Source organism: Macrobrachium nipponense, chromosome 20 (genome assembly GCF_015104395.2).
Source record: "Macrobrachium nipponense isolate FS-2020 chromosome 20, ASM1510439v2, whole genome shotgun sequence".
NCBI classification, from domain to species: domain Eukaryota; kingdom Metazoa; phylum Arthropoda; class Malacostraca; order Decapoda; family Palaemonidae; genus Macrobrachium; species Macrobrachium nipponense.
Window position 1 is genome coordinate 6,476,691 of NC_061089.1, and position 72,089 is coordinate 6,548,779.

Genomic DNA, 72,089 nt, shown 5'->3' on the forward strand with positions numbered 1-72,089 from the left:
CTGGTGGATCTTCGCAAATCCAAGATTAAGCACACGTTCAACTTCTTCCATTTGTTGTTGAGAAGAGAGTATTCATAATAACTTAAGTGTAAATGTACACATACACGCGCAAAATTGAGAGAGAGAGAGAGAGAGAGAGAGAGAGAGAGAGAGAGAGAGAGAGCTGATTTATCGGTTGTAAAAGAAAGACATTATATTGTAGCACCCAACCATCTCTCTATTTTCGACTTTGGATATAAAGATATGCGATAATAAGAAAAAACTCTCTCACCTGTGTACTGGAAAAAAATAGTCAGCTACATACTACTTCGTGTTTTAACAGAACTAAAATAAAATTACGAGGCAATTAGCACATGATGCATAAAATCTTTCAGCATTTTCATTTTCAAATACTCATTCAAAATCATTCAGATTCATAAGCAACACGTATATTCACATTATATGAGTGATGATATATGTATAGTTCCTTTGAAAAGCACGAGCGACTCCTCAATTATGACAGTTTGCAGATATTGCAAAATAGAGATACAAACCTGTGAAAGACATAAAAATACTTTGTCAAATGCCTGAAAATACAGTAATTGGTAACACTTAGGCAGTCTTCATAAACGACTGCCGTAAGAAATACAAGTAAAATCCTTTTCGGAACTTATCTCAAAAGTTGGTATGTATAAAATATAGTGCATCACTTTACATTAAAGATAAGCAATATAATTCAAGATGCATGAAGCTCAACTCATTCACTAAACTCAATACGGTACAAGAATTGCATCCTCATTACTGGCGTTAAGATTAGCAGAGGCGAAATTGTAGTGCAATATGAATACAGAAACACATACATACAATGATAATATGAGAGTGATAGTATTTCCACCAAATTATACCCATTTTCTTTGCTTTTCCTTTACAGCAATTCACCTGCTGACGTAATAAGGAAGTAGCCTACTCTCATTTATATACTTTCAGAAAATACAATAACAATAATTTAATTAAATTAACACAGAATTTACAAAAGCTAACATATTTAGAGCATCTAGTATTACCCTTTATAATGATATGATAGGCAGGAAAGTGGGCGGCCGAAACGGGAGGGCCAGGAAGCAGGAAGGTGGGTTGACCGACGGCAGAGGAGGGTGAGAGAGAGGGGGGGGGGGGGGGATGGAAGGAGGTAGGGAGGACGGGATGGGGTTAAGTAGCATTTTTTTTTTTTTTTTTTTACGAAAATCTTTGAAAAATTTCATATCTTCTGAAAACATAAATGGAATCTACAACTATATGGCAACACTCACCAAGTTTTAGGCCAAAATTCCGATTCTAAGTAATTATGTTGAATATTTTTATAAAATATCTCACTATTTTCTTATATGTAAGTTACTCTTATAAAAAAATTTGTCTTATTACTTTATTAAAGATATACATAAAAATACGACAATGATTTCTGGCAACTAGTATGATGTCTCAGTAACACACAGACAGTCTCAGCCAGCTCCAACATGCTGCCGGGCACTTTGTGGGAATTTCACACAAATGTGTGAGAGAAATGACCCAATTTGGGAGGTGTTGTGTGAAGGGAAAAAATATTCAATATCTGTGTGAATGTGTGTGTGAATTTTTTGAGTGAATTTCATTTAATCGTGTGAATTCTTGTGTGAAGACGATAATTATCAAATAATTTGATGAAAAATTATAAATTATAAGCTTTAAAGTAAATTTTGGTATCGAGGTCTTCAAATTTTATACTGTAATTTGAAGATAGAACTCTGGAATAACTATTACCTTTGTTGCATTGAGTCACCGACAGTTTTATTTTTTGTCGATTGGTGATAATGTGATTTGGTATTTTGTTTATTATGTGGCGGGGGACGTGGCAAGTCTGTGTTACAGCTTTCTTGCAATTTTCTTTATTTTCTACTCAAATTTCTAGTTTACTAATATTGCCTCGGTGACAATGAGTGCCACACAAAAATCAGAAGTACCGTTCTATCTGGGCGGAAGCTAGATTTAAAGGTAAGGTTTGAAAAACATCAGTTCACAAGTAAATATTTTTCCTATAAGCTAGGCTAGGCTTAGCCTACACAACAACTATGGTGTAGCTTTGGTAATTTGGTTTGACAAGTCTAGGCCTGCCGGTAGTACCGGACATTTCCATACTTATTTTCACGTTATAGGACAGAAAAAGTGCGGACGGACAGACAAATTTTCTTTTACAGAACACTAAAATCAATGATACGAACGGGAGAATTAGTCATAGATTCCCATCGTTGCCTTGTGGCCGTTAAGGCGACCACAAACTCTAACCTAGGCTGCATGGCCTGGAATACTCGTACAACCATAATAGGAAGAGCTTCCCCATATATTTCACATTCGGAATCAAGGCTTGCAGAGAGACTTGTATTCCCAAACTACAAACCACCCTCCCTGCCCAACCCTCTCCCCCCAAAAAAAAAATCGAAACTGGAAAGTAAGTTCATCGTGATTATTATCAATTATATATATATATATATATATAGAGAGAGAGAGAGAGAGAGAGAGAGAGAGAGAGAGAGAGAGAGAGAGAGAGATGGATGTATGTATGTTTGTGTATAGATAACTGCAGAAGTATCTTCTTTTATCTTCAGAAACTGATGAATTATAAACTTCGGTTAATTTGTAATCTAGTCCGAACGGGAGGCAAAAACGTAAGATTATCGAATTCCATACGAGTACAGCTGACCTCAATAGATGAGTAATGGCCTTTTAGGGAGAACTGCGCTAAAGCACGGTGGATTAAAGGTGAGGGCGGGGACAAGAAAATGAGAGTGGCGATTCTTGGTGAGGGAACAACAACTTGGATGTCCCTCGAACAGGTTTAAGAAAAAGCCGTAATAGGGGAAAGGGTGGAAAGGGATGGAGAGTTGTTTTTTGAGGACAGAAAATGGGATTAGGAAATGTGGAAAACCTGGAAAGGATTGCGAATATTTGTAGTAATATTGATAGATGACACAATCACTCTTTCAGAATAACAGAGAAGCGGATACTGAAAACATGTGGCCTTGATTTGTCCAAAATGAAATTTGCATCTCCTTTCTTATTAAAAATGTTCTTAAATGGAATAATCCTTTTAATACTTGCTAAAAAGAACCGATTTTTCCGTGTAATTGACGATTAATTCGATAATGACCGCTATAGTTTTGCGACATTTTTTGACTGCTAGATTGTAATACAATTATATTCATTTTGAACAAAAATCGTGACCTTTATCCACAGCAAACTATCGTAGTCATTTCACTCGACCTTTGATATGCGGACTTCTCATACTACATTCATTAAAATAAAATGGCCATAAGGAGGATAACTGGGAGGCAGACCGCCAAAGCAAACGTTTATCCAACTTATAACCACATGCTCTCAGACACACACACAAACTCACACCAATTTATTTCCTCGTTACCAGGGACGATTTCCGAAAAAAGACAAAACGAGTACGGTCACATTTATACAGATATTATTATTATTATTATTATTATTATTAAAGTAGTTTAACCAGACCACTGAGCTGACTTTCAGCTCTCATAGGGCTGGCCCGAAGGATTATATTAAAATAAAAAAACTATGTCTAGGCCAGAGGCAAAGCTCTGGAACCGAATTGTTTTTTCGGTGTGATGCCGAATGAGTGAAAATTAAACTAAAAACTGCACAAAGGCACACACTCACACGGGAACACATGCACACTATAAATACATTTACTCATATATCCATATTTTCATAAAAAATAAAATCAGAATAAGTTAAGTAACACTTAAAAGTTTTGTTTTAAAATTCATTAGTCTAATAATTTTCGTATTTTCAAAGTTTACTTAGATTTATATTTTATCAACTAAATTACACTTCTTTAAGAACATAAAAATAGGCATGACTGAAAATACAGAGGATTCTGACAAGATTTCTTTCATAGATCTGTTTCCAAGTGTCGACAGTCGTTGCTGGTTGTACTTTGGGCATTCGCATAACACATGTTTGACAGTTATAACCTCCCTGCACTCTGCGCACTCAGGAGCTGAGCTACGTGGGCTGCTCATTAAGTGTCCATGTGTCAGACGGGTATGGCCTACACGGAGACGTGTCAGAATTACTTGTTCATGTCTTTCTCTCTGATATGATGAACTCCACTTTCCTACTTCAGGTTTTATTTGCTTTAATTTGTTATTTTCTGACTCTTCATTCCAAATATGTTGCCATTTTCTTATAATACCCATCTTTATGTATGTTACATAATCACTCATAGGGAGATTCACACTTGATCTTGTCATTTGATTTGCTTCTTTGGCTGCTTTGTCAGCCTCTTCATTTCCTTTGATCCCTACATGGGCAGGGATCCAACATATTTCTACTTTTTTCCCAATAATATCTAATTTATGAAGTGATAATTCAATTTGTTGTACAATATTATTTTTTGGTTTATAACTCTGGATGGCTTCTATGGCACTTCTTGAGTCACTAAAAATCACAAAATTATTTAGTGATGTTTCTTTAATTATTCTTATGGCTGAGACAATTGCGCAAAGCTCCGCTGTGAATATTGAAGCTGTATTGGGAAGAGAGAATTGATATGATTTGTCCTGGGACACTGCAGCATATCCCACTCCATGTTCCGATTTAGATCCATCTGTGTATATTGCATAATGAGGACCTTTTCGGTTTATATGCTCTATTGTATGTTGTCTATGGTGTGATATATAAGTATTTTTTTGATAAATGTTTTAATTGTGTGCAAGTTTTCATTTTATTCATTGTCCAAGGTGGAGGTAATTTTACTACTGGAGGAATTTGTATATTTACATTTAGTGACTCAACAGTCTTCCAGCTCTAATTGGAAAAGGGGGTAGATGATTGTTTATAAATATATCTCTGAGTTCAAATAATTTTTTTGTTGGAGAATCGCTTGTCCTAATTCTCAGAGCACTCTTCATTGTTACAAGCTCTCTATGGAGAGAGAGAGGTAGTTTCACCACATTAAACCTGTAGAGAAGAGGTCGGTGATGATTTAAAAGCTCCTGAACATATTCTAAGGCCCTCATTATGAACTGGGTCCAACGTTTTCAGTACTGCGTCTGACGCCGAGCCATATATTTCGCTACCGTAATCAATGATAGACAGAACTGTTGCTTTATACAGTAATGTTAGGGTTTGTCTATCGGCTCCCCATGTAGTGTTTGATAATTTTCTAATTAGATTTAATGCTTTTTTACATGTATGTTATGTGGGGTTTCCAGTTTAAGTGAATATCAAACACTAAACCCAAAAATTTTGCAGTTTGTCTAATTGTATACTATGATGTCTGATTTTTAAATCTATTACTTCACCATTCATCCACGTTTTATCTTTATAAAAACACTACTGCTTGAGTCTTATTTATGGATATTTTTCAAATCCTACAGATGAGGTCCATTCATCTATTTTTATTAAACTTTTTATAATTATGATGCGTTCTGCATGTTTAATACGAGAGGCTGAATAATATATGGCAAAATCATCCATATATAAGTTGCTTTTGATTCCAGTAGATAGATTTTTATTAACCTTAACCCTTAACCGCCGAAGCGGTAAAAATCAAAAAACTCCCCGAATTCCGGAGCCGGTTGAGAGTGAGCGCGGAAGCGGAAAAAATAATTTTTTCAAAAAATCACAGCGCGCTTAGTTTGAAGATTAAGAGTTCATTTTTGGCTCCTTTTTTTGTCATTGCCTGAAATTTAGTATGCAATCATCAGAAATGAAAAATAATATCATTATCATAGGTAAATAATGCGATATATGGTAGCGAAAAAAAAAAAATTCATACATAATTGTATTAAAATCACGCTGTGCAAAAAACGGTAAAAGCTAACGAGTTTCTTTTTTTTTTCGTTGTATTGTACACTAAAATTGCAATCATTTTGATATATAATACATTGTAAAACAATAAAAGCAACACCGGAAAAATATTATCACAAAATTATGTACGAATTCGTAAGGCGCAAACGTAAAAAATTGTTTTTTTTAAAAAATTCACCATAAATCTAAATATTCTAGAGACTTCCAATTTCTTTCGAAATGAATACAAATGATTGAATATTATGATACTGTTAGAGTTTTAGCTTACAATTGCGTTTTTCGACCATTTCAGTAGAATCAAAGTTGACCGAACGTGGTTTCTTCTATTTACTGTGATTTATATGCAAATATTTCGAAAATGAGAAAAGCTACAACCTTCAAATATTTTTCCTTTTATTTTACATGAAATTGCGCACATTTTCATATATAAAAACTCTATGAAATGCCTAATATGAAACTGAGCAAATTTCAGAGAATTCGATGTACGCAATTCGGAGATTTATGGCGGAGAATCCGCGCGCGGATGGGAAGGAAAGTTTTTTTCATAAATTCACATAAATCGAAATATTGTGCTAGAGACTTCAAATTGTTGCAAAATGAAGGTAAATGATTGAATATTACCTTACTATAAGAGTTTTAGCTTACAATTGCGTTTTCGACCATTTGTCGGTAGAGTCAAAGTTGACCGAACTTGGTTTTTTTTTTTATTTATCGTGATTTATATGCAAATATTTCGAAAATGAGAAAAGCTACAACCTTTCAATTATTTCGTTGTATTCTACATGAAATTTCGCACATTTTCATATATAAAACAAAACTTTATGTAACAGCTAATTTAAAATGGTGCAAACATTACCACAATCGCACGTATGATTTTTTCGGAAGAGTTACCGCACGGACGTAAGGAAAATGTTATTTTTTTCATAAATTGACCATAAATCGAAATATTGTGCTAGAGACTTCCAATTTGTTACAAAATGAAGGTAAATGATTGAATATTACTAAAATATAAGAGTTTAGCTTACAATTGCGTTTTTCGACATTTCGGTAGTCAAAATTGACCGAAGGTTGAAAATTTGTCACTTATCATTTTTTATATGAAAATATTTCAAAACTGAAAAAAGCTACAACCATGGGTTTGTTTTTGTTTAGTTGTATTGTGCATGAAATTGCGCACATTTCTATATATAAAAACTTTATGTAACGGCTAATTTTAAAATGGTGCAAACATTACCACAATCGCATGTATGATTTTTTTCGGAAGAGTTACCGCGCGGACTAAGGAAAAAGTTTTTTCATAAATTCACCCATAAATCGAAATATTGTGCTAGAGACTTCCAATTTGTTGCAAAATTAAGGTAAATAGTTGAATATTACTACAATATAAGCGTTTAGCTTACAATTGCGTTTTTCGACCATTCGGTAGAGTCAAAGTTGACTGAAGGTTGAAATTTTGGCACTTATCGTTATTTATATGGAAATATTTCAAAACTGATAAAAGTTACAATCATGAGTATTTTTTTGTTGTATTCTAATGAAATTGCACACATTTTCATATATAATACTTCATGTAACGGATAATTTAAAACGGTGCAAAATTTATGTCAAAGTGACGAAATAATTTTGAGATTTGTCACTGATACTTTTTAGTGTGATAAGAAAGAAATTCGCGCTTGCGCACCTGCGTAACGATTGTAAACAAAACAACGCCTTGATCCGTGAACTCCCAGCATCCCCCAAGGCGCGTGATACAAAAGTTTTCGGCTAGTAGGCCTATAAGTATTTTTCCGCGAATTTTTAAAAAAAACTTTTTTGAGCCGACGTATGGTACGTCCATTCGGACATCGGGGGAGATTTGACTCGACGCTTAATACGTCCATTCGGCGTTTAAGGGTTAATATCATTAATTGCTAGGGTAAACAGTGTGCCACTAAGGACACTTCCCTGTGGAACACCATTTTCAAGTGGAAATGTTCTCGACAATACATCATCAATTCTCACTTGAAAACTACGATTTGTTAAAAAGTTTTGGATGAACCTAGGTAAATGTCCACGGATGTTGTTATTTTGTAAAGTTTTTAATATAGGGTACCTCCAGGTAGTATCATAAGCCTTTTCTATATCAAAAAGACTGCTACAGTTATTTGTTTTCGCTCAAATCCTCTTCGTATATGGTCTTCGAGGTTAGAGAGAGAATCTAATGTAGATCTGTTTCTCTGTGACCCGAATTGAGTGGAGTCAGGATTTTATTTTCTCTGTGACCCGAATTGAGTGGGAGTCAGGATTTTATTTTCTCGAAGGTGCCATATTAATCAAGCATTTACCATTTTTTCTAGTAACTTGCATAAGCAACTTGTTAGAGAAATTGGTCTGTAGTTATTTGCATTACTTGGATCTTTTCCAGGTTTGGGGATAGGAATTATTATTGCTTTACGCCATTCATCAGGAAATAAATTTCTAAGCCATAAATGATTATAAAATTGCAACAAGTATGTCTTCGCTAGGGGTGCTAAGTGGCAGATCATCTCAAAACAAATATTGTCACCTCCAGGAGCAGATTTATTGCTGTTAGTGAGAGCAAATTCCAACTCTTCCATATTAAATTTTCTATTATAATATATGTCTTCTATTGTTTCGAAATTTATTGTTATTAGTTCTATATTGTTTTTCTTTGTGCGGAAGTGGTCATCTAAATTTCTATCACTACTTACATTAGCTAAGTTTTCTCCTATTATATTACTTATTTCTTTTAGATCGAGTATTCTTTTTCCGTCTTTTAATATGGCATGTCTGGGTGGTTTCACATGGGTACCATTTATTTTCCTGAATTTTTCCCATATTTTTTGTATGGGAGTATTATTAGAGAGATCTGATACATATTTCCTCCATGAAATTATTCTTCCTTGAATTACTTCCTTTTTAAATTTTGCAGATATTTGTTGTATAGAGGCTTCAACGCTTCAACTTCTAGCAACAATATAGTCATTTTTTGTAAAGTACTTTCTAATATTGGTAATGTTTTATTTATTTTACTGAACTTTCTATTCAAATTATCCAATCGTCTCCCTATTGAGTGTTTTATATTTATTAATTCTGTTAGCTCATCGGACCACCATGGAACTTTGTGCTTTGTTGGATAGGGTTTTGATTTTGGTATTGCTCTATCCGCAGCATTTTTGATGTAATTAACAAGAAACTTATTAGTTTCATTATGGTATTTTAGATATTCAAGTGGTGGTATACTTCTAGTATGCATTTCATATTGTTCCCAATTTGCTTTATAAATGTTATAGTGAGGAACATGTTTTGCTGGATTATTTTGTAAAAAGGAAATTAATATTGGGAAATGATCACTGGTGTACAAGTCATCAATTGTGTTCCAATCCAATCTGTCAACTATTTTTGTTGAACATAGAGTTAAGTCTACAGAGGAAAATGTTACGTGTGTTTTTGAATAATATGTGCTAACTTCATCATCATTTATATAACACATGTTATTTGAATCTATAAGTTCTTCTACTTTACTTCCTGCTCTATTTGAGTTTGAACAGTTACAATCCCATATTGGGTTGTGAGCATTAAAATCCCCTACTATTAATATAGGTCTTTGGCATTTTTAAGTAATTCTCCAAGTTTATCAATATCGTAATTTTTATTTGGTTGGTTGTATAAATTATAAATATAATTATCGTTTTTAATTCGAATTTTAATACCTGATATTTGGAGGTCAGCAATGTTTACTGGTACTTTGTCATAACATACTTTGTTATGTACATATATGGCTGTACCTAAATTTCCTTCTTCTTCCTGTGATGATGTTATTAAGGTATATTTACCTATTGTTGGTATTGTATTATTGACATGTTGTAAGCATAATATCATTGGTTCATATTCCTTTATTAACCTTTGTACTTCTCCCAGGTGTAATCTGGTCTGTAGACCATTTACGTTCCATTGTATAATATAACTATTGAAAATATTATGTTATATCGGTCGTGTTTTGTTTTCTTTTCTTTGTATCATTATCAACTTGAATTTTTTCTAAAACTTTATTTACCACATTCAGTTGCTTATCTTTATAATATTTTAAATGCTCAATGCACACACATCCTTTTTTATTTCATAAAATTTCTTATAATGTTTGTTAAGCAATCTTTTGTTATATTTTTGTTACTATTGCACAATGCAATGAAACAATCATTACAGCCACATGTGTTGTCATGTATATCTACAGTTTTATTTGTTCTTATTGTACCGATTATTGGTGATGGAGTAATCTCATCGCCCTTGACATAGTCACAATCATCCATAGGTTTTATTATTATTTTGGTAGTATAAAGGTATGTTCTGTTGTTGTTCTTTCTTCATATCTTTGGTTTTTGGTTTGACTGATGTTTCTCTAATTATAGTTGGTTTCTTTGTTTTTGGTGGTGTTCTCTCTAAAGGCCTTTTTTTTTCTTTAATATTCGGTACATCACAACTTCCTCCTTCCACCTCTGTGGTAGTATCTTCTTGTGCTTCTATATGCATTAACACTTCAAATGAATTTGATAGAATATTATCCAATTCATTTGCACCTGTTTCCTGATTCTTTACTATCTTAGTTTTATCTGTATATTTTCGACTTCTTCTTGAGACCTACTTTGCTGCATCTTGTTACTTCTATCTGTATAATTTTTTGTTTCATTATTGGTTTCAGTTATAATAGAATACGTACGTTTCTTAGCAGGATCTTGAATTCCTCTCACTTTCAATTCTAATTTAGCCTCTGCTATAGACATGCCTGTTCTTTCTTTTAACATTTTTAATTCTGTATTGTATATGTAATACATGCATTCTTTGGATCTTGCATGATGATTCTGACCACAGTTTACACATTTAGGTTCACCGCACTTCCATTTGGTGGTGTGTTCTGTAGATCCGAAGTAAGCGCACACAGGATCATTCCTACAATTTCTCTTTGTGTGTCCATACTTACTGCAATTTTGACACTGCAGTGGCTTTGGTATATAGGGTCTTAACTCTCTATTTTGGCCTAGAATTTTTATTTTTTGAGGTAGATCTGAACCCTCAAATTTTATTTTTGCTATTTTTACTACTTGTTTACTGCCTTTCTTACTTGTTATGTCATACAACTCGCAATCCTCGACTTTGGGGTATCTCTTTTTGAGAGAGTCTAATAGTATTATCTTATTAATTGGTTCGTTGTTGTTGTCAGGAAGTACAATGGTACCCTGAATGCTGTTCATATTATCATGCTTTTCCACTTTAACATAATGGAATCTATAATTTTTAAATACAAATAGTCTTCTGACTGGCTTTTTGTTGTGGCTTCTATAAGCCATGTCTTCTCTCTTATTTTTCTGAACGACATTTCTGTCGTTGGATGTCTGTTTAGTAAGAAATTTTCTAATTTCAAGGCTGAAATATTTTGTTCTGCTTCCATGGTTAGAAACCTTGACCAACTTCCACTCCCAAAGAGGGAGTCACAGTGAGTCAAGGTTGGGTCATGACAGTACCGAGGTTTCCTAGGTTTAGTATACGGTATTAAAGCCAACCTGGTCTTTGTGAGTTGAGTTTCCTTTAGAATGGTCCAAATCAGTGCCAGAAGTCGTGGGGATAGTTTTTAAATTTTCCATATGATAAAAATTGTAAATTTCGTCCAGGATGAGGTCCCTCTCACCAGGGAGGCCCAACTGGGGGAGGAGCAATACTGTTACATTGTGGTAACTGCCCTGGGACACTCACCTGGATATACGCCACACCCACAATGCCTTAAGGGTCGTCAGTCCCATGAGATCGGACCCAGCACTGCAGGCATGGCTTGACATAAAAATTTCCCCTCGCTCGACCAGGTCAGGTGCTCTAGTTTTACAGGTGGAGTGGCGTGCCGTCCAACTCCACCCTCCATCAAGTTAAAAGAACAGTCAATTCAATAGTCCAAAACCTTGCCAATGTCGTCAACGGAAGAAGAAGAAGGGAAGGGTGAAAATTTATAAGAGGAGGAGTAAAGGAGTTAAAGGTCCCAATGTTTAGTTGGATCCACAGCAGAGAGTGTAGGCGTAAAGGGGCATACTCTCTCTGCAGTGGATCCCTAAGCCCCCCACCTCGTCAAGGAGTTGGGATCAGGGGGATTTATACAGATAAATCAAGAACGACTCCACTGTGCAATAAGTTTCTGTCAAAGCGCTAGCAGCTTTTGCTTCCCTGTCTGCAGTCTCGTTTCCGTGAATCCCCACGTGAGAAGGAACCCAACAGAAAGAGACTGACTTACGCACACAATATATACGAAAAAGCGACTCCTGAAGTTTTTGGATTAACGGATGAAAGCTATTAAATCTTTTGACAGCTTCTAAAGTGCTTTTAGAATCCGAATATATGACAAAATTAGTGTCACTACTTTGAAGAACTAAATCTAGGGCAGAGACTACGGCTGTTAATTCTGCAGTAAATATTGATGCAAAGTCAGGTAATTTAGCTGTATATGCTGTATCACCAAGGATAACAGCACAACCAACACCACTATCTGACTTTGATCCATCTGTATAAATCTTCACATAATTGGCATGTGTAACGTCGTGCTCTAAGAATTTTCCCCTAATCTCTTCTTCAGTACAGTCCTTCTTCTTAAATAATTTCTTGCATACTAATGCTTCAGGAATAAGTCGTGGAGGATTTACAGGATGTTTTACTTCCAGGACTCTCTGGAATTTGATTTGGTTATCCCTAACATCCTCGTTCAGTCGAATTTGGAATGGTTTAGAAGCTCTTGTACCAAATAAATTCCGCGAGTCTAGGAGCACTTTTCATTCTAGCCACATATCGCAACCCTAACTCTTGCCTTCTTAGATCAAGGGGAAAATGATCTGTGTCGACATATATGCTTTCAACAGTAGAAGTTCTAAAAGCCCCCGAGTATATTCTCAACCCCATGTTCTGTACAACATCCAATTCCTTTAGCTTGGTTTTACAAGCTGAGGAATAGATCTGACAGCCATAGTCTAGCTTGGAGTGACACAGCGAGTCATACAGCCTCAGAAGGTATTTCTTATCAGCCATTTATCAGCGGGCCCCCCCTTTACTAAATACAGAAACAACCCTTAAAATATTCAAAGATTTTCTAACATGAATCTTTAGGGCATTTATTACGGATGTTTAGTCATATTCTTACATGAATTATAGAAAAGCTTTTGGCATCACTCATGGTTTCCTTTTAAGCCATTGTTTCTTTTTACGTCCAATAGGTTCAATATAGTTTTGTTGATGGACATGTTTCAAGTTTCAAGTTAATTTTCGTACCTTCATCTTTCGGCCAATATTTTCCCGAAAGGTTTCCTCCCATGAGAATTGTCCTCATAATTTTCCTCATACACTTCCTTTTGTCTAAACCTGTAATTCTTTTTTATTATTGTAATTATTCCCACTCTCCACTCTCTTCTTTCCCTTTCCCCTCATTTTCTGTCCTTTCTCTACCTTTATCCATATATTAACGCACACACGTTTACAGAAATGTAAATCATACACTCGCCAGCATATAACTGAAGACTCTTTAGGACAAAAATCAGTTAAATATTAACCTCTAAAAAAAAGGAACCAACACCATTTTAATCAATCAAAGAAAACTTCTTCCAGTATAAAAAATATAATAATAAAAATGAGTAAAAAAATTAAAATAATAAGTGTTAAAGATTGATTTAATAAAAATAAAAAAACAAAATACAAGATAAAATGGTGAATATTGATAATACTGAATAAATGAGACTGGAAATAATGACTCACTCACAGGAAAACCATGGAAAAACGAAAAAACAATGTATCAAGTTTTTTATTGTGAAATTTGGAATTAGGGGACATTCGGCAAGAACAAATAAAATCCGATAAGCACTGCGCTTCCACAAAAGCTAAAACGACTAGGAGTCAAACGATAAATGAATTGCCATTTACAAATAGCGAGAATCTGAATATTTTGAAGACTGAATTGCATTATCAGTGACACTGAAATTCAAGACCAGAGGACTAAACCAGGAAGAAAATGAAGTTTTCCTGAGAAGCATGAGAAATAAACGAAGTGCGTGGTAGAGAGACAATTTCGGCAATTAGTGAAATTTCCATAGCAGTCTAAGTTGTTTCGTGAACGCAAACTTGATTTTTTTATATCTTTGTAATAAATCAATGTAAGATACACTATACGTGAGGAATTTTCTAGCGCTGTCAAAGGTTTCCATATGAGTAGAATGATCGTAAATATACCATTTTTATTGTTATCAGTGTGGTATAGTACATTACTGAGCAAATTAACGCTAGGAGGGTACACCGATTAAGGGAAAGTAAAGTCACTCTTATTAAATAAAAATACAGCAAGATATCCACCTCAAGGGTTTCAACAAAAATTGGCCAAATTCTTGAATCTACTGGCAAACACTCATAAAACAGGAATTGCCCAGCTCCATTCACCAGCGAATTACAGATTTTGTTTAACATTTCAGTGATTTCATTACAGACATATCATTGCAAGACGATGCATTCGAACTCTAGAGTAAAATACAAGTGCATAACAGTGTCTCAGAAGTACCAAGGCTTTCATAATTGCTGTTTGTGGATCGTATTTGGAATATGGCATTTAAACCATTTTACAAACACAAAACACTTTAACGATTGTTATGACAAATTGAAGATATCTGAAATATATTTGAATGGTTCTTTAATTCTCAACTAGCTTTTCCCAAAGCAGTAAATAATTTATTAACTCCTTGCCTACAAAATCACTTATTGGAAGATATTTTGCGAACGGCGATTTTACATAGGAATTGGAGACCTCTGACTTCCCGCTTAAATCCCCATCCCAAAAAATAGAGAGAGAGAGAGAAAAAAAGAGTCATTCTCTCTCTTAGGTCAAAGGAGCTCTACCGGAATAGTAAAGATAAAAGAGAAAGGCCGGGAACAATACCTTGCAGCAGAGAGGAAGAGGATCTTGGGAAAAGGTCATGGTGGAGTCATTGATCAAATGAATTGCCTTTGATCCAGTCCTATCAAGGAGAGGAACAGAAAGATGGAACAAGTCAAAGAGGAAGGCAACATTCCATACAACGAAAAATGAGGTTGACATCATAACATATTCCTCTGAAATAGGTCAAAGGCACCTCGAATATGCCTAGCAATCCTCAAAATTTGAAATACTTGTATGGGGAAAAGGGAAAGGCCAGTGGAGTAAGGGAAGCGAACAATAATGCTGAATATATATAATATAAAAAATGAGGACAAATACACACGCATACACACACTGTATATATTATATATATATATATATATATATATAATATATATATATATATATATATATATAATATATATATATATATATATATATGTGTATATATATATATATATATATATATATATATATATATATATATATATACATACATATACATTATATATATATATATATATTATATATATTTATATATATATCTATATATATATATAATAGTCATATATATATATATATAAATATATATTGTATATATATATATATATATATATATATATATATAAATTATAATAATTTACAAATGAACCCTTTTCAAAACTATACCTGTTCATCATACCAATAAATTGATAAATTGTATATATAGATTAGATTAGATTAGATTATAAAATTTTTGGCACAGCCAAGCGCTGGAGCCGAGGGGCCATTCAGCGCATATATATCTTAAAAATAAAAAAGTCACTGTCGCACAAACAAACATACACACAACCGATCTAACATACAAATCATTCATTCATAAAAACCAAACAAGAAACCTAAAACAATTAAGAGAAAATTACAATTCATAAAAAAGATTAATATTTTTTAAAATGTCATAATTTGCTCTACCTGAGCACCTTCACCTAAAATAATGGCAAGAGTCTTATTTGCCAGCAAACAAGCTCTCCGTTTGTTTTCAAAATAAGGGCACTCCACCAAAATATGCACCACAGTTCAAATCCACATGACAGGTGGAACAGCGAGGAACCTGCCTATCCGCTCCACTCATCATCATTAGATACCGTGAGTATATTTAGTTTGGCCAATACGAAATCAAGCTAAAACTATCTCAGACCTTCTAACCATCCAGCTATGAGGCCAAGGATGAACAGTAGGCCTAATCGACTTTAATTTAAGAATATTACCTAAAGTAAACCAGTGGGCCTGCCACTGGTCTCTACAATAAAATCGAATGGTACTTTTAAAATCTGAAACAGCAACGCCCATGTTGGAAATGTGCCTAAGCCTAGTTGCAGCCTTAGCAGAAGCGTCGGCTCACTCAATCCCAACAATTCCAACATGGGACGGAGCCCAACAAAACCTAACAGAAAAACCTCTTCTATTAATTAAAAGATAAAACCAATCTTGCACTTCTTGCACTAAAGGGTGGCAAGAGACTAGGCTTTTAAGAGAAGATAAAACACTCAAAGAGTCGGTACAAATGGTAAAAACCTTGTTAATACAAGAACTATAAAAAATATATTTAAGAGCAGTCAAAACTGCCAGCAGTTCAGCTGTAAAAACAGAGGAATTAGATGGAAGCTTCTTTTTAATGATATTATCACTTGTCACTACAGAGCAACCAACACCATCAGAACCCTTCGAGCCATCAGTATATATATGATGAGAATCACCATGTTCAAAAGTATGATCCAAGAAACTTGCCCTCAACTGATCACCATAAAACTGAATTTTGCTCCATTGATGTCCATAATGGGGCAGATCTCTTAAGCGTGGGTCTATTCCAAGGAGGAAACTTTGAGGGCGAAGTTTCAGCTACTGCAGGAGGTAGTAATCCCACCTCCCTGGCAAAGCTTCCTAGTCAAACTTCCCCCTAGATGCTGACCCCTTGACGTGGGTAGGGGGCTTAGGGACCAGCAGCTGGGCTCTGATGCCTGTGGGATTGCTCTCTCACTGGTCCTTGGGGCCCAGTTGCTGATCCAACTAAATTAGTCAGAACTTTTCCTTCTTTCTGCAAGTTTTTCATTCTTACTACATCCTTCTCCTTCATGTAATATTTTTACTAGCACTTTCGGTTTAATTATGTGGGATTTTCCACTTTTGTTTAAATTTTACTGCTTAGGTGAGTCTGAGAAAGGATCGTGTTTTGGAAGGGGTTTGCATTCGAAGCCAATTGTGGGAGTTGTGATTGAGTCGCCACCTGATATGGTTTGGACCCAAGAGGTAGTGATGGGACCCTTCCATTGCTACCTTGAGGGCGGAACCATCTCCAAACATCAGCCCATCGAATCCAGGGGAGGTTGGTGTTTGGGATGGGACTCCTGGCTTTTGTCCGGAAGCCCACCAATACGTTTGGAGTGGGGAGTCAGTCCCCATTAGTGGGGGCAGAACTGCCAGCAGGTGGATAGGCTTATACCTGGGCCACTGTAGGCGTATTGGTGCTATCCCCTAAGGGTAGGGTATGGGGTGGACCATTGGGAATCGACTCTCACTTGTGCCATTGGTGGAGAATTTGAATACCTGACTGACCCAAGATACCTTCTTGATATAAAAACCAAGCAGTCTACAAGTATATTGAAACTATGGATATCGACCAATGTTTGCCCTCCCCTGGATCAGACGACTTAACGGCACTGGCGACAACTTCAGGCATGGACACGGATATGAGCTTGGCTATCACAAGGAACCATGCACCGCGACACCAGGGTGCTATTAAAACTGGATGGATTTGGACATGAATAATAGAGTGCTTTATTGCACTAATGTAAGCCTGTCATTGGACTACGAGTGCTTGCATAGTGTTGCAAAACAGTTTGGTAAGGTGGAGAGGATTAAGATGCTTCTAGAAAAGACAAGCAGTCTTTTTCTGCGTACATTAGACTTTCCTCTCCCCAAGAAGCTAATGAGGCACAACTGCAATTAAATGGCCACATTCTAAATGACTCTGTTCTAAGTACCAAGGTGTTTTCAGTGAGGAATTTGAACAATGAGCCATTTGATTTTGTTCCTAAGGACAAAGAATGTGGACCAGAAACATACACCAGGACGCTTCCTCCCCCTATATGGCATGTTGCCAGTTATAAAGAGGGAAAGGAAAATTTCATTAAAGCGGCTGAATGTATTGAGAACAAAGTGGGTTCTATTCCTATCGGTAATCTGAAACGATATGGAAAAAACTTGCTCATAAAAGCAGCAATGAGACGCAAGCTGTTTTTTATTATCAAAGTTCAAACCCCCTAAAAGTGGAAATATTGAGGCTATCACATCACACAGATTCTTTAACACGCTGAAAGGGGTAGTTTATTCCCGAGACTTGCATGTTTTTAATGAGGAGGAGATTCTCCTTAGGTGCCCTCCTTGTGTCTCTCATGTTAAAAAATTGGGAGGGGATGCAGCTATGCTTTTAACCTTCTCCTCCAATTACTTGCCTAATACCATCAATGTTGGCCATGAGAGGATGCAAGTCAAAAAATATAAAAGAAACCCTAAACAATGTCGCAAATACTTTGAATATGGCCACATTCAAGACTCGTGTGGAAATAATAAGAGATGTTCTGTGTGCTCTGCTGAGCATGACAATTTGGACAAGTGTGAAGCAGCCCGTTATTGTTTCCAGTGCAAGGGTGATCACTCTCCAAACACAAGGACTTGCCTCAGGTACAGGTTTGAGCAAGACGTGTTGGCAGTGGCTGATAATGAACATCTCAGCATCAGTGCAGCAAAGCGTGTGGTAATGGGGGCTAACAAGAGTGCCAATTCTACCTATGCTTCTGTAATAAAGTTGATGAAGAGTTCTAGCAATGAGAGGCCACCAATAATTGAATCTAACAGTAAGCATCGGAAACCTGTTTCTCCTTGCAATGGAAAAAATCAGAAACTTGAGTCAGCACGCATTATGAAGCCCAATACTAAAAATTGTTATTCCAAAAGCATGGACAATTTATCTTCTCAAGCTGATACAAATGTAACGGTTGCACATTCAGCCCCTAAGCAAAGTTTGGAAATGGGCACAAATAATAATTTCACCAAGAAGCAACCAAAGGAGTGGTCCAATCTAGAGAGATCTAGCTCGGATCCATCAATTATCACAGTCACTAAGAAACCTTACAAGACCACAGCTGCATCCACCAGGAAGCGTATAAGAAACGCGTCCCCGAATAATGAAAGTTTTATCATAAAAACTTAGAATGGGTACAGTGTTCTGGAAGAGATCTCTCCGCCAAGGAAGATAGTTCCGAAAGCAGATCCAGTTCAAAGACATGCGAGTTCTCATCAGTCTTGCCGCCCCAACACTAATAGCAGTAGTGATGCACAGAATCACAGTAAAAATCCTGAGCATCAGCCTCGAATTCAGAAAGCTGTTTGTCAGCCAAGAACCCTAATCTCTGATAAAGATGAAAAGGGATCAAGAAAACAATCTCTTGATAAAGAATGAAAAGGGATCAAGAAAACAATCTCTTATTAAGGAGAATTTTCCTCTCCACCCTAGGATCAGTACTTCCCCTCCAAAGAGTGGGAAGTAGTACATTACCACCTTAACATTCAAGTTCGATGTTCTTCAGTGGAACTGTAAGGGTCTCAGAGCCCGGTCAGAATGAATTCAATCCAGGGATTGTATGCCTGCAGGAGACTATGTTAGGTAACTCTCCTTATAATCCTGGACTTGATTATGCTATTTTTAACTCTTTTCCCCCAATTGGTGATCGTGCCCATGGAGGTGCTGCAATTATTGTTAATAAATCTCTGCAGCACTCCACAATACAATTATATACAACTCTACAAGCTGTTGCTGTCTCAGTCATATTAGACAAAAGGATAACGGTTTGTTCATTATACCTCCCACCAGACCTTTCATTTAACATTGGAGATATTCAGTCCTTGATTAACCAACTTCCCAATCTTTTTCTCTTATTAGGAGATTTGGGGAAGTCGGTGTTTAGACAGCAAAGGGAAAATAATCGAGGACCTTATTGACACGAATGATGTCGCCCTATATAATAATGGGTCAATGACCTTCCATAGCATTCATAATGATCATATCTCTGCACTGGACCTTAGTATTTCCTCAACAAATATCCACCTTGACTTTATCTGGTCTGTTAATGAAGATTTGAATGGAAGTGATCATTACCCAATCCATCTGAAATATGTTGTAAATGCTCCATCTGAAACATTACCTAAGTGGAAGGTAGAGGATGCTGACTGGGACAAGTTCAGTAAAGGAGTCAATCTAGATAGGGAGTTTGAGTCATTTCATTCTCACCTGGATGCCTATGACTACTTCATTGAATCCACTCTGAAGAGTGCTCAGGGATCGATTAGGTAAACCTCATAGACCTGCAGTTCCCTGGTGGAATAAGACATGTGGTATTCTGAGGAAAGTCACTAGGAAGTGCTACCGACGATACAAAACTAGTGGTTCCCCTCAGTCTAGATTAATCTATAATCGTGCGTTAGTCAAGCAGCGGCGCTTTTACAAGAAAGCCAAAAGAGAGAGTTGGCTTTACTATATCAATGGAATCAATTCCAGAACCCCAATGATAGTAGTGTGGCGCAAAATCAGGAAACTAAGTGGAAAATTTGTTGCGTCACCATTACCCTCATTAAAGGTCAATAACACTCTGATCACAGAGCCCACTGAAGTTGCCAATGAGCTGGGAAAACACTTTTCTCAAGTTTCCAGCCCTGACAATTATTCTCTAGAATTTCAAAGAATTCGGAATGCTGAAATGACTCTGAAATTTGAATCTGGAAAATCTGAACCATACAATCACAAATTTTCCTTAAGAGAATTTCGGGAGGCCCTCTCTTCAACTGAATCACAGCTCCAGGGGGTGATTCAGTTTTATATGAAATGCTTAAAACACCCCCCTCCCAGATGATGCCAAAAAGTATCTACTTAAGATTATAAACCAAATATGGGAAACTGGAATTTTACCCAAGGACTGGAAAATATCCATAATTGTTTCCATAAAAAAGCCTAATAAAGACGCTTCCCAAGCCACCAGCTATAGACCAATAGCTCTTACCAGCTGTGTGTGTAAGCTGATGGAAAAAATGATAAACACCAGATTAGTTTGGCACCTGGAAACAAAAGGACTAATATCTCCATTTCAATTTGGTTTCAGGAAAAATCGTTCCACCCTTGATCCGTTGCTGAGGCTGACCATCAAATCCAGCAAGGATTTGCCAAACGATGTCAGACTATCGGCGTATTTTTCGACCTTGAGAAAGCATATGACACTACTTGGAGAATTGGCATCATAAAACAATTGCACAAGATGGGCATATGTGGAAGAATGATTAAATTTGTATATTCCTTTTTAACAGAGAGATTTTTCAAGGTTAGAGTGGGCAACACACTCTCCCAACCTTTTGTGCAGGAGGAGGGTGTTCCACAAGGAAGCGTTTTAAGTGTAACACTTTTTTCAGTGGCAATAAACAGTATAGTCCAACAAATATCATCACCTGTTAAATGCTCACTTTTTGTTGATGACCTTGCAATATACTGCACAGGATATGATGCCTTGTCAGTATGTAAACATCTGCAAAGGTCTGTTAATGCCATTACAAAGTGGGCTGATGAGAATGGTTTTAAATTGTCTCCTCCTCTAAAACAGTTTCTGTAAGATTTACTAGGTGCCAGCGTGTGGAAGAGGTTCCACACTCAGTTTAAGAGGATCTATCATTCCTTATGAAAATGAAGTGAAATTTTTGGGAATGACCATTGACCAGAAATTAACATGGGCCAGCCACATAAACTCCTTAAAGATTAAGGTTTTAAACAATCTGAATATTTTACAGGTTGTTTCTGGATTTAGTTGGGGAGCTGATAACAAATCCCTGCTGAGACTATATGACTCGTTGTGTAGGTCCAAGCTAGACTATGGCTGTCAGATTTATTCCTCAGCTTGTCAAACCAGGCTGAAGGAACTAGATGTTGTACACAATATGGGGCTGAGAATATGCTCAGGGGCTTTTAGAACTTTGCCTGTTGAAAGCATATATGTTGATACTAACCAACTTCCCCTTGATTTGAGAAGGCAAGAACTAGGATTAAGGTACATGGCTAGAATTAAAAGTGCTCCCAAAAATCCCTCTTTCCAGGTGCTGAGGGAAGCAGACTCACGGGTCTTTCTGGTACAAGAGCCTCTAGACCATTCCAAGTTAGACTAAATGAAGATGTTAGGGGTAATAATCTTAAATCCCAGAAAGTCATGGAAGTTGAACATCCTGTGTATCCTCCATGGCTTATTCCAGAAGCATCTGTGTGCAAAAAAAGCATATAACAAAAAAGACTGTCCTGAGGAAGAGATTAGGGGAAAATTCTTGGAGCACGAAACTGTCCATACTAATGTGACAAAAATATATACGGATGGATCAAAGTCAAGTAGTGGTGTTGGCTGTGCAGTTTATCCTTGGTGATACAGCATATACAGCTAAACTACCTGACTTTGCATCCATATTCACAGCAGAATTAACAGGCTTAGTCTCTGCCTGGATATAGTTGTTCAAAGTAGCGACACTAATTTTGACATTTACTCTGATTCGAAAAGCACTTTAGAAGCTATTAAAAAATTCAATAGCTTCCATCCGTTAGTTCAAAAAGTTCAGGAATCGCTCCTCCATTTGTATTATTTGCGTAAATCTGTCTCTTTCTGTTGGGTCCCTTCACATGTGGGGATTTGTGGAAACGAGATGGCAGATGGGGAAGCGAAAGCTGCTCGTGTCTCATCAGAAACAGCCTTTAGTAAAGTGCCTCATACAGATCTAAAAGGTCCTTTTAGGTCTTATATTTTAAGCAAATGGCAAGAAAGATGAACTTCTCCTCATCTTGCCAATAATAGAAAGTACAGAAATATTAGAAATAATATATTGCCGTGCCCTTCGTCTTTCCAGTCTGATAGGCGAACAGAAATAGTTTTAAGCAGACTGAGGATTGGGCACACTTATTTGACCCATCAGTTTATTTTAGAAGGGGGCAGCCTCCCAGAGTGTGCTTGCGGTGGCAAGATGCTAACAGTGGAGCACATTCTGGTTGCTTGCCCCAGATATTTCAACCAGAGAGAGAGATATCTTAGGGGTAAATCCATTTGTGATATTTTGGGAGATGAAGCAGATATTTCTGCTCTCACCTCCTTTTCAAAGTCTATAAATATTTTTAATAACATCATAGATATATATATTTATTTATTAAGCATTTTCTTCATTTATTTCTTCATTAATTCATTCATTTCTCATATGGTAATTTATATATGAACCATTTTCTTCATACACTTATTAACTCATTCGTAATGTAATTTATTTAATCACCATTACGGCGCTGAATGGCTTCTTTGGCCCCAGTGCCTGGGCTTTTGCCCTAAAACTCATACATCCATCCATCCTAGTCAAACTTCAAGCGGGCAGTCAATGTCTATTTAGGGCTCAATCAGTTGGTTCTCTGACGTACTTATAGTTGGGGTTCAGCTTTGACGTAAGTACTCTTGATATGCATCTCAAGCCAAATTCCTCCCAAACCTGACTCAACATATAGGCTTTCTACTGGTGAAGTTCTATAGGCTCCCGTACAAATACGTAAAGCCATATTATGGACAACATCTAATTTCTGCAGTGTTGTCTTGCACGCACAACCATAAACTTGACAACCATAATCACTTTTGCTTAGGCATAAAACCTGGTACATCCTCAAAAGGGTGATTCGATCTGCCCCCCAATTAAAATTAGACACAACTTTAAGAATTTCAAGACGAAGTTTCACTTTACATACAACTTCATTAACATGTTGAGTAAAAGTTAATTTTTTATCAAATGTAACACCTAGATACTTAATGCTACCTTCATAAGGTAAAATCGAATCATTTAAAAACAACATAGGGATCTCTTTCGCTCTTCTTAATAGACAAAATCGTATAGCTTTGGTTTTTTCTGGTGAAAATTTGAACCCTTTAGCACTGGCCCATAATGTTGAAGCATTAATAGCAGTCTGGATCTTCTGACAACTTCGACAGCTGTAGACTTACTACAGATTATTGCATAATCATCAGCAAAGGCCAGACCATGCACCCCGACAGGAACTTGTTCTAGTAGACCGTTGACAGCTATATTAAAGAGTGTTGGACTAAGGACGCTTCCCTGAGGTAACCCTTCTTCTTGAGGGTAAGCAGAAGAAATGTAAGAGCCCACTCTTACTTTCAGGTAACGTTCTGACAACAAATCTTTAAGACAATAGAACAAATTACCCACAATACCCCAATCAACAAGTTGCATAAGGATACCCCCTCGCCAGGTAGTGTCGTAGGTTTTTTCTAGGTCAAAGAACATTGCGATAATCTGGTTTTGCACAGCAAAAGCATTCTGTATCTCCCGAGTAAGGAACATCAAAGGGTCAGAAGTACTTCTATTTTTCCTAAAGCCAAACTGCCGATTAGATAAAAGATTCTTTGAATCCAAATACCAAATCGAGCATTGACCATCCTCTCATATATCTTGCTAACACAACTATACTGTTTTTTTCCATCTGTCCATCCGCCTGTGGTGTTTTTGTATGGTAACACTGCGTCCCGGGCTTTAAATTGTTACGCTATGTGTAAGTTTTCGGTAAATAAAAGGATATCTGGGTGTACATTTGCAACTGAAAAGTGTTTTAATAATTTACTGTATGCGAATTACACCGTTAATATTCGAAATAGGATATTGTTATTGATTTTTGTTCAATGGTAAAGCTGCAATGTAACTATCTAAAGCCAAGGACGCAGTGTTACCATACGCAAACACCACAGGCGGATGGACATATTGAAAAAAACCGAGTATAGTTAGAGCAATTGGCCTATAGTTCTTAGGATTGATTGATTGATTGATTGTGTATTTATATCTGGCGTCACAACATCTGGGTAATTGACACCGAAATAAATTAAATATAAAAAAAAACTAAATTTTGATAAATTTCATATAAAAATCTATAAATATATTATATAAAATTTTGTTCATATATAAAAGTTCTTACATAGACAATCTTTGTATAATTTAAATTTGGTTGAAGGAGGCCAGCCTCCCTCATAAAAATATATAACTGCTCTATATTACAATCCTTTCCAAGAATTGTAGCTAGGATAAAATTACCTACTCTGTCACGACCCCAAGACATGAAACTATGTCTCAAATTCCCAAGTCTGGGACATTCAACCAACAAATGTCTCACAGTCAAGGGCACAGTACAGTTCTCGCAAAACGGAGGATTTTCACGAGACATCAAGAACCCATGGGTGAGTCTTGTATGTCCAATCCTCAATCTGCACAACATCGTTTCTTGTCTCCTTGGCATATATGGATATGACCAAGGAGACACTGAAGATGTGATACTACGCATTTTTTGATTGTTTAAAATATCCTCCCACTGGGACTGCCAACATTTTTTAATTCTCTGACCTACTAGAGGATACAAATCCCGATATGGTAGTAGGCATCTTGTGGGTTCTGGGGAGCTGACCGCAGACTTTGCAAGTTGGTCAGCTTTCTCATTCCCAGCCACCCCAACCAACATGAGAAGGCACCCAACAGAACTTTATTTCTTTTCCTCTTCTTTTTAGTAAAAGCAGCCATTCCAATATATCTAAAATCAGAGGGTTTAAAGGGTTAAAAGATTCCAGTGACTGAAGAACACTTCTTGAGTCACAATATATAATAAAATTACTTTCATTCCGAATTAAAACTTCCTTTAAAGCCTTTAAAATTCCATATAACTCTGCTGTAAAAATTGATGCAACAGATGATAACCTGCCACTCCTCTCTACATCAGGGAAGACTACACCAAAGCCGACGCCAGCATCTGACTTTGAGCCGTCCGTGAAAACTGCAGTGGAGTCGTCATGTTGCAAGGAATGTTCTAAAAATATTGACCGCGTGGCCTCACTGGACAATTCTGTTTTGGTAAAATTGAAATATCTGCAGAATTTTACCTCTGGGAAGTTCCAGGGGGGACTAACTGAATATTTTGCTGGTAAAATCTCGACCCTTGGCATGTTTAATTCACGAACAATGGTATTGACTCTAAAAGCGAATGGATGAGGTTGCTTGGGGTGATTTTCATAAAACTGCCAATGCCTTTCATTTCTCATACAAATGCTGGTTAAAGACTTAGGTAGCCTCTGGAATCTATACCAGCTCCGAACCAGCAGACGCTTGTAATGAAGATCCAGTGGCACCTCATCAGCATCTACAAGCATGCTCTCGGTGGGAGATGATTTAAATGCTCCAGTACACAACCGTATTCCTCCATGATGAATTGAGTTGAGCATTTTAATAAGGCTATTTGGCTTTGCAGAAGTGTACACCTCACACCCATAACTTAATTTTGAAAAGACCAAGGCTTTATATAATCTCAACATCTGAGTTCGGTCTGCACCAACCCAAGAATGTGAGACACGACTTTCAGCAAATTCATTGCTTTTAAGCATTTTGCCTTAATATATTTCAGATGTGGAATCCAGGTCAGCTTGCTATCAAAAATCAAGCCAAGAAACCTTGTTTCACCAACACATGGAATTCTCTGCCTATGAATGAATAGATCTGGATCAGGGTGGATTCCCCTTATACGCAAAAGTGCATAGTTACAGTTTTACTGGCGGAAAATCTAAAACCATTAACCTCAGCCCACTTTATTATATTATCAATGCAGAGCTGAAGGCGGCGTTCAGCCACTGCCATCCTTGATGCTGCAAAGGAAATCGATAGGTCATCAACAAAAAGGGTATATGTTATATCTGGGGGAATTATTTTAGAAACCCCGTTGATTACCAAGGCAAACAAGGTTACACTTAAAACACTTCCTTGTGGTACTCCTTCTTCCTGATTGAATACATCTGACATTATTGCTCCAACCTGAACCTGAGATATCCTATTTTTTTTTAAAAAGCCTTAATAAACAGGGGCAAATTGCCTCTCAGGTTACATTCATAAAGGACCCTCAAAATGCCATATCTCCATGTTGTATCATAAGCCTTCTCTAGGTCAAAGAAAACAGTGATGTGATGTTGCTTGTTGGCAGAAGCTTCACATATTGAAGATTCCATTCGTACCAATACATCAGTTGTGGAGTGCATACTCCGAAAACCACACTGAGCAGGCGACAGATATTTACCTCTTTCCAAGTACCACATCAATCGTGTGTTCACCATTTTTTCCATGATCTTACACAAACAAGAAGTTAATGCGATAGGACGATAATTTTCTGTCTTGAATGGATCTTTTCCAGGTTTCACAAATGGCAGTAATTTCAACTTCTCCCAAAGCTTGGGGAAGATATGTTCTTTGTAAATTCTGTTAATTAGGCTTAATATGAAAAGTCTGGTATTTTCAGGGGTATGCTTAATCATTGAATATGTTATATCGTCCAGTCCAGGAGCTGATTCATTACATTTATTCAAGGCTGATTCAAATTCTCTAATAGTAAAAGGAGCATTGTACTGCTCATGTCTTAAGGTATTAAAATCAATTTCGACCTGTTCTATTATCCGTCTTTGAGCTGAATAGGGTCTATCATCATTTTTCTTCGCAACATTAGCAAAATGATTAGCAAACATCATTTTGCCACTAACTGGGGGTCTGCTACCTCACAACCATTCACCTTGATAACGGGAGGTTTGACAAGGAGTAAACTTGCCTGCTATTTTTCTAACTCTCTTCCAAACTAGAGTCAGAGGAGTTTTCGAATTTAGTGAAGATATGAATATCGTCCAAGATTCTTTTCGTGCTTTTTTTATTTCCATGCGAAAATGAGCTCTTGCTTTTCGAAATTCTACACGATAATACTCACATTTTCGTCTGCGGTATCTGGTGAAGGCAGATCTCATATTTCTATGAGTTTCCTGGCATTTACGTGTCCACCAGGGAACTGGTCGGCGGACAAATTTGCCCGAAGTCCTAGGTATAGATTGAAGACCAGCTGAGAACATCATTGTATTCAAAAAGTCAAGAGCGTCATCTACACAGGGAAAGTCATCAGCAGAGTCATCTATTGAGCTGTGCTCCTGGAATGTTGACCAATCAGCTTTACCAATGTTTCATTTGGGTAGCCTTGAAGATGGAGGACTTGATGCTACACTCACCACTATCGGAAAATGGTCACTGGTAAATCTATCATTTATAGTTCTCCAATTAAAGTCAATAATACAGTCATCACTACATATAGATAAATCAATTGCTGATACACGTGCCTGTTTGAACATGAAAATGCGTAGACTCCCCAGAGTTGAGGATCCCAACATTTTCATCTTCTATGATGGAACCTAAACACCTTCCTCTTTGATTTGGTGATGATGTCACCCCAAAGAGGATTTCTGCTATTCATATCTCCCAATATAACAAAAGGGCGCATGGTAACTGTTGAATAAGAGATTTAAATTCATTGATGGGGAAGGCTTCATTAGGTGGTAGATAAAGAGAGCATATTGTATATTTCTTGCAAATGGATCTGCACACCTATCACTTGCAATGCTGATTGGATACTGATAGGATTTTGTTCTTAGGAAGTAAGGAATCTTTAAAAGGTTTTAAAACAGGTACAATAATCGATATCTCTCAAGACTCAAGTGAAGTTCCTGAAAGCCAAAAACTGTTTAAAATGTCTAAAAGAAATTGTTTTGTACTTCTAGGCAGATTAAAAATCATTAAGTACAGTATATCATCTTCCACAGGAGATGTTGGGGAAGATAACAAGATTGCATGATCTAATTCTTTCATGGTGAAAGGAACATTATATGACTCTGAATTTAAACTAACTGGAGGAACAACCGTGGTACCGTCCCTAATATTCCTGAATGCAGGAGAGTAATGTAGGGCACTAGATATATTGGAGAAATGCCTACCAAAGGTTTCTGCAACTTCTCCAGAATCAGATATGAGTAAGCCATCAATTTTCAATATAGGCAAGGGAGGTGGAGAAAATTTCCCTTGCAGCTTTCGGATTCTGTTCCAGACTAATGACATAGGGGAATCATATTTTAATTCACTTATATATCTAATAAAGGATTCCCTCTTTGCTTGCTTAAATGTTTTCTTTTGCTTAGCAAGAGCTCTTTTATAGATAATTTTATTGACTAAGCAAGGATATCTACGATATCTCTTGTAGCAAGTTCTTATCTTTCGGCTCAAGGCGTATGCATCACTCCACCAAGGTACTAGAGGACGCCGAGGTTTACCAGAAGTTCGAGGAATAGACAGCATGTCGTCACACAGCAATATACTGATTAAATACTCATAAGCAGATGTTAGGCTCTGAAAATCATTTATATCTTGATCAACTTCAGTAGATTTTTTTAATAATCTCCAGCCATCCTCCCCTACCTTCCGTTTTGGTAAACATGGAGATGGAATATTTTTCATATACTTTTAAGTGAATGGGCCAATGTTCACTGCCATGATCATTCTGGTCTACTACCTACTGGTAATCTAACCTCAAAGACGAAGAGCAGATAGTGAGATCAATGGCTGTATTAGTATTATGAAAAACATCATGTCTTGTAGGGGAACCATCATTCATTAAAGTGATGTCATTTAAGTCAAGCAGCTGTTCTATTATTAAACCCCACCGGTCGCAGTTTGGCTCTCCCCAGAGGGTGTGCTTGGCATTAAAATCCCCATCAGAATGAAGGGTTTAGGAAGCTGGTTTATCAATGTCTGTAGATCGTTTAATTCTAACTGACAGGGATTACCCTGTGCATCCTGCATTCTATTTTCTAATGATGGATCCAGGTATAGAGAACACATAGTGATCCCTTTATAATTGAAAATTTGAACTGCACAAGCCTGCAACACAGTGTTCAATTGAACAACCCTGTGATTAACAGACTTGCGGACTATGATGCCTGTGCCTCCTTGAGCACGTACACCTATCAGGGGTGGAGACCTATGAAATGAATAATTAAAACCCAAGTTGGGAGTGTGCTCTCCCAACTTTGTCTCCTGTAGACACATCGCAGATAGATCATGATCCTTAAACAGAACACGAATTTGCTCTCTATTTGGTATAAAGCCACGGATGTTCCACTGCATGAGAGCCATTATTTAGAGGAAGGGATCTTAAAAATTCTCTACTAAATTAGGAATCTGTGTCCTGGTGAGAGAGATCTTGTCAGTTTTACCAGTCCTACTTGACCTAGATCTAGGTGTTACAGATCTTTAAGATGATGGGCCTTCACTTGCCCTTTCAGTTTTGCTTTTTTTTCTATGATGGCCAAGTGACCGTGAATGAGGCGAAGAGGGAGAAAGGGCCCTCTTCTGACGAATAAAGAGGGCCTCCATCTCCTCACCGCCATCTCAATGGTGCACTGTAATGTCAAGATCAGGTGAGGGCTCAATGTCAGGCAATGTCCCTGACAGAGAGAAGTCGTCAACATATTGAGATCTGGCTTGAACCCTTGAACCAACAGGGTCCCCTGGGTAGACCAGAGTCTCTGCAACATGAGGAGCCCCACCAGAGGGTCATGGGTAGCCCCACCAAGGGGGGCATGGAAAGCCCCACCAGGGGGGGCATGGGAAGTCCCACCAGGGGGGGTATGGGAGGCCCCACCAGGGGGGGGCATGAGAAGCCCCACCAGGAGGGTGCGGGGTGCCCCACTAGAGGGGGTGTGGGAAACCCCACCGGGGGGGCCCGGGGAGCCCTATCAGAAGGGGCACCAGAAGAAGCAGTATTTGATTGTTGTGCCTTCAAGGCATCTGAATAGGTTTTCCTTGCCAACAGCTTCTTGGCCTGTCCCATACTGATGTGTTCAGCAATAGATTTTAGTAATGCCTCTTGTTCTTTCTTGAATACACTACATTTCTTATCACGGCCTCAATGTTCACCCTTACAGTTTACACAAATTACTAGTCCAAAACATTCCTCATGCTCAGGCTGGCCACACGATTCAGAAAGTTTATTCCTGGTACAAACGTTAGAGGAGTGTCCAAAACCAAAACATTTAAAGCACTCTCGGTCTATCAGGACGAACTTTCATAATCTCACTGTCAAGAACAATTTCTGACGGCAATAAAGAACTTACAAATGTTAAAATAAGCATCGACGAGCGGGGCACTTTAAAAACCTTCCAAACCACAACTGGACACATTTCCAAAATTTCCTCCTCATCCATTTCATGTAAATCTTCATTAAAGATAACACCCTTCACATAACTAAAATTATAGTGAGGTTTTACCTCTTTTATCATACCCTCGGGTTCAAACTTCAAATTTAGGAGCATTACCGATTGAACATTGGTCTTGATATGAACTAATAAACTATTACGCCCAAAGTGAGTTACTTCTGGACTCCCAACATTGCCAATCTTCTGGCTTACCAACCTTTTCACCTTGAAGAGGTTGCCTCTCTCACCATGCGTTGTAATAATCAACCACTTAGCTGGATCTGGTGGCTGGGGTTGGCTTACCAACCTTTTCACCTTGAAGAGGTTGCCTCTCTCACCATGCGTTGTAATAATCAACCACTTAGCTGGATCTGGTGGCCTGGGGATTTTACTTATTCTACTAGGATCTTTAATTTCATTTGGTGGTCTATAAATTTCAAGATACCTAGGGACCTCTTCAGCCTCTACAAGTCTAACACTCATAGAATCTGACCTAAATTCTCTAAAGGCTCTGTGATATTCCGATTCGTTGTTGAAAAATACCCAGAATTCAAAAAAACCATAATTTTTGCCAAGTCTGTTCCGTAATTCTTTTACTTTCCCAAGTTTACAAAATTCATTAAATAGCGTTTCATAATTCGTCTAAAGGGACTGGTTTCACATACAAAATGTTTGTAACAAGGAGGTCATTTGAAAAAGGCTCCAAAGTCACAATGGATGAATTACCAGAATTTTCCTTGTCCTTATCCTTGCCCAAGTCGTCAAAAAAAGGTTTTAATGTCTCCATAAGACATAGAATTGATGATTCGTCCAGGTAGCCCCCCCACCCACCATGGAGCCACATTTAGAGGATAGTGTTATCCCATACAGGGCTGCCCTAGAGGTACCACCCAGATATACACCCCACCCTCAGTGCTTAAGGCGACATGATGTCCGTCAAGATCAGACCCAGCACTAAGTGCAGGGTTTGACATCTAAACTTTCCCCTCGCTCGGCCACGTTAGGTACTCGAGTTCTACGGGTGAAGTGGCATGCCAACCATCCTCACCCTCCATCAAATCCAACGAACAAATCCAAATCATGTCCAAAACCAATCCAAAGTCATTGTCATGCATTATGATGACAGGTATAGGGAAGTTTGCCTGTTGGGATCGCAAAGTGCAGTTTACCAATTTGACTCTCACTGCATTTGTTAACGAAGCGACAACGTAGCTGGAATTTTGACTACGGGAGTAGCGAGCTCATCAGCAAGCAAAGAGGTGCTCTGCTTTGAGGAGTAGTGGGGCAGTGTAAGGACGTGGTCTGGTAGCCCTTGAGTAAACTGAAAGACTCCCAAGGTAATCTTCGTGATATTGACCGTTAGGTTAAGTGTTTATTCTATATTGTATATAGAACATTTGTATATTTACTGATGCTTATTTTACACAAGTAATTGTTTTGTTCTAGGAGTGGGCAGCAAATACCGTAATACGTCTTTGGTAGTGATCACCTTTTGTTACGTGTGCTTTATCTCCATGGGTTTTCTTTTAGGTAATTGTGTTAAATTTGGTGTTCAAAATTTTATGGAATATGACTTTTAAAGTATTGTGGTTTTGTGTTGATACTTTAATTTTGGTGTAATTAGTGTTCTGTCATTGTAAGAGACTTTTCTTTTGTTTTTCTTTTAAGTGTTGACCACAAGTCACGTACCGACTATTTTGTCCTGGTCTATTTAATTGCTTTATACGTTGCTGTGTATTAATGTATTAGTTACGATTGTTTATTAGTTTGCATTTAATTATTAGGTAGCTATTATTTTGGTTTATGTTCAATGTTTAAGTTTTTGTAATAAATATATTTTTAAAGAAATTGGTTTCCTTTCTGCAATATTTACCATTGTCTTGTGTATGAACCTTTTATGAAGGGAACGGTCTCCTTTACCCTAGTGAATTAAGCCATAACAAGCTTTAACTATAAAATTCACATGACAATTTGGCGCCCGAACAGGGACCGTTCATTCATTAACAAGGCTGTATGGTGTATTGCAGATAAGGTCTGTAAAGCATTTTGAGATGAGTACTTTAAAAGAAATAATTACTTTGGGGAAGGAAATGGGTTATGAAGGTAATGATTTAAGGGATTTTGTTGAAAAGGAAAGACTTGTTCCAGAAAGGGCAAAGGAAATGGAAAGAAAAGAAAGGGCAGTAGAAAGGGAAATGCGAATGCAACAATTAGAAGTCGACGTTTAAAGTTACAGATGCAGGGAAATGAAAAGAAAAAGGATACCGATTTGTATAAACCCTCGTTACCTAAACTGCCTATTTTTAATGATGTTATTGATAGTATTAACGCCTATATTTCAAGTTTTGAACGTTTAGCCGTTGGAGCAAAGACGTTTGGGCTGTTAGTTTAGCGTCATTATTACAAGGGAAAGCTTTGGAAACTTATCAGCACCTGTCACCTGTTGAGGCCAAGGATTTTGATTGTGTTACAGAGGCATTATTGCGTTGTTTTCAGTGCACTTCGGAAGGATATAGGTTGAGATTTCGTAACTGTAAATTCTTTAAGAACGAGACCGCTCAGCAATTTGGGAATAGATTGAAAAATAACCTTAAGAGGTGGGTGGAATTAGCTGATTGTGAAGAAACATTTGATGACTTATTTGATTTAATTTTAATAGAACAATTTCTAAATGCTTGTGACAGAAATATGGTTATACTTTTCAAGGAGCATGAAATGAAAACTTTTGATCAAGTTGTAAAGTATGCCGAGATGTATATGGAGGCCCATTTAAATTATGACAAGAAGGGTTTCAGTGAGAGTCATGAAAAGCAGGGTGCCTCTGCGAGTAAAGTTATGATTGGGGATAGTAAAGGGCAAACGGGTGTCGATAGTGATAGGAAAGTTATGGCACGAATGAATGAATAATTAATTAATTATCTGGCGTCGTGACTACCAGGATCATTGACGCCGAATGAAGCCATTTGGACAACCAATTTGGGAAAAATCCACACACAATCATAAAAACTCTTAAAATTCCGCATCAGTTATTGTACTATAGCTAGCGCAAAGATGCTACTTACGCTTACACCACCAAACTTAACTTATTATTATTATTATAAAATAGTTTAACCAGGCCACGGAGCTGACCTTCAGCTCCAATGGGGCTGGCCCAAAGGATTAGATAAAATGCAAGGTCAAGGCCAAAAGCCACGAGCTTGGACCAAACAGGTCTTATAGGATAATAAATAATGAATTAAGATTAATTAAAAAATTGCACAGAGGCAAAGGCTTTCATACTAGAACACAAACAGGCAATAAATACATTATTCACGTTTCCATACATTCATTCTAAAAACCCAAAGCTAAAAACTACACACATACATGAAAGCGAAATACCTAAATTTCGTTAAAAACCCCTTCAACTTCTTTTAAAAATTCAACAACACACTCATAATCATGCTGCGCTTCTTCACCCAATATCTTTGTCAAACTGTAACTACCATCTCTGTCTCTTTTGTCTTTAAAGTGCTGCTCTCTCAGTTTCCCGATGACTAGGACATTCAACTAGCAAATGCTTAATAGTCACCGGGACGAGACAGTCATCACAGTAAGGTTGGTATTCACCACTCATGAGATACCCATGTGTCAATCTTGTATGTCCTATACGGAGGCGGCATATCGTTACTTCCCATTTCCTAGGCATAGATTCATATTTCCAAGGGTGTGTACGTGTGGCAAACTCTTTCATTTTATTTGGTCCTGCTTCGTTCCATTGCTGTTCCCATAATCTTGCAATGAACTTTGATATACTAGGAAAAAATTGTCTCTATATGGTACAGCAATTGGTCTTGGTATCATATTGTTGCTGCTGATTTAGCTAGTTGGTCTGCTTTTTCATTTCCATATATATTTACATGCGCTGGGACCCAGCAAAAGATATAGTAATCCCTCTACGCTGATGTAGAAATACCCACTGTGAGATTTTCAATGTAATTGGATGATCAGTATTAAAAATTTCAAGTGCCTGTAATGCACTTTTGGAATCACAAAAGATGGTGATATTAGTGGAATTCTGGAGGGTTGCAATATGTTCCAATGCTGTTAAAATTCCATACAGTTCCGCTGTGAAGTTCGATGCTACGATGGGTAGTGCTCCTCTGCGACTAAAAACATCACTAAAAACTCCATATCCGACTCCATCATCAGTTTTGGAGCCATCAGTAAAAACAAATGTAGAGCCTGAGTGCTCTGCAGCATGTTCTAAAAATAATACTCTGATTTCTGTATCTGATTTTTCTCTTTTAATACCTTTAAAATATTTACAAAATTTAATTACAGGTAATTTCCATGCTGGGGTAATTGGTAAATTAACTGGACATACAGGATTTCTTGCATATTCATTTTTTCCAAGATCTTTTTCACTCTAAAACTAAAAGGCTTAGGAAACCTTGGATGATTTTCATAAAAGTTGTTGAAAGAATTTCTATTTGCTGCTTAAAAGGCTTTAGAGTTGGGGTTTCTCTGAACCCTAAACCAGTATCTGATAATTGATGATTGGCGATATAACTCTAGTGGGATTTCTCCCGCATCAATTAATAAACTTAAGATGGGAGAAGATCGAAAGGCACCTGTTGCCAAGCGTATACCGGTATGATGTACTGAATCTAAGATAGCAAGACGATTAGATGAAGCAGAAGAATATATTTCACATCCATAAAGTAATTTTGAAATAATAAGTGATTTGTGTAGCTTTATAACTGTCTGCCTGTCTGCACCCCAGTTGGTATTAGATAATACTTTCAAAATACTTAAAGCTTCAAGGCACTTGGTTTTAATGTGTTTCAGATGGGAAAGCCAATTGAGTTTTTTGTCGAATATGAGGCCTAAGAAGCGTACCTCTTCAACACAGGGTATTCTATGGTTGTACAGATAAAGGTCTGGGTCGGGGTGTACTCCCCGAAGGAGGCAAAAAATGCATAACAGTGGTCTTACTGGCCGATATTTTAAATCCTTGTTGTTCAGCCCAGTTTACTATCTTATTTATTGTCAATTGTAATTTCCTTTCTGCAACTGACATTCGTGATGCAGCAACAGATATTGAAAGATCGTCTACGAATAGGGTACTCAATACATCCTTGGGTATAACAGACGCGACTCCATTTATTGCTAACGCAAAAAGTGTGACACTAAGCACACTCCCTTGTGGGACACCCTCTTCTTGGCATCTTCTATCTGATAATGTGCTGCCCACTTTAACTTGAAAATATCTACGTTTCAAGAATGCTTTAATGAATAGGGGCAATTTTCCTCGTAGACCACAGGTATGAATTGTCTTAAGAATGCCATGCCTCCAAGCAGTATCATAAGCTTTCTCAATATCAAAAAAAATAGATATATGGTGCTGCTTGGAGGCAAATGCTTCACATATGGAGGTTTCCAGCTGCAGTAGGACATCTACTGCCGAGTGCATCTTTCTAAATCCACATTGTGAGGGTGAGAAAATACCATTACTCTCTAAATACCAGACAAATCTTGAAAATCACCATTTTTTCCATCAACTTGCATAAACAGCAAGTTAGTGCTATTGGTCGATAACTAGCCACTGAAAAAGGGTCTTTACCTGGTTTAACAAAAGGTAATACAAAAGCCAATTCCCATATGACTGGGTAGCTACTTTCATGCCATAATCTGTTAATTATACTTATTATAAATAGTTTTGTATTTTTTGAAATATGCCTAAACATTTGATAGGGAATTTCATCCGGACCAGGGGCAGTGTTAGTGCTGCTGGCCAGGGCAGCATCAAATTCCCTTTCTGTAAAGGGTAAATTATATGGCTCTATCTTATCTGTGGAAAAGTCTAATCGCAGTTGTTCTTCTCTTCTTCTATATTGATATCCAGGGGAACTGTCAGATTTTTTTGAAACTTGGGCAAAATGATCGGCGAGTTTATCACTTACATCTTTTGCATCGGTGATGAGGTTGTCATTAACTTTAAGTACTGGGGGAGGACTAGGAGTAAATTTCCCAGCAATCTTTTTTATTTTTTCTTCCATATACTGCAGATAGGTGTTCGTTGGTTAAAGGACGATACAAATGACGCCCATGACTGCCTTCTAGCAGTTTTCATTGCCTTTCGAAAACGTGCTCTATTCTGTTTGTATATTATCATGTTTGCTATAGTTCGGTGTCTACGATAACGTGTAAGTGATGTTCTTGTGACTCGGTGTAACAGTGCGAGCTCTTCACACCACCACGGGACTGGGCGTCGCCTGAAAAGACCTGTAGTTTTTGGTATAGAATGTATACCTGCTGTATGGAATGTCCCATTTAATAAATCGATTGCATCATCTGCCGTTGGGAAGTCATTTGCGTCACTTTCTATTTCGCTTAGTTCTTGAAATTTTGTTCCAATCTGCTTTTTCAACATTCCACCGTGGAGATCTTTGAACTGGTGGGTCATCATTGGAATTTATTATTATGGGAGCATGGTCACTGCTTTGCCAGTCATCATTCGTCTTCCATCTGAAATCCATCGTGCAATTGGAACTAGATATTGTAAGGTCTAAGCATGAGACTGTACCTGTCTGGATATGGTAATGAGTGGGTTCTCCGGTATTTAAAAGTCCTAATCTTCATTTTCTATTATGGAAGCTATAATATTCCCTTTTTGATTTGATGTCACATCTCCCCATAAAGGATGTCTGCCATTGAAGTCTCCCATGAGAAGAAATGGTCGTGGAAGCTGATGAAGTAAATCAATTAGTTCTTCTCGAGTGATGGGATTGTTTGGTGGAAGATAAAGGGAAACAGAGTGTGTCTTTTCGTCTTAGGTGAATTTGAACCGCAACAGCCTGTAAAGGAGTATTTAGTGGGATTGGGAAAATGAGGAAGGTCCCTGCGAACATAAATAAGGCAACCTCCATGTCTTCCCACTTCCAAATTATATTGTGTTCTATATGATATATACTCTCTAGGGCAAGGTGTGTGGACATCAAGCATTGTTTCTTGTAAACATACAGCAATAGGGGAGTATTTATAGAGTAACACTTTAAGTTCCTCATATTTTGCACGAAGTCCCCTGACAATTCCACTGTAAAATTGAAGAGAAGGTGTCTAGGTTTTGGAGGGTAGTCCTCTATTCAAGGTCATTTTTGAATGCTTAGTGGATGGGAAGCTTTGCTTGTAAATTTTTTATGACGATTGTTTTTCTTCGCCAGTTTGCTCATTGATTTTGGTTTTGTCTTTTGTTGGAGTTAATGGAGGAGAGGATGAGGGTGTTCTTACCCTCTTCATTTGTTTTTTTCCCTCTAATTCCATTAAATCAGGCAGAGATTCTGCCTGAGATAATGCAGAAGGTGGAGTAGAGGGAGGTTTGAGGGAGATATCCAGTTTGTTATATGGAACGTTTATTTATCCGTCTTGCCGATTGTGCTCTAACCTTACTAGGCTGAGCAGCCTTGGCCCAGTTATGTCGGGCCACAGGAGTAGAAGCATCCTTTATTGAGGATGAAGAAGGATCAGCAGATTGGAGTGGAGCCCTAGTGGTGGAATGTTGAACCACAGGGGCTGAGGCATCCTTCATTGAGGATGAGGAAGGAGTAATGGATTGAAGTGGAGCCCTTGTGGTAGTAAGGGCTTTAGAATAACTCTTGGCTCTTCCCAAGAGTCGTCTTGCATGTCCAATACTTTATGCTTTATTAACTGCTGCTGTTTCAACTTTAAATTCTTCACATATTTTATCAACTGATTTGTGCTCTAGCTGACAATTAATACATTTAGGTATATCTGAGCATGGGCCATGTTCTAGGGCAGAGCAGTTATTACACATCTTATTATTTTTACAAACTTTAGATGGATGACCAAATTTAAAACAATTAAAACACTGTAATGCTTTTGGTTGAAAAGGTCTAACTCGCACTCTTTCATTTTCTATTACTATATGAGATGGTACATTACTGTCTTCAAAAGTAAAAATCATCATGTTGCCATTTGGGACCTTTTTCACTTTCCATACAGTTGGTGGACACATATCTAAAATTTCTTCTTCAGTAAACTCGTACAAGTCTCTATCAAAAACAACACCTCTTCCATAGCTAAAATTTAGGTGAGGACTAATTTTCTCTATTATATCGTTGTTATCAACTTTCATCATTGTTAGCATCTGTGACTGAGTTTTAGATTTTGCATGAATAAGTACAGAGCTCTTACCAAATCTAGTAATGTCACCACTCATTATGCCACCTATTTTTTGCTGAAGGTACCTACTAAACTTGTAATAGTTGAAGTTCTCCTCCTTGGCTTTAACTACCAGCCATTTAGGAGGTTGGGGGACTCTTATTTTGTCAACGTTGCTACTATTGGAGTTGATTGGATTCCATTCTGCAGGTTTATAAATGTCTAAGTTTCTTGGGGCTTTATCCGTCAAGGCTCCTTTAACTAATGAGTTACATACATTCAAGGTATCAATACTACAGGTTGCTTTAAAAGCATCTTCATGTTTATCAAATGTTACCCAAGCTTCCCATTTTCCTTCTGTGTCAAGAAAGTTCATACGAATCTCTGCTATATTGCCAAACATGTTCAAAGATGTCGAGATATCCTCATAGTTACACTGAAGTGGAATATTTTTCATATGTATAACTTTCAAATGCGTCACTCTACTATTTTATTGGCATCTGGGGGGTTCAAAGAATGGTCTTTGTTTGAACCAGAAGTCGTCAACAGTGCCAGTGAGTCCATTTTCCCAGGGGATGTATGTGGGTTCATAGTCCGGATCCATATTCGTTTACTAAAAAAAAAAAAAAAAAATAAAACTCTTACTACTTGGTTATATCAAGAAAGTATCGTGAGTCACTCAGGTATTCACATTCTCCACCAATGGCACTAGTGAGAGTTGACTCCCAATGGTCCACCCCATACCCTACCCATACAGGATAGCACCAATACGTTTGTGGTGGCCCAGGTATAAGCCAATCCGCCTGCTGGGAGCTCTGATTCCACTAATGGGAATCAACTCCCACCACAAACGTATTGGTGGGCTTCCGGACAAAAGCCAGGAGTCCCACCCCCAGAAAACCAGCTCCCCCTGGATTCCGATTGAGCCAGTCCTGGAGATGGTTCCGCCCTCAAGATAGCAATGGGAAAATCCCCATTACTTACTCTCAGGTCCAAACCATATCAGGTGGTGACTCAACCACCACAACTCCCACTATTAGCTTCAAATGCAAACCCTTCCTAACCAACGATCCCTTCTCAGACTCACCTTAGTAGTTAAATTAGACGAAAGTGGAAATGTCCACACCATTTATTGCCAAAAGTTTGTAGGCGTTCCGTCAGGATCCGGCCTTCACAGGAGTGAAGGCAGGATCCCTTACCCGCTCACCACGTGAAGGAACCTACTCGAGGGGAGTTATGGCACGAAATTGTTACGTATGTGGTCGTGGTAATCACCTTGCTAAGGATTGTTTCGAAAGGTTTGGGGGTCCGAAACGTAAAGGGGTGAGTAAGGATGCGACCGAGAAAGCAGCTGTTGTTGGTCATGGGGGTAAGTTAATGGTGGATAAAGGTACCGTGGAAGGAGTGGAGGTTAATGTATTTCGTGATCCCGGTTGAACTACGGTGTTAGTTAAAGAGACTTTAGTGCCGAAACATAAGTTTACTGGTAAGCATGTTGACCTTAAAATGGCTAATAAGTAAGTTTTTAGATATCCTGTGGCTATTGTTGATGTTGTCTCGCCATATTTTACAGGCGAAACCTTAGCTGTCTTCATGCCTGATCCTATTTATGATTTAGTGATTGGAGCTATTGATGGTTCGACTGACGGGTTGAGTACTGAGGTTAGTGCTGTTACCACCCGATTGAAGAGTGAAATGCAAGAGAAAAAGTTAAAGGGACCATCAAAGCTTAAGGTCAAGGAAGTTATAAATTTAATGCAGAAAGAGAATATAGGTAAATTACAGGCGGAAGATGGGATGTTAAAAAAGGTTTTTGAGCATGTGAAGTTAAATAGGGTCTTTGTGAAGAATGAAAATAAGTCTCATTGTTTTGTTATCAAGAAAGGTATATTAGATTGTAGAGTGCAAAATTTAGGTAATGTAAATGACCAGTTAGTTGTTCCTGATAAATTTCGTCATGCAGTAATAGAATTGGCTCATGATTCTTAAAGGAGTGGACATTTGGGAATACAGAAAACCACAGCACGTATACAAAGTAATTTTTATTGGCCAGGTATGTCGGCGCAGATAACGAGATTTTGCAGGTCATGTGACGCTTGTCAACGTATGGTTGATAAGGGAAGAGTTAAAAAGGTGAAGTTGGGAAGAATGCCCCTGATTCAAAAACCATTTCAACGTGTTGCAGTGGACATAGTGGGTCCGATTGAACCCTGTGCTAGATATATTCTCCCCATTGTTGACTATGCTACACGTTACCCTGAGGCAGTAGCGTTGAAGAATATAGATTTGGTTACTGTGGCTGAGGCTTTGCTGTCAGTATTCAGTCAAGTGGGAATTCCAAAGGGGAACACAGTTCACCTCTGATGTAATGCGTGAATTAATCGCTTATTGTCTATTAAGAGTATTACTACTACCCCCTACATGCTATGTGCAATGGTATAGAAAAGTTTAATGGAGCGTAAAAGAAAATTGCTCAGACGTATTCGTACCGGCACCCAGTATTGCCACGGTTACATTGATCCTTTATTATTTGCATATCGCTGTCTAGTACAAAATTCTCTCCATTTGAGTTAGTATATGGTCATACTGTAAGGGGACCACTTAGTTTATTGAGGGAGCTGTGGGAAAATGAAGATACTGCAATTGAGGATAGTACGAGGACCACGTATGAGTATGTAGTCCACATGAGAGAAAGGTTGCAGGATACATGTAGGCTGGCTCAAGAAGAGTTAGAGAGGGCTAGAGATAAGTATCAATATTACTATGATAAAAATGCTTGTAAACGGGAAATAAATGAAGGGGATAAGGACTTGCTACTGTTGCCCACAAGTAACAATAAGCTACTAGTGCAGTGGCAAGGTCCATTTGATGTGGTAAAGAAAGTTAATAGGTATAATTTTATTATTGATATAAATGGAGTTGAGTGCAAATACCACATTAACATGCTCAAGTTGTACCATGACAGGATAAGCAGAGGCAATAACTTTAACAGTAAGTCTCAAGTTACTGAGGCAGAGGGTAGTGAGGATTTCAAATCAGATGATCAGGAGAGTGATGATCTTCCATGTGTAGCAGTGATTAGTGAGAATAGTGATGAATGTGAGGTACCAGTTGTGCCAAGGGATATTCAGAGTGAAGATGTGTCTAATGTTAAAATTAATCAGGAATTATCTGATGATCAAAAGAGGAGGTGGCTAGGATTCTACGAGAATACAAGAATGTGTTTACTGATGTACCAGGTAGAACTGATATGATCGAACATGTGATAAACCTGTCCAGCAAGGGTCCTATAAGGTCTAGACCCTATCCTGTACCTTATGCTCTGCAGCAAGATATGGATAAGGAGACTGAAAGGATGTTCAAATTAAGAGTGATCAAGTGCTCAAATTCACCATGTCAACACCTTTGATAGTGGTGAAGAAAAAAGATGGCAGTAATCGTATGTGCTTAGATTTTCGGAAGATCAATAAGCTTACGGTTTCGATTAAGAACCTATGCCAGATCAAAACTTAATTATGACTCGCATAAGTAAGAGCAGGTATTTTACAAAAATTAACCTTTCTAAAGGATATTGGCAAATACCTTTAGAAAAACAGAGCAGAGAAGTACCCGCTTTTCAAACTAACAGAGGACTCTTACAGTTTGTTACTATGCCATTTGGTTTGGTAAACGCTGGTGGTACTTTTAACCGCATGATGAGGATATTATTTAATGGTGTGAAAAATGTAGAGCTTTTTGTTGATGACATTTTGATTCATTCACAGGGTTGGGAAGAGCACAAGGAAACTCTGCAGTTGGTATTGGATATTTTAAGGAAAGCATCATTCACAGCTAAGCCTTCCAAAACTGAAATTGCTTATTTTTCAGTTGAGTATTTGGGCAGTATGATCGGTAATGGAATAGCTCAGACAACTGAAGACAAAGATGAAAAGGGAGGTAAAATCTTTTCTTGGTTTAACTGGATACTATCGCCATTATATTCCTGAATATGCTAGTATTGCTGCACCATTAAAAAATCTCAACCCAATGTAGTAAACTGGAGCCTGAGTCACCAAGAATCTTTTGATAAGTTAAAGAACCTTTTAAGCACACATCCAATAGTTAGGTTGCCCGATTTAACCAAAGATTTTGTGTTGCAGGTAGATGCATCTAATGTGGGTTTAGCCTTCTGCAATATGTTGATGGAGAACGTTGGCCAGTGCAATATGCTAGCAGAAAGCTCAAAGGTGAAGAGCAGAATTACTCTGTAATCGAGAAGGAATGCCTCGCTGTAGTGTGGGCTGTAAAGAAGTTTTACCAGTTTCTGTACAGGAAGGCATTTGTCATAGAATCCGACCACCAACCTTTGAAGTACTTGAACTCTGCTTGTCACTTTACCAGTAGACTAATGCCCTGGGCCATGTATTTACAACAGTTTGAATATGCCATACATAATACTCCTGGCAAAGAAAATGTTGGTCCAGACTGCTTGAGTAGGTTGTAACGACTTGGGTTTTCTTTCGAGAATTGTGAAATTCTGAAACTTTTGCTGTTGGTCATGTTTTACTGATTTGGAATATATTAACCTTCTATATATGTTATAATGCTCATGTAATGTCTGTATGATGAGGTTACTCTACACTGCAGGGCTCTCCAAACTATGACTTGCAGGCCACATCCGGCCCGCCATATAATTTCATCCGGCCCACCTAACAAAAACCTGTGTGGTGGCCTTGAAAAAATAATTATCGCATGACTGGCATCGCTGAATTATTCAATGCTGAAAATTTTCCAACTCAATTTCAAATGGAAATTATTGATCTCCAGGAAGATGACAGACTGAAAGATAAGTATAGAGAAGGAAATCTGATTGAGTTTTATAAATGCTTCCAGTCAGATCAGTTTCCAAATTTGATAAAGTTTGCTTGTAGTTTTGTGTCCATTTTTAGTACAACATACTTGTGTGAACAAACATTTTCTAAAATGAAGTATGTGAAATCTAACTATCGAGCAAATTTCTCTGATGATCATTTTAAATCAATTCTTGCAATTGGCTCATCTAATCTGGAACCTGATTTCAATGAAATTTTGAAGTCAAAACGTCAGTATCATTCGTCACACTAATTTGGTTGCATAAAACTAAAGGCAAGAATCTATTTAGTTTACCCTAATTTTTTCCAACAAGATATGCTTTTATTTTTCCATGTTTATACTCTAATATTTGAGGAAATTAAATTTCTGGCACTGATTTGTTTTTTTTTCTTTTTCCTTTGACCCGCATAAATGTGGGAAATATATAATGTGGCCCCTTACATTGAAAAGTTTGGAGACCCCTGCTCTACAGGTATGATTGTACTAGAGTGATATTTTCTTTTTTGTTAATATGAATTTGGTTGTAAGAAATTTAGCAATTTTTTAAATCATCAGGGGGATATTGTCATGCATTTACCAATACATACACAGACACACACACATTATATATATATATATATATATTATATATATATATATATATATATATATGCGTGTATGTGTGTGTATGTATGTATGTATATATACATTATATAATGTATATATAAATGTACAGAGGATAATGTTATACACATTATAATTACTTATGCGTTTAAGTACATTAAAACTTACTTACCACAACGCTCTCGAAAGCTTTCATTTCACGATCTTGAAAACGAAAATTAAAGAAAGTTTTGCTTTGGAAGTCTCTATAGCAGTAGTTTTTACCTCTCCGTTTGCTTTGTATCGAGTTGTGGTTATCCTACGTCGCGTGCTCACCCTCCAAAGTTTTTTTTTTCTTCTTCTTTTTAATGGAGGAAGCACGAGGAGGATAATGGCAGCGGGTTTTGTGCCGCTTTCAGGTAATACATTTGTGTGCATGGGCGCCCAGACGTAATGATTAACACTAGATGGCTGGAGTCATAACTCTCGTAATTGGTAGGTAAAAGTCTCGTAAAATTTCTCTCTGTTTAACCTTCGAACAATCGCTCAAGGTACGATTATAAAGTACTGTTTCCCGTCATGCCGTGTGTTTTTATGGCAGATTATAAAGTCGGGGAAGAAGTCTGCACTTTGAGGCAATGCTATTCCCGTACTTTTGTTCATATTCTTGATTCGGGATTTTTTTTTTTTTTTTAATCCGTCATGAATAAGAACTCTGTCATTTCCAATAATTCTTATGACTCACGGTAGGTGTACTCAGCAAATACCTAACATATGGTTTGATCTATCTGTCTATCTCTCACTATCTATCTATCTATCTATATAGCCTATGTATATATATACATACATATATATTTACATTAATCTTTCTCCACCATTAAGCAGTTTCCCATAAAAAGGTCGATTCAAATAAAATAAACGGTAAAAATAACTGCCAAAAGCATACATAAACTATTTAATAAGGGTCAACTCCCTTAAGCAGAAAACTTTCATTGCAGCAGCGACTTTATGCACCAACCTCTTTCTATATATATATATATAGTATATATATATATATATATATATATATATATATATATATATGACTGGTAAAAATGTTCTGTAACAACAGAATTCCATCTAATAAAAGGAGCCCATAAAAACACCAAAATATAGAGAAAAAAGTACTATATTTCAGAGACGGCTGTCTCCCTCTTCAGGTAGATGAATTCATCTACCCTGAAATTATAGTACTTTTTTCACTATATTTTGGTGTTTTGGTTATGGGCTCCTTTTATTAGATATATTATATATATATATATATATATATATATAATATATGTATATATATATATATATATATAGAACATATATATAATAGTTAGTTAGTTAGTTAGTCACACTGACCCCTAACTTCTCGATTTCTTTAAACTTTTTGGATATTGTCATCACTACACAGGCTGACATCCAAATAAAAATGAAGATAGAAGGGACTCCCGCGGCAGGGTTTTAATTTGTCCCAGTGTGTCAGAATAAAGTTAACCTTAACCATGACGAAGGATATAAGCATATTTTGTATATGAATTTCAGCCTAAAAATCAATAAACGCTTAAACAAAGCCACGGTGTTAAACATGAGTCAATTCCAGTCCTACTAATATATATTAGAATTTGACAAATGTATGTATGTACGAGCGAGATTAGACTTACATCTTCATCATGGACAAGTGATGATAGTTAACCTCATTCTGACTAATACGGTATGGGTTGGAATTCTGCTAAGGGCCTCAGAATTTATCCAATTATTTCCTCATTTGCACCTTAGGCTATGCTTTAACGAGCTAATCCAAGTGCGAAGAAATCCGAAAGTGGCTATCACAATAAATAATATATATATATATATATATATATATATATATATATATATATATATATATATATATGTTACGCAAAATGTGGATAATTGCCAAATGTGTACATTTTGCAATTAATTTTGCCTATTGTGTACAATTTGCAGGCACCAAGCGCTGCAAATTGTACACAATAGGCAAAATTAATTGCAAAATGTACACATTTGGCAATTATCCATATTTTGCGTAACATATATATATATCAAAAGATTAACATTATTTAAATGTGAATTTATAATATTTTTCTTAAAATAAATCTTATATGGAATGAAATTTAAAGATGTAAGGTTTTATCCGCCGAAAAATTTTTTTTTCTTTTCTTTGATACTTTTTAAGATATTAGCATTTGAATAGCGCTGTGTCCGGGCTGTGGCGGGCCTCCAGAAATGCAAGAATTAAAACATAATTTAAATGTGAATTTATGATATATTTAAAATAAATCTTAAATGGGATGAAATTTAATGATGTATGATTTTATCTGCCGAAAGATATTTTCTTTAATCTTCGATACTTTTGGAGATAGTAGCGTTTGAATAGCGTTAGGGACGGGCGTTGCCGGGCCGCCAGAAATGAGCCCGTTTCCAGTAAGATTTCGCCTCGCTCGTAATAATCATTAACCTGTAAATGTCGTATACCATCTAATTAACGCTACTTCGGGAATATCTTCGATGGGAAATGGTCACCGAGGGGGAATTAATCTATAATTGTTAAACGGATTGGTACCGAGACCACTGGCTGTAGTTGCTGAAAGGTATGACTTATAATTCCCCTTCGATGACCATCGGGGATATTCCCAAAATAGGTGAATTGGATATTCACCGACATTTGTAGCTCAATGATTATATATAGTAAACTACGGTGATGCTATAAATATTCATATAAAATGCGCGTGTGCGCGCGCTTTTTTTTTTTTTTTTTTTTTTTGCTTTAATAGTTGATTGATGAATAGCAACACAAGTTCACATATTAATCATTTATCTTCTCTTAGCATTTCTACATTTCTTGTGGATGATAAGGGGTCAAACTTTAACGAAATTTTTGGGGTTATTTGAAATTCAATATAAATCGTTTTATTCAAATCTGGCTTCCAGGTATAGGTTAGAATACTGTTCCATCCATAGAATTAGATATTTGCTATATAATTTGACACAAACATCCCACGTGCAGAAATCAAGTCCTTGACACAATAACTCTCCCACTGCGGTTCTCTGTTACTTAGATTTCTTTTCATCTTGGAAGAACTGAAAGGGTATGTATTGTAAAGATTCCTAAAAGTGGCAAAATCGTTGATGTTGGTGGGAGGAAGGAAGGATCGGAGCGTTTCTGATATGTTTTGGTCAAGAGAAACGAATGAAAGATGACAGTTGCCGAGACGAGTAGTACATAAATGGGAGGCGTCAGTAGAGTAGAAGGAACGAGAATAAGACCCAGAAAGTGCTGAATACCCGCAATACAAGAGGTACGGGAAAAGAAGAGGCCCTATACTAGGAAATGCGAGAATATGTGCAAGTCAAAGGTGAAGGGAGGGAAGTTCTATACGTTAAACAACGTATTGTTGTGAGGACGTTTTCTGCTAGATTCAACAGTCCAAGTATGAATGAAGCAGTAACCGTCGCAGTCTTCTTGCTATTAGGGAAAACAACATGCACTCACACAATCACTCGCTCACTCATACACACATATGCTACTGTAATAGCCACAATGCCCTCTTAACTTCTTGAGTTCTTTGCTCTTTTTTGGATACGCTTGTCACCACAAACACTGAAGATTCAAGTTCAAAGAAATTTGAAGAAATTGTGATGTCCGGTACCGGGATACGAACCCAGGTCCCAAAATCACAAAGGTCACGTTGCCGACATGACATCTTTGTGATTATGGGACCTGGGTTCATTTCCCGGTACCGGACTTCACAATTTCTTCATAAAAATTTCTTTGAATTTAGATATTCAGGCTTTGTAGTGACAAGCGTATCCAATAAAAGAGCAAAGAATTCAAGTAGTTAAGAGCGCATTGTGGCTATTACAGTTGCAAGTGTATCTGATAAAAAGTGACTAGTCGATTCTACATTATATATATATAATATATATCTATATATATTATTATATAATTATATAATATATCTCTATATATATATTAATATTTAATATATATAATTATAAAAAATCTATATATTCTATCTTCTCTATCATATATCTTATCATATTCTCAATCTTCTACTCTCTATTCTATATAGATATATATTATCTCTCCTCTAATCTCTAATCATCTCTCTCTACTAGGTCTGTGTGCGAGAGCTTAAGGTAAAGTGTATGCATGTGTTTGTATAGGTGTGGTGTATGTATGCAAACAAATGAATGACACACAAACCTCAAGTCTTTAGTCTTTACGGGGAAATCCCTTGCCTAGTGAAAAATATTTTTCATATACCAAGATTTCATTGAGATGTGCGTGTGTCTCCACGTCGTGTAGACATCCATCATTAAACTTCAATAACATGAATGGCAGCGCTGCCTTCCTCCCCCTTCATGTTCTCTTTCTAGTACCTGAGTTTCAGAGCTCGGAAGCCGTGTGTTTCTAATCCGCACTGTGGTTCGAGCATGTCGTCACGTTTTGTTTTCGAGTCAGCGGGATGCAGAGTTAAATGAAATCACTGCCTTGGCAGATACTTTTTTTTTTTTCTTCGTGGTGTATTTCATATATCTTCGTAGTCAATGGCATTCAATTTGGTTATAAAATTCAGAGATTTACGTCTTGAGTTATGGAAATATAGCAAAACACATTTCTGAAAAAATTGCAATAAGCTATGTTAATCAACTAAACTAGGTTTTCGAAAATTGGAATAAATATTTAAAATCAGTTTGTTTCGTTGCAGCCTTGTGTATCTCCTATACTGATGCGATTCTTGTTGGGCTTGGATTATATTGAAGACAAGCATTTCTCTCCATTATTTGTTTGGAAAGTGAAAACACTTGTGGACCTGGAAGGATTATAGTGAGTTCCGTGTAAATAAATTGCGAGCGTAAATCATTATGATTGACTTTTTAATCCTTTCAAGGACAAATGTATTTTAACTTTCCTAATAAATGATAGAAGATATAGTTGTTCTTAAATATTACGTAAAATGCCACAGCGTTTTATTATAGGACCAAACATTGCGTAGTACGCCTGGACAGATGTTAGTGATTCCACTGAAAAGGTAAGCAGATAATAGAAGGTTACTTGGAGTACAGCTTAATCTAACAATAACAACTACATCATGAGAGGTCTTACTATCCTTTAATGGAGCTCTTTGGAAGGCAGTTAGCGGATCGACATAAAAATTAGTCATCTCTTTTCAGTGATTCAGGCATAATCTAAATGATCATTTGGGAGAATTGCACACATAGATTTGATGTTAAAATTCTATTTCAGTGTCGAAACTCGACTAAAATTAGTCTTGTAATAAAACAACTTGAAATAAAAACCTGTAAGGAACCAAAGGTAGACTGTGATAAAAAAAATATTTTCGCAATCAAGCGATGAAATTATATTGACTTCCATTTGAAAAATCCATGACTTCAATCAAAATGATCCCAATCAACCTCTGGATCTTTATTCCTTAAAGAGCCCCATATGGACATCGTATTTTTCAAGGGTTAACTTGCCAAACGAGTATTAGAAATACAATGGGGATAAAAATGAATAAGTTTCATGAAAATAAAAAAGACAAATATACGATAATAATAAACAACTTATTACTGAAGATGTGTATGTTCAGAAAAAGCCAGACTACCTGGCCTGCTTTTTGCATGAGCATTTAAGACACAGGTATTCAGTGGGCGTGACATCTGGTCTCAGAGGATTCGTTTTCTTTATCTGCCTCCAGAAAAGTTATCACTGCTCGACTGTTTGAGGTTGAAGGTGATAGGTTTCTGGGGCTTTCAACAATATTCCGCAACATGATGACATTCAAGAATGGTTTAAATTAATTAAATTTAGCCATCCACCGACCCCTGTCATTGGAAGAACAAGATTTTAGGGGCCTGAACCCAACATTTGTCTTCGTTTTAGTCATCCTGGCCAGTATTGGGATCCCAACCCAAAATGTTTATGGTTTGCTGAGGCAGACACACCTCGCCTATGCACTGTTTGCAAACCAGTTAGACATCGCATGAAAGGCCTCCCTCCAAACATTAATAATAGTCCTTCGGATGCCCAGGACTTCTGCAAGGGCATGGCATCTCAAAACAATATGAAAGATCGCTTATACATATACATACATATATATATATTATATATATATATAAATATATATATATATAGTATATATATATCTATATATATATATATATATTATAACACACACCCTATTGAGACCCCGCAACTGTACAAACATTAAAGGTCCAATGCAGTCTCTGGCCATTTAAATTTCGCCGCTTGAGTAGTTTACGGCGCTCCCGACTCCCTGTTCCTGTGTTTTGATCATCCTTGGTCGGCCCCGACAACTACGTCGCACTCCAGCAGACGAAGGGATGAGGAGCGAAAATCAGAAACAAATTTCTCTTACTACAACTTGTAAGTAAAATTCCACTGATTTAATTTGTATACTACGGTCTTGTAAAGCATATCTGAAGGAATTATGGAGATAATTTAAGGCTTAGTAGAGTTAACCAAGTATTTTAAGAATTAATTTTAAGAGATTTAAGTGGCTTGTGCATTATCGTGGACATTGGTTGGTTGGTTGGTTTTATAAAGTTTAGGTGTAACACCAAGCACTGGGGCAGCAAAGGCCATTCAGCGCTTTTTTGGATTTGGGTGGGGTTGTTTCAAGTAGTCTTTTTTAGTCTTTTGACTTAGCTCTTGTATTTTGCTTGTCCTCCAAATTCATCATGTCTTCATGCATTTCTGGTGTTGGTAATATATTATATAAATTTGTGTTACTTAAATGTTCTGCAGCTTCTGAGCTTGAATTTTGGGTCTTTATATTATGAGTATTCTCTGTTTGATCTATACTGTGCAATTTTGTAGGAATTTGGTTTTGCACTGCAATTTGTAGGAATTTGGTTTTGCACTTCTTTATTTACTACCTCTTTATATGTGTTTTTCCTTGCTGGGTCTTGTAAACCTCTTACTTTTAGTTCTATCTTAGATTGACATTCCACTTCTTTCTTGTAAGATTTTTAATTCAGTGTTGTATAAGTAATATGCGCATTCCTTTGATCTTGAGTGGTGATTCTGACCACAATTTATGCAATTTGGGTATTCATAGTCCCATTTTGTTGTATGGTTGTATAATCCACAACATGCACATCTTGGAACTTCTCTACAAATTTTACTTGAATGGCCATATTTACTACATGATTTGCATTGTAGTGGTTTGGGGACATATGGTCTTATCTCTCTCGTCTGCCCTAATACTTTAATTGTTAAAGGGAGTTCATTTCCTTCAAATTTCAGTTTAGCTATTTGTATATTTATTTTTGAATTTTTCCTACTTGGGATATCATAGATGTCACATTCTTCAATGTTTTTGTATCTTTTCTTAAGCGAGTCCATCAACATATTTTTATCTATTAATTCGTCGTCGTTATTTGGCAGGATTATTGTACCATAAATACTATTAAGTTTATTATGCTTGGTGACTTTTATTTTTGTGTTATCTATGCTCGTAATTTGTAAGTAATTTTCTGATTGGGCTTTAGTAGTGGTTTCCACTATCCATGTATTTGTTCGTGTTTGACGAAATTTCATGTTTTCTGTTGGGTATCTGGTCAGTAAATAATTTTCTAATATTAAATTTGAAATTTTGTTTTCACTTTCTATTGTCAAAAATCTTGTCCAACTGTCTTTTCCAAAAAGTGATTCAAATAAAGCTAGAGAAGGGCTAGGCTGGAATTTTCTTTTGACAAATCTTTTTGGCCTAGTAAAAGGCTCCATAGTTGCTATATTTTGGGTTGAAGTGTCCAAAAGGGTGTCCTTGTTCATTTCCAGGGTCAAATGGGAATTTAGTGTCATGGGGTCACATTTTCCGGGGGACTGAGTCCCATAGTCAATTTCCATTTTTCCTTTTTTTTTAATTACAGAGAAACCAACTGCAAGTCATGGAAAAAACTGGGTCTCCTCTCAAAGACTTCCCCCTCACCAAAGACACATAGCAGAGACCAACTCCCATATGTCCACTCCCTACCTTACCCCGAAGGGATGGTTCTATCATAACAGGATTGGCTCAAGTGTAAGCAAAACCCGCTTGATAGGACTGAGGGCATAGCTAGAATGCAATCATCCCCACTCATGTTATTTTAGAGGGCAATCACATTAATATCCTCAGGGTCCAAACATATTCAAGCGGCGGACCAAACTACTATAGTCCCTGCCATTTGGATCAAGGTAAAGCCTAAGTTCAGAGACCCCGCTCCTACCTAACCTGCACGAGGGTTTTAATGAAGAGAAGGACAGCTAGGGGGAGCAACTGAGCAAGAGAAAGTAAGAGATTTGAAGATGATCAAGTAAGAGAAAAATCGAGACATTTAGATTCAAACTAGGAGATAATTCTCCCAGTTCGAAAGCCCTCTTGCCCGCTATGCAATTTCAACCTTAATGTTGGAAATGCGTAACTCCGTCAAGGCAATCTCAACTTAGGGCGTGGACATTGGGACTCTCTCTCTCTCTCTCTCTCTCGTCTCTCTCATCTCCTCTCTCTCCTCTCCCTCTCCTCTCTCTCTCTTTCTTTCCTCTCTCCTCTCTCTCTCTCTCTCTAATCCATCCTTGATCAGTTATAGTGGCAGACAAAATTCATAGCAAGCAATTTTCACTTTTTTTAATCTTTTTTAAAGTGCACTGACTTTTCCACAGGTACGCAGGAAGATGCTCCTGCTCTCGATTGTGATGTCAGACAAATGCATTTCAAAGTGGACCCTCATTTTAAAGGACAGCTTGGGCAACATCCACAAGTTCCTGAGGTTGCAGTCACTACAGCTCAACTTAGGCCAACTGATTATTTTGAAGCCTACAAATCAACGTTATGTTTGCTGAAAATGGTATATCTCCAGGTGTGACTAAATAGGAAATGTCAGATTTTATAGGGATAATTTTTGTGATGTCTGTAATAGGGATGCCTAGAATCAGAGGTATACTAAAATAGATTTAATTTGTAGAAATATGACCAGAGATAGGTACTTTAAAATTAGGAGCAATCTGAAAGTTGTTGATGACAATAAGATTACTGTAGCTTCAAGAAAGTGTGATAGATTATGGAAGATAAGGCCAATTTTTGGATAGTGTTCGCTCAAGATGTTTAGAGTTACCTAGACCAGGTAAAGTAAGTGTAGACGAGTCCATGATACCTTTTCTGTGGCATGTGCCACATAAACCTAATCTAGATGGTTTGAAATGCTCGTTTTAACTTCTCCTAATGGTACTGTTTTAGATTTTGAGATATTTACAGGTAAAGAACCTCTCATTACAATCATTAGGAAACATGGTGTTTTACCAGACAGGAACGTTGGTATTGGAGAAACTGCTGTTCTGAGGTTTGTAAGAAGCTTTGGTCCTTGAACTATCATGTACTTTGATGGATATTTCACATCTCCAGCCTTACTTTTAGAGCTGATCAAGCATAACTTACATGGTACAGATAACATAAAAAAAAGAACATGCTTCCTCAAGTTTGAAAAAAAGAGATGACAAAACTAGGTAGAGGAGCTACCTACAACCAAGTTGAGATCTGATGGTGCCTATGCTATAACACAATGGCATGATAAGAAGGCACTTCTCATGACTTCTACTATCCATTCAATTGAACCTAAAGATGAATGCAAGAGGTAGCCTAAAAAGGAAAATAAGCACATAAAGGTGAACAGATCTGCAGCAGTTATGGAGTATAATGTTGCTATGGGAGGAGATAATGTTCATGATCAGATATTATCTTACTATAGTAGTTCTTTCTAAGACAAATAAGTTGACAGTCCGCTGCATTCTACATTTTCTTGATGTAGCAACAAGTAATGCCTGGATGGAATACAAAGTCAATTGTGGTGAACTTAAGAAGTGTCTAGAGTTTAAAATGTCACTAGCTATTCAGTTAATTGACGGTGCTCTTTGGTCCAATGCAGATCAACAGCAGGGACCAGGTGATATTCATGATGAAGAGGATGAACAATATTGTTCAGCTTAAATGCCAAAGGAAAAACGTCAGAAGTCACAGCCACTCCCCCAGCAAAGATTTCAGAACCAATGAAGCCAAGCACATGCCACTTACACTTCCACCAAATACAGAGTTCAAAAGGTGCAGAAATCCTGGGTGTATGGAAAAATGTAGAATTATGTGTTCCTCCTGTGAAGTTTTTTTGTGCTTAACTTCTGGAAGAAATTGTTTGTTGCATTTCACTCCCCTTAGTAGTGTTTCAGCATGTTTTCTGGTTATTTATTATGAATTTTTTATACATCCCTATTTGTATTCAATATATTCTTCAGGTTGATATTTTCCTGAATTCGTTGTCTCCAATAATCATCAAACCCATGAGTTCAAACGAATCAGAAATCATAATTAAATGGAGAAATGTAGTTTTGTCTGCTCCTCTTGTGAAGTATTTTTGTGTTGAATGTTTTACACTTAGTAAGGTTTCAACAGATTTCCTTAATTTGGTCATTAGTGCTTACCCATTGTATGAATGCTATAATTAAATTTCAAGTTGATATTTTTAATTATTTCCTTTTCGAAGATAATGGTTAGTTTCTTCGTTATTCTCATAATAAATTTGCAAGCAGTTTCTGTGGTTTTCTTTTCAAATAATCAGTATTCTTCAATAATATTTTGATAGCTAAGAGACCTGTTGTCCAGCTTACTGTACGTACTGATACACTTAAGGGTGCAAACCAAATCGAGAAAGTAATTTTCTACTAGGCCCTTATGGCTGTATGACTGTGCTCAGTGAAGGTTAATCTATTATCTTCAGTAGTTTCCGCTCAAGTCTCAATGGGATATATATATCATGAAACGAAAAAACTTCGGCGCAACCGAGTTTTCTGTACAGCATATAATGCTGTATGAAACTCTCAGCCGCGGTCCAAAAAAGTTTCAGGTCCGTTCTGGTGATGGATTGCGTTGTTGGTACCTATAGCGATGCTAGATGCACGATCATGGCTAACTTCAACACTGAATGAAATAAAAACTACTATGGCTAAAGAGCAGCAATTTTATATATTTGATGAATGGAGGGTAGACGATCAACATACCAATTTGCATCCCTAAAGCCTCCGTAGTTTTCAAGATCTGAGGGCGGACAGAAACGTGCGAACAGGCAGACAAATAACCATCCGCAATAGTTTTCTTTAACAGAAATCTAAAAGGAGCCAAAGACTGGCATATGAGGACTTTCATTTATGTAGGCAGTGTAAAATCGATAGACAGGCAAATGGATGTCTGTTGTGAGAGGAATACACACCATATAAATAAAGGGGATATAACCATACATACTCACACACATAATATATATATATATATATATATATATATATATATATATATATATATATATATATATATATATGTATATATATATATATATATATAGTATATATATATATATACATATATATACATATATATATATATATATATATATATATATATATATATAGTATATATATAAACAATAAATTCTAATACATAAAGAGGTAGATGAATAGCACATTTGAATGTGTTCGCCCAAAAATTAATTTTGCTGCTCTCTAACATAATAAAAAATAAAAAATAGTAAAAATTTTATTTTAGAAATAATTCCGCTTTTAGCTGTTCAGGTCTGACTTTTCAAGTTACGAAAACTGTATTATTAATTGTACATAGCTTAAACCTAAGTTCTCTAACGTGTATAGTCTAAATTTTGCCGTGATTTCATTTTTTAAGTAGCCCTGATGATGGAAAATGGATATACGTATGTGTTTGTATACATACATACATACATACTCACACACACACACACACACACATATATATGTGTGTGTGTGTGTGTGTGTGTGTGTGTGTGTGTCTGTGTGTGTGTAAAATTGTCTTCATTTAGTATACATTAATATCTTTACATCTCTTGTAAGAAATACATTATGATATTTACGATTCGGGCTTTTACTGTACCCCATCATTCCCCTGTCGTTTTAAATAGCCGACAAAACCGGCCGTTGCTTCTTTGTTAATGGCCGCACGAAAAAACAACAATTCATTCGCCGCCGACTGCATGATGCACAGTCGTTGCTTGCTAATGGCAGAATAATTTGTTGTTGTTGTCGGCGGATCTCGAATATTTTCCTGCAATATTATTTGAGATATGTCTAGTGAATAAAATTGCAAGTTAATTCCTTTTCTTTTATTGCAACACACAAAACAAGTATGGGTGTGTGTGTGTGTGTGAGTAATTTCTCTTCTCTAATTTCTGTTTGTTACTTTCCAGCTAGTTGTTGCTAAACTCTGAAGGTCCGATCATACAAGGAGATATCATTCTTGGAGCTTTTCTATTTTATCAGACGTTTCAGACCATAAACAATTCTGTTCTCAAAATTTACTGAATGAGATACTTACCAGGACACAGTGACCAAATAACTAATCAGATGGTCGCAACTTAATGAGTGAAGACTGGTGGGTGTGTGAAAAAGTGATTCCTTAATATACCGTTTGTCACCATGATCGGAAGTATGGGTCTCATGAAAAACGTTTTAGTATTAGTAAAACGAAAAAATTTTCAAGTAGTAGATTGAAAGTATAGGGCCTCAATGATACCAAAAGATTCGGGGTTGCTCTCACAGGCTGATATTTTCTGCTCTTTCGTAAAGTGTCGTAGCTTTTTACGGCACCGTTGTATAGGCGGCAGATTAACTTCACTTGGCAGATTGTGCCTCTGTTAGGTTGGCTATTTGGAGTTCAGCTGGATGGGTGGCGTTGGTTTTAAGATATGATGCTATATAGATTTAGGTTAAATTTTTTTTTCTGGCATTTATGGTGTCAGCAGGAGACTCTTACAATGACTTTTTTTTTATTCTTTCATTCCTTCTTGGTAGGCCACACTCACGAGACTGTGGCCTACCACGAAGGTGAAAGAACAAAAAAAAGTCATTGCAGTCAGTAGTTTTATCCTGCGGACACTATATATATATTATATATATATATATATATATATTATATATATATATATATATATATATATATATATATATATATATATATATAATATACATATATATATATATATATATACATATATATATATATATAATATAGTGTCCGCTGGATAGACCTACTGACTAATATATATATATATATATATATACTATATATATATATATATATATATATATATATATATATATAAATATATATATATACATACACATATATATATATATATCATATACGTGTGTATGTATAATATAAATAAATTCATCTGTTAATTAAAACAGGATATGTCTCAAGTATAAAATGCCCATTAAAACACTCTCGTTTAAAGCTCAGGACTATATTTCGGTGAATTGACTTCCACCCTTATCAACCAGGGAATGACAGAATACATTACATTGGCGAAATATACAGTGGGAGATATGCCTTCAGGTGATGCCTCGGTTGCAGTATGGGGAGTCCGCTCAGTCCTGTGTTAGCAAACTTATATATGGAGTATTTCGAAACAGTAATTATAAATCCTCTCGGAGAGATTTACTCAACCATTACGCTCGGTTAGATATGGACAAAATAGTTCAGTCATTTTCCCTCATATAAATAACTAACCATACCATGGATTGGAACTCGTCCCGAATTTTATACAAGAGCAGCTGTTGATACAAATGTCCGATGGGGGTATCTTCACTGATAAAACAAGATAATAGGATCAACCTTTAAAATGGAGCCTGGGACTCTGACCAAATAGACAATTCAATATCTTTCTTAAGGCAACAATAAGGTGGATTAAGACAATTAGCAGAACCACGGACATATCTCCCACTATACATTTCGTCTATGTAACTTCTGTCTCCACTGTTTGATAAAACGGTCATTTCACAAAATAAAGTCCTTAGCTCTAAACCAGTGTTTGTTTTAATAAGCCTTTTATACTCGAGATATAATATATTCGAGTGTGTGAGTACATTAAGCGGCATAAGATAACATTTTGCAGGAATCTTCGAATCGGAGTTATTTCAGATTCCGCTGTGTTTTAATGAAAAATATGCAGACTACTTTCTCCCATTTATTGTTTTATCTCACACAACTGTTTTGTCAATCTGTGGTTTTTTAGGTGACAATTAACTTACAGCCTGGAGTAAATAACTTTTTTGTTTCACTGTGCAGATGGAAAAGTGCCTCAATATCCTTCAGACTGATATATAAGAATTACTAGCACAATTTAATGTAAATAATACGTACTTCATATTGTACTACAAATATTTATTTAATTCTTCATTGTACCTGAAGCTTCGATCCAAAAGTGTTACATCCTTTAATCCCTCGACCAATTACTATTCAGATCTGATAGTGGGGCAGATAACAGAAAAATCGTGCAAATGATGATACAAGCATTAAATTTGGCACGTGTCCTCCAAGATATACTAATCAAATCTGCCCAATTGGCCAATTGAAAATCAAAGATGGCGGCCATTTTCAAGACGGCCGCCAAAATAACCACCCTAAGTAGATTTTTTGTTTTGCTTAGAAAAATAATTTGTAGTTATCTGATTTGCATGATCTAAGTGTGGATTCCTAGGTTTTGAGTCTTTCTTTCATAAAGTTTTGTCCCGGCTAGTGCATTTTCAAAGTTATGCATACCTTGCTGCTGTTTCTAGATCTGCTACTATTCACATATGCAGCTGCGTTCTTGACAGCTTGCTGCAATCAGTGGTAGTGTTGTCCAATGTATCTGCCATGCTTCTCCTTTCTGTGTCCACCCTCATTCAGCTGGACTGCTCATGTGTGGATTACAGTGGGTTGCCTGGCCCCAGATGATCCCAGCCTGGTAGGCTGCACACTTTGCATGTTCTCTGAGGGCTGCTCATGTTGGTGGAATTGAGCTGTACGGCCTCTGCTTGTGGGCAAACAGATCTATTCTTGCTTTGTCCACTCCTGTGCCTGCACTTGATCTGTTGTACATGAGGACAACGAATCTTTCCAGCCTCTACATATCAAGATCACGAATCAATGCTGGCTGAGATTGATGAATGTTTCAGTAATATCATCACATACATTCCAAGTCTGCCATGCAGATTTCTTCGCTTTCCCACAGAAGGCAGACACAATGTCACATCCTGTGAATGCATGAAAGTACGGGATCCCTCTAGCTTTCTCAAGCCCAATTGCAGAAACTACCTCATGGACTGGAATCCATCGCATATGGGCTCCTTGGCCAAAGGCAATCCACATTTCCTGAAGACCTAGCTTCTGGAAGGATGGCAGTACAGATATTGCTATGACTAGCACATCTGTGTCATTAGCCTTGATAATTGTAGACTTGCTCCCATCAATCATTGCATCCCTAGTGTGAACAAATATTCGACTGTCAGCTTCTTCGTGACAACATGGGGACACAGCATCCAGAGACTTCACTGTGTTGTTAATGGCATCCTTTCCTTTTATGATGACTGTGCTTGTCGTTTCTTCTTCAAACATCTTTTCGGCCAGGAAGTGAAACAGTTCAGTCTTGTTGCTGGGGTTACGAAGGAAGCTTTGCCAGTTTCCTGGTGTCTTGCTTGCTCCTGTCACTCTTCTTCCGATTCCTTTCCCCCTATTTGACCTTGTCTCCGATTTCAGACTTGATTTCTTGTATACATCAAACACATTGTCCACCAGCTTGTACCAAGTACCATAGGATTCCACCTTTGGGGTGATGTCATCTTTGGCATAGTCATTAAATGTCTTTGAAGTACATGGAGGTGGAGCATTGATAAGAGCTGAGCCGTCAAGGATTTCCTGTATTTGAATGCTGGAAAATGAACAAACTTGTACCGCGTAAAGAATGATTGATTGATGTGGGTTTTTCTGAATACTAAGTGTAATCTTTTAACTTTTACAATATATTACATGGAAACATGGTAGCTAATTCCCATATGCTAGGGTAGCTGCTTTCATCCCATATTCTATCAATGATACTGATTATAAAAAGTTCTGTGTTCCTTGAAATGTGTTTAAACATTTCATAAGGAATCTCATCTGGACCAGGGGCAGTGTTCTTGCTCCTAGCTAAAGCAGAGTCAAATTCCCTTTCAGAAAAAGGCATATTATATGATTCAGCTTTGTTTGATGAAAAGTCAAGTACCTGTTGTTCTTCCATCATTCTGAAATTGTGTCCTGGGGAACTATCTGATTTCTCAGAGACTCGAGCGAAGTGTTCTGAAAACATACTTACTTAACTCGTGGCATCAGTGACATGGTCATTATTCACTTTAAGTACTGGAGGAGGATTAGGTGTAAATTTACCCTGAATTTTTCTTATTTTCTTCCAAATGCTACAGACTGGTGTTCTACTGATAATAGTGGATACATATCCAGCCCATGCTTGTCTTCTGGCAGCTTTCATGGCTTTTCGAAATCGTGCCCTACACAGTTTGTAAATTATGACATTGTCCAAGGTGTGGTGCCTACTGCACCTGGTCAATGATGTCCTTGTAGCTCGGTGTAACAGCCTTAAGTCTTCTGACCACCACGGTACTGGCCGTCTCCTGAATAGTCCTTTAGTTCAAGAAATCGAGTGTAGACCTGCAGTATGTAATGTTCCATTGAGTAGATCAATGGCATCGTCTACGCTTGGGAAATCTTTTGCATCCCCCTCCAACTTACTTAAATCTTTGAGTTTTCTCCAATTTGCTTTCTCTAAACACCATCGTGGTGATCTCGGGATAGGTGGACCATCATTGGTGTCGATCACAATTGGAGAATGGTCACTGGTATGCCAGTCATCACTTGTTCTCCAACTAAAATTAACACTGCAGTTGGAGCTACATATTGAAAGGTCGATGCAGGAGACGGTGCCTCTCTGAATGTGGTAATGGGTAGGTTCTCCAGTATTAAGAAGACCTATATCATCACTTTCTATTAAAGATGCCATCATATTCCCTTTTTGGTTTGATGTTACATCTCCCCACAATGGATGTCTACTATTGAAGTCACCAAGTAGAAGAAATGCTGCATCAAATATATTAAGTTCTCTTGGGAGACATGGCTATTGGGTGGAATGTTAAGGGAACATATAGTATATTGCCTTCTTAAGTTAATTCGTACAGCCACAGCTTGAAGTGGAGTATTTAGTTTCACTTGGTAGTGTGGAACAACTCGGCAGAAGTAGATGAGGGATCCACCATGATTTCCCACTAAATCAAATTTAATTCTATAGTGAACATATTCCCTAGGACAAGGGGTATATTCACTTAGCGTGGTCTCCTGCAAACATACCCCTACAGGAGAGTGCTCATAGATCAAAAGCTTCACTTCCTCATACTTCGCTCGCAGTCCCTGACACTTCCACTGAATAATGGAAGTGAATTTATTAATTTTTAGGACCAACATTGTGGTTCCTTTTGACAAGACTGGGAGGGTTCTTTTTTCTACTAGGGGGAGCCATTTTGATGGGAAGTTTTGTTGGCTTCTTGGGAGGAGTTATCGCCTTCGTAGACCCAACATCTTTTCCTTCAATGTCTTTGACACTGAAGGATTTTTTAGTTTCTTCGCTCTCCATCTATCGAGATGGAGAGAGCAGAGGTGTTCTCTAAAGGGACCACCTCAAGTGTCTTTGTATTGCTGGCAGTTGCCAGCTCTGCCTCTAATGAGGCAGAAGTACCAGCGAGGACTGGCACCAGGGGACCAGCATCTGCTGGTTTGTCCTCCAGAGAGGAATTGGCACCAACAGAAGCTGGCACCAGACCAGCAACCACAGGCCTTGCCTCCAAAGAGGCAGATGGTGGAGGGTGTATCTCAATTGGCACTTCAATCTTCTTCAATTCCATTCTAGGGTCTTTCTTGTTGGTTTTAGTGAACCTTGTCTTTACATTTCCATCATCAGTTGACTCGAATGATTCAGTTAGCTGTCTTTTTAATGATTCTTTATTTGATTTTCCTTTTGTGCTCTTAACTTGGGTGTTCTTATTTGTCTCTTTCTTTTGGTTTCTTAACTTTGCTACTACAAAAGCAAAACTTAGTTCAGGTCTTACAGTCTTTGCTTTGGCTCTCTCTCGTGCTTCCTTAAATGTTGTTCTTTCTATTACTCTAATGGCTTGGATTTCCTTTTCGAGTGAATATATATCACACTGCTGAGACGATGATGCATGTCCCTCACCACAGTGAACACATTTAGGTTCCCTGTCGCACATACCATGCTCATCTTCTCCACAGTTGAAACAGACTGCAGGATTTTCTTGCAATTTGGATCTACACGATTGTAGGGTGTGTCCAAAATGCTGGCAATGGAAACACCTTCTGGGTCTTGGGATGTACTGTTTTATCTTAAAACCTATACCAGGCTGCACACACACATTCTGGAAGTCTTAAAGTATTAAGTTAATATTAAGGTAGGCTGAGGTATTCTGTTATTATCAACCTTCTTAGTCATCCTGTCAAACCTTTATTACACCCTGGTCTTTTGATTTTCTTTAGAATATTATCTACAACACTGATGTGTTTCTCTTTGTAATATTCTAAGTGTTCAATACACATACAACCTTCTTCATGAGATTTGGTGTTTGTTTTTTCGTTATTCCTTGGACGTAGTCTTAGCCTTGAGGAACATCCTTAATCAGGCCTCTATGACTCAGCTTAATGTTGTAGAGAGGGCGGCACTAATTGCTGACCGGCTGAATGAATATCAGGATAGTTTGCGTAATTCCACTTGGGTTATGAGAGGGAATATGGCCGTAAAAGATTTTATCAGGCTCACATATTTAACATGCATAACAGTTATGTTGCCCGAAGCTCTGGTACGGTGTTTTGACAAGAAGCTAGCGCCCGACAGTACGGAACTAGATATATATAAACAAATCAAAAAACATATATCTAAGTGCACTGATCTCGACCCCTTGCTTACTCAAGTTTTTGCAAAAAATGAATGTAAACCACAGCAAGTAAATATAGTCAATAATAACGCAGCAGGGGTAACTTGTTACAATTGTAAGCAGACAGGGCATATGATTGGAGACTGTCGAACGCGTTATTGTTCGATTCATAACAGCTCCAGTCATTCATACAATCGTTGCTTCTCACGTAACCAACAACAGAATACCAAAAACACGCAAACCGTTGCCAATGATAATAAGAGGAAGAATCCTCATTACTATAAGAAACAGGCAATTGATTGATTTATTAATTCTTACTTGCGTCGCAACGACGAGGTTATTGACGCCGTATCATTAAAAGGAATTGCAAAGGAAAAAGTCAATTAAAATGCTATAAATATGTATATATAAAATCTGTCAGAGAACTACAGAGAACCCAAAAACACACAAAATACCTATCTCACCTACACACCTATTTCAAATTAATTGTAAACAAAAAAATACAAGCAACATAGGCACCCCGCAAACTTCCAAATTCTACAGAGTTCTGTCAAAATAAATAGATATTAAAAGTACTAAAACATTATATATGGTAATAGATCTATCAATTGGAGGTAAATTTTATGTACATAAAAATTTCCTGATCTAAAAAGACTTAAAAGCAAATGATATACACTGACACATACTAACACATACACAAACTCAAACATCTTGACCAAACTAACCTAAATTTTTTCAAGAAGACCTGCTTCTCGAAGGTAACTAAAAAGCTTATCCTCATTAAAATCTCTGCCTATAATGGCATCCAGTTTAAGATCCATTTTTCCAACTACGTTAAAATGACGGTTCCTTGCTGATATTAAGCTGGGGCATTCTACTATTAAATGTTTTACTGTGAGGGGAACAAGACAATCCTCACAAAATGGTTCAGGGTCATTGTTCATTAAAAACCCATGAGTAATCCGTGTGTGGCCGATCCGTAACCTACATAATGCAGTCTCTTTCCGACGGTCTTCTAACATATAAAGCCAGGGGTTGATTACATCAGTGAGTTCTCTCATTGTATTATTACTCTCTATTGTCCAATAGAATTGCCAAACTGATTCTACCGTCTTTTTAACTTCAGGAATGTAATCTGAACAGGGAATTGCTATACTTCTTGGATTTTTTTGATGTACCTAACTTAGCCAATCATCAGCTCGTTCATTTCCAACAATACCAACATGTGAAGGAACCCAGCAGAGGTTAACTGCCTTCTGTTTTTGTTTTAATAAAAACAACCACTCTGTTATTTCCAGTACCACAGGGTGTACTGGATTAAAAGATGCCAAAGCTTCCAAGGCACTCTTGGAATCACTAAAAATGGTAAAATTATCTCCTTCTAAAGTTACAATTTTCTTTAGGGCTGTTAAAATGCTAAAAAGTTCAGCAGTAAAAATAAAAGCACAACTTGGTAATGCACCACTAACACTACTGTCAGGTATACCACTCCAAACCCAACGCCTGCACTGGATTTGGAGCCATCGGTAAAGAATTGCCTTGAGTTATCATGTTTTTCAGCATGGCAAAGGAATTTCTGCTTAAGAATATCACCTGAACAGTCTGCCTTGCAACCAGAAAACCTTTTACAATATTTCAACTTCCATGGAGGGAATCTTGAAAATTTGCTGGAATTACTTTTCCTTTCTTTATTACATTGAGCTCCTCTAATGCACATTTTACCCTGTATCCAAAAGGCTTTGGATATGAAGCATATTTTTCATAAATACAAAAATTGCCTTTAAAAGCAGTATTGTAAGCTAAGGACTCGGGAGTTCTCTGTATGCGGTATCAATATTTCAACAGGGTAAATTTTCTTATCAAATCTAAGGGCAGTTCACTGCATCCACTAATAAACTAGATATTGGAGAGGAGGTCTAAAAGGCTCCTGTTGCAATTCTAATCCCCCATGATGAACTGCATTCAAAGTATCCAATCTCCTTGTCGTAGCTGATGAGTAGATTTCTGACCCATATGCCAATTTTGAAGCAACTATTGCTTTATAAACATGTAACAAGTGCTTTCTATCAGCCCCCAATTTGTATGACCTAAGACTTTTTAAAACATCTAAGGCCTTCATGCATTTGACTTTGAGGCTCCTGAGATGAGCTTCCCATGTCAACCTGCTGTCAAAGATGAGGCCTAAAAAACTTTGTTTCCAGTACGCATGCGAGTCTCTGTCCATTTAAAAACAGATCTGGGTCTGGATGAACCCCTCTGATACGGCAAAATGCATAACAACTGTTTTGGCAGAGGAAAATTTAAAACCATGCTCAGCTGCCCAACTATTAACTTTATTTATTACCAACTGGAGTTTTCGCTCTGCAACAGACATTTTAGATGCAGCACACGAAATAGATAAATCATCAACGAACATTGTTGAACATTACATCTTTTGGAAGGGAATTTTTGAGGCTATCCCATTTATGGCTAAGGCAAACAGAGTGACACTTAACACACTTCCCTGTGGTACTCCTTCCTCTTGTTCTTTCAAATTAGACAGAGTACTTACCTGCTCTGACTTTAAACTAACGGTTTTTTAAAAAGACTTTAATAAAAAGTTGGTAGTTCTCCACGCAGACCAATTTCATGCAAGACTTTCATAATTCCATGCCTCCAGGTAGTATCATAAGCCTTTTCTAGGTCAAAGAAAACCGCCACATAATGCTGCTTGGAAGCAAATGCCTGACAAATTGCATTCTCCAAACGTATCAATACATCTGTGCAAGAATGCATACGGCGAAAGCCACACTGAGATGATGATATAATCTTCTTTGATTCTAAAAACCATACCAACCTAAAATTTACCATTTTTTCCATAAGTTTACAAAAACAGGAAGTTAAAGCTATTGGTCTATAGCTTGTAGGAACAGATGAATCTTTCCCTGGCTTGACAAAGGGTAAAACTGTTGCTATTTCCCAAACACTAGGTAACCACTCTCCTTAAAAATTCTGTAATAATAACTTAAAATAAAAAATTTAGTTTTCCTTTGAAGTATTCTTGATCATTTCATATTAAATTTCATCAGGTCCAGGTGCAGTGTTTTTACTGTTACCAAGAGCAAATAAAAATTCCTCCAAGGTAAAAGGCTTATTATATGATTCAGATTTAAAAGAGGTAAAATCAAGTGTTTCAGACTCTGCTAACACTCTCTCCCTGTAGAATGGAGAATTTTCATCCCTACTTGATATCATTGCAAAATGTTCTGCAAAAACATTGCTTACAGCCTTTGAGTCTTATAAAGTCACCGTTGACTTTTAAAACTGGAAGGGGACTAGGATTGTACTTTCCTGCTATTTTCTTAATAACTGTCCAGATCTTGGTCATAGGTGTTTTCCAGGTAATTGTTGATATAAAAAGTGCCATGATTCTCGTCACGCATGTTTTTATTTGCCATCTGAATTTGGCTCGAGCCTTTTTAAAGGAGATCAAGTAGCATTCACAGCGATGTCTTCTGTACCTAGTAAAAGCTGCTCTCATGGCTTTATGTCTTATTTTGCATTGAACATTCCACCATGGAACAGGCTTCCGATGCAATTTTCCACTGGTTTTTTGGGATTGCCTTTTCTGCTGCAAACATAAAAATCATTGTTAAATAGAACACTGCTTCTTCTATTGTTGGCATATCTTTTGCATCTATGTTCAGTATAACTGAGTTCCTCGAAAAGGGGCCAATTGGCTTTATTGGTACACCAACCTAGGCATTCTGTATACTGGCTCATATTTCTCAGTTCTGATGACAATTGGAAAATGATCACTGCCGTATAGATCTTCCAATACCTCCCAGTTGAAGTCAATGAATGTATCAGAACTGGTGATAGATAAGTCAATACATGAAAATGCACCAGTCTGAATGTGAAATGGGTGGGTTTCTCAGTATTCAAAAGGGTCATATCTGAATTTTCTATTGATGATAAGATAAGGTTTCCTCTTTGATTTGTTAAAATGTCACCCCAAAGTCATGTCGACCATTAAAGTCTCCCAATATCAGAAATGGTCGGGGTAGCTGTTCATACAAGTGTGTTAACTGTCGTTCAAGTATTGGGTTAGGTTAGGGAGGGAGATACAATGAACAAATTGTGTAGTTCTTTTTTAAGTGAATTTTGACAGCTACAGCTTGTAATTGAGTTTGCAACTGTATTTTTGAGTGAGCAATATCTCGTCTTACAAGAAGAGCACTTCCACCCGAATTTCCCTGTATAGGGAATTGGGAGTGGAATGCAAAAAACTCTTTAGGAGTAAGCATTTTGTTGTTTGCTTACCATAGTCTCTTGTAGTGCTAAGCATACTGGATTATAAGTATTAATCAAACATAGTAGCTCTTCATATTTGGCGCGAAGTCCCTGGCAGTTCCATTGTAGTATAGCAGAGAAAGTACCTATTTTCTAGAGGATGATCCCCTGTCCAAGATCGTTTTGTTATGTTTTTTCTTCGAAGATGACATCTGAGTTTTGTGACGGACTTTTGGTACAGTTCCAGATGTCGAAGGAGTACTTAGATGGTCATTTGAATGTACCAAGTGATCACTTATGATGGTATTTGAAACAGCAGTATCTTTAGTATTATCTTCGACCCTTGCAGTATCTGGTTTATCATTTTCAGCTAGTCTAATTTTTTTGTCTAAACCAAGCTGAACTGAGTTTAACATTTGTTTGCCTTAGGTTCTACGTTTGTTGCTGCTGTGTTGTATGATAAGATAGTGGGATATGACATTATTTTCCATTAATTCCGATGTTCTATGAGGGTCAGCTGAACCACAGGATGGTGAAGGTTTACTCATTTTTTGTTTTGAATCAACTTTTTCTACGGATGTATCTCCCTTCTCAAGGTGCTTGACTTTTGATTCAGGCATTGTTACAGACTCTTCACTTAAAGTCCTCTTGTTGACAATTTTCCCAGCATCCATTTTTTCTTCTTTATCTTCATTACACTTTTTGAGATTTAATTTCTTTTGTCTTTCCTCATTTCCTTTTACTGCATCTACAAATGACTTCTGGGTGTTGAATTTCTGCAAAGTCTTTTGTCTTGCTTCTTTAAATGTAATGCGCTCTTGAGTCTCGTAGTAACAATCAAAGAATCTTTGATGTTTTCATTGGAGGAGGTTGGGGATGGCAAAGGGAGGTCCTTACCCAAGCCTAAGGTTGTCAACGGTGCCAAAAGAGTCGGGGGATCCAGGGGACAACGTACTAGACATATTATCCATGTTAGTTTGAAGGAAAAAAAAAAAAGGGGGGGGGGAAAAAAATTACACACACACACACACACACACACACACAACACCAACAACTGCTTGGGAAGACCAACAAGGTATCGCGGACTAGACAGGGTCCGACATTCTCCACCAATGGCACACGTAGAAGTTGCTTCCCCACGGTCTGCCCCATACCCTACCCTTTCGGGATAGCACCAATATGCTTGCAGTGGCCCAGGTATAAGCCAATCTGGCTGCTGGGAGTTCTACCCCCACTAATGGGGACAGACTCCCCACTCCAAACAATATTGGTGGGCTTCCGGACAAAAGCCAGGAGTCCCATCCCAAAAACCAGCCCCCCCTGGATTCCGATGGGCTGATCCCTGGAGATGGTTCCGCCCTTAAGATAGCAATGGGAAAATCCCATCACCATCTCTTGGGTCCAAACCGTAATGGGTGGCGACTCACCACCACAACTCCCACAATTAGCTTCGAATGCAAACCCCCTCCAAACCACGAACCCCTCCCAGACTCACCCAAGCAGAAAAATTTTTCGAAAGTGGAAATGTCCACGCAAGTTAATGCCAAAAGTTTTGTAGGCGTTCCGTCAGGATCCGGCCTTCGCAAACTTGAAGGCAGAATCCCTTACCCCTCACCACGTGAAGGAACCTACTCGAGGGGAAGAAACAGGCAAACAGTTATGCTGTTAAAAAATCACAAAAAAAACAAATCGTGCTTCAGGAAATTCTGTTCCCGGGCTGTCGAACCCGAACTCACAGAGTCAGTCGAATTTTCCGAGTGTGCAAAGCAAAGCAAATGCCACGTAATTAACTCCAGCGGGGGAGAGAATGATGTTGGGTCATTCGTATCAACATCTTTTGAATCAAATAACAAATTTAATCATTTACAAGATCAATGCGAGACACAGAATTTTCATATGAACCACACGACCGAATTCAAAAAATCAGTGCAGGTCCCCATAGACTTCCAACATATACATGCTATCATTAGTAAAGATGAATTACGTCCTACATTGCATGCCGTAAATTTAGAGCACCGACCCTTCACACTGTTTTTTTATTCCGGTAGTCCACGTAATATTGTGGATCTGCGGACTCATCACTTGTTGTTTTCGAACTTCCCTATTGAGGCTGTCGGGTATTGGAAATAATGAATTAAGTGTAGTAGGAGTAACTCATATTCAGTACAAGGTAGGTAAGCGCACGTATACCGATACCTTTATTGTTGTACAAAACATTGATCATTACCTTAGGCCCTGCCAAACACGGCGTATATATCAAAGGAAAATTCTATAAGTCTTCTAACACCTTAAAATCACTTTTGGAGAAAACAGAGACAAACAACCAGACAGTAACGTACACTGAGGAACTAATCACTTGTCTCATGAATCACGACATTGTTCAAGCGACCCAACAGAATTCTCGCACACCCGTAATAGCACCTTGCACGCAAACTCTCGAGCTGAACGTACCTTCAAATATATTAGTGCGTGTAAAGAAGACTTTGCTGGGATCCGAAATGTTAATCCTTTCCGACACTCTGAAAATTAATGGATTGTCCGTAACACAAGCAATATACACTGTTGATTCACAGCAACAAGTTAACATTGAAGTCTGCAATCATTTGAATACCACTTTAGTGATCCAAAAAAATCAACACATCGTGGATGTGGAAGTTTATAAATATCGCATTCTTACCATTGCTGAAATTAATCACGCTTAATCAGTTGTGGATGAATCTCTCTTACAATCTATTAAAAGTAAAATCAATAAAAATATTCAAGAAGAGGAGATTCAGCAGAAATTTTTTAATCTTTTAACTAAATATCATGATGTTTTCTCCACTACCGAGGGATCCTTGGGAAAAACAGATGTTATTGAACACCAAATACGGTTAAAAGACAAGCATAAAGTCATCTATGTACCTTCGTACCGACTCCCTATGAAATTCCAGAGTGAGATCAATGATGAAGTAGGTAAAATGTTAGAAGAAGGAGTCATTAGGAAATCGAACAGCCCTTATAATTTCCCCTTAATCGTTGTACCGAAAAAAGATCGAACCTGGCGTATCTGCGTAGATTTCCGTCACTTAAATGAGGAAACGATACCCAATTGGTTCCCAGTGCCATGTACTGACGATATTTTATCCTTGTTAGGACAGAACAAATATTTCACCAGCTTGGACTTACTAAGGGGGGCCGGCCGGAACCCTTATATATGGTGGTATAGGGCGAAAAATGCAAAGTCATGAAAAAATTCATGGAGCTTCATATGGCAATTGAGAATACGAATACAAAATATTTCGTCAAAATTCCTCTTACTTTCGTAGTTACATGGTAATTAGTAAACATAACTCAATAAGCTTAAAACATTCATCCGTACAAGAAAATGCAATATTTTTTCTGTTATCGTCAATTTTGAAAATTATTTTCAAAGAAATTGTGAGAAATGGCATTTGTAGTGATTCCGTGAGTCGCAGAGGGGACTCGGGGAGTATCCCATGATTCAGTGCGAACACATACCTCAAGTACACGTTCGAATTTCTTCTCTGACATTCGCTTGCTTTTACATGTGTTTATCTATGTTTCGGCAAGAATTTCATCATGCCAATGAGGAAAAGACAAGGAAAACATCTCGCTAACATAAAGACAAAGAAAATTCGCTCTAATATGATTACAGAATATCATAATATATGCGATATTAGCGTAGTTAGTGAAGAGAGAGAGAGAGGGAGGGTTGCGTAGTGAGTAAACGCCCCCGTCTTGCCTGAAGCACACGTCACACTGTCCCCCAGGCTACGATCTTTAAGCAAAGGGATCTTAATTTATGATAAATAACATAATTTTGGTTTATTAATACCCAAAAAGGAATATGAAATTCATAATAATCATGATTTATTAACACTGTCTTTATAAAAAGAGAGTACTACTACAAATTTCACCTCTTGACATTCTCTTGCATTTACGTTTGTTTATTTTTGTTTCGGCAAGAATTTCATCATGCCAAAACGGAAAATACTAGGAAAACATCTAGGTAACATACAGAAGAAGACAATTCGCTGTAATAGGCCGAGTTAGTGAAGGAGAGAGAGAGAGTTGCGTAGCCCCAAGCTACGATATATGAGCAAAGGGATAATCATTTATGATTATGATAAATAAAATAGTTTTGGTTTATTAATACACAAAAAAGAAATATACATTCATAATAATCATTATTTATTAACATTGTCGTTATAAAAATACGAAGAAAAACTTTGAACGATTGTATCTCAAATCTATAGTTATTGACCTTCAAAATCTATCTTCTCACTTAGTTTTAAAGCTATAACATTGGAATTTGGTATATAACTCAGAAGACATTAGAACAATCAAATGAAGCCCTTTTTTCCAATTTTTGTTTCGTCTTTTTTTT